A 66,927-nucleotide genomic window follows, 5' to 3' on the forward strand; every position below is an offset into this window, starting at 1 on the left:
ACTGGCTCGCGACCTTCCCCTGGGTTGCGACGCCCGCCGAGCCAGCTGGGAGGTCTACCATCCTCACTTTGTCGCCCGGCAACTCGGCTACCTCCAAGGTTGCCCCGTTCCTCTGCTCGCTTCCCGTTCCCTCTTGAGCCGGGGGCGCCTTTCTGGTTCTTCCGAGAGGGAATGCCGGTCGACGGAGCAAGAATTCCAGGATCGGTGTAAGAAGTTCCGTCTTCGCCCAACCGTTCCGGAATCCTTGGGCACCGATACCTTTGGGGATTGGTGGGATGCGTACATCTGCGACTTCTTCGGCGCCTCAATCGAAGACGTGGTGAGCAAAGTCTTTGGCGACCGGCCGGGACTAGCACCCTCGACCCAACCTAAGGAGTCGGCTCAAGGTATATTACTGAAACTACTTCGCCATTTCAAAACTTGCCCTTGTTTAACAATTACGTTGCTATTTCAGGGGGTCGTGGGTCGAAGAAGGCCGAAGTGGTTGCCGCGGCGGCGAGAGTGAAGAAGGTGGTGCCCAAGAAAACCATCGCCACTGAGCGGACAGCCCCCTCCAAACGCCTCCACCGAGAGGCCGAGCCGGAGGTTGATGTCCTTCGCCCTTCTAAACGCGTCAAAAAATTGGCGAAGAAGGGCGACCGGGAGATCCATGTCGTCCCCAGTGATGCTACTGGGACGCCTGCCTCTGACGGCTCTCCTGTGCCGGCTACCCCGGCATCTCTACTCCCGATCCCTCCAGCCGGCTACCCTGGCGCCACGGCCGATCCAATCGTCGCACCATCTCCAGCTTCGGAGCCGGTCGTGGCGCCTGCAATGGCCAAACCGGCTGCGCCCGTCGATGCACCCTCGACTCCCACGGTCGTTTTGGAGGTAAAACTCTACTTCCACTTGTTTCCTTAGGTTTCGGGTCGTAATGCTAAATGTTCTCTTTTTGTTCAGGATGACGAGAGCGTGAGTAACGAAGTTCCGCTGGAACGCCACCGTCGACCAGTTCACTCTCCTCCCGTCCATCCTCCTCCGGTCGTCGAGGCGACCGCTAGACCACGTCCTTCCGCGGCAGATCGTGGTAAGAGGCCCATGGCCGATCCTGAGGCCACGGCCGAAACGCCGATCCATCCGCAGGACGAAGACCTTCCCATTCCTCCACAGGAAGTCTCTTCGGCCTTTGTAAGTCTCGCTTCTTTTGTATTGATTTTTTCGTGACACATGTTTTATTTGAAAAAGACCATTAAATGTCAGGTGCCCGAACATTCATTTCACCGGCAATTTTATGCGCCGAGGGGTGTTGTCTATATTTCCTGGCCACCGTCGTGGCCATCAAATGTAGATAACCTCCATCGGCCGCGTGAATTGCGTAGCGGTCTAAGGCACTGGGCTCGGCCATTAAGTTCCCTGGGTTCGAGCAATGACCCAGAGGGCATGGCCGAGGTCTCCTCTCGGCAGGTCTAAAACAATCCCCCTTTTCCTTTATGCACTATATGATGACGTTTTACTTTTCTTCACAAAGTTCTCTTACGTGCAGCCGTCGTGGGAAGTGGAGCTCGATGCCCTTCTGCAGAGCACGAATGGTGCGGCCGGTTCTTCTGCTGCTCCGGCCGAATCGGCGGAAGCCACGCCCGCCGAAGTCTTTGTGAAGCTGCACGAAGTCTTGTCTCTGACTGCCTCCCAAGCTCTTCGGTGCAAAGGCCTCGACTCTGTTGGAGAGTGTCTCAACGACCTCGCCAGCGGTGGTCATCTGAGCCCGGAAGGTATCTCTTTCCTTACCGACCTCCTGGAGCGGACTCGGCAACACTTCTATGTCCTCGAGCGAGCCCTTCAAGCCGAGGATGACTTGAAGGCTGCCAAGGTCGCGCAAGAGGCCGGCCGAGCTGAGATGGAGGCAATCAAAGCTAAGAAGGCGACGCTGACTGAGTTTGATCGCCAGATATTTGAACTCCAACGTCAAATCTCTGACCTTCAACGACAGAGGTCAGTTGCCGCTGCCGAGCTCGAGAAGGACTTCGAGGCTAGCAAAGCTCGACTGACGGCCTTCGCTGCCGGTGCACGGCACGTCCAGCAGTTGCAGTGTAACAAGAAAACCAGGCAGGCCGAGATCATTCTGGGCGAAGCGAAGTGGCTGGAGCTAAAAGCTGCCCTTGAGACTTATCTCCCCCCGTCCCCTTAGAAATCTCATTGTATTGTATTTTCTTTTTGTAATGATTCTTTTGATATCAATACAATGGTCGTTTTACTATTAATCCGATGGTCGTCTCGCTACAATGGTCTTATTCTTGCATTTCCCATGTAATTGGATAATACTTCTTTAAAAACTTTCCATTAATCGGCAATTTGTGAACTGAACCCGTCCGATCTTTTAAATGATATGCCCCCTTGCCGAGGACTTTGTGAACGACGAATGGCCCTTCCCAATTCGGCGACCACTTCCCAAATCTTGGATCCTTAATCCCAACAGGCAACACAGTTTGCCAAACCAATTCTCCTTCGCCGAACGTTTTTTGTCTTACCCGCTGGTTATACGCTCGTTCGGCAATTTTCTTTTGTGCTATCAATAAGTTACTCGCGTCGACTCGACTTTCTTCTAAATCTTCTAATTCCTGCCGCATCGCTTGACAATATTCAATACTGAACAAGTCACTCTGCTCGATTACTCGTAACGAACTTATACTTAACTCGACCGGTAACATGGCGTCGTGTCCGTAAGTTAACGCGTAAGGGGTCGTTCCAGTGGCCGAGCGGGGTGAAGTTCGGTATGCCCATAACGCGTCATTTAACTTTAAGTGCCACAACCCAGGTTTTTCTTTTACCATTTTTTCAAGGATGCCGATCAACACTTTATTGCTTGCCTCGGCCTGCCCGTTTGCCTGTGGGTAATACGGCGTAGATTGCTCGAGTCGGATGTTCAACCTTGCTGCGTATTCCTTAAACCTATCGGCCGTGAAGATAGTGCCATTATCAGTTATGATCGTTTCTGGCACGCCGAATCTGGTCACAATATTTTCCTCTACGAAATTGCATACCTCCTTGGCCGTTAATTCGGCGTATGACCTTGCCTCGACCCACTTAGTGAAGTAGTCAGTTGCTACCATAATCCACGCGTGTTTCGCTGCCCCCGATGATGGCGTGATTTTGCCAATCACGTCCATTGCCCAACCTCTGAACGGCCATGGTTTGGTGACCGAATGTAGCAATTCGGCCGGGGCTCTCTGTACGTGTCCATGAATTTGGCATGGTACGCATCTCCGTGCGTATTCGATGCAATCCTTTAATATACTGGGCCAAAAGTAACCGTGTCGTCGGAGCAACCAACGCATCTTTCGTCCAGACTGGTGTGCTCCGCAAATTCCTTCATGTACCTCGGCCATTGCTTGGGCAGCCTCGTCTGGGCCAAGGCACAACAGCAGTAACCCATCCTCGCCCTTGCGATATAATTCATTTTGATACGACACGTAATTCGTGGCGAGGACCTTCGTTCTCCGGTCATGTTTCCCGTTGGGATTATCGAGGTACCGTAACATCGTTTTTCTCCAATCATCTGGTTCTACCTCGACGGCATATATTTCTACGGGGTCTCCCCGTTCTAGTAAGGATGGGAGCGACATTACCCTTGTTCGTATTACGTGTGTGCGCTGGAGGGTTTGCCGATCGATCAAGGCCGGGTACGATTGCAGGCCTGTGGCTGCGATGCGGCCAAGTTTGCCCCCCATGAGTTGTGCTCCAGAGGCGATCTGGGCGAGTTCATCGGCATCGGTGTTGTGGATTCGTGAAATATGTTCAAACGTGATCCGTTCGAAGGACTCGGCCAAGTATGTGGCGACCATGTGATATGGCGCCAAAGTACAACTCATGCAACGAAAAATGCCGTTCAATTGGTTAATCACAAGTTCGGAATCACCGAGGACAAGAACACGGGAGGCCCGTAGATCGTGTAAAACGTGGAGACCGATAATGAGGGCTTCATATTCGGCCTGATTGTTTGTGCAGCTGAAATCCAACTTGAGAGAGAAGTACCATCGGTAGTGGTCGGGCGACTGAATTGCGATGCCGACACCTGCCGAGGTCGAAGTACTGGATCCATCGAAATGCATAGTCCAATGGTTATCGCGTGTGGTGACTAGACCGATGTCGACATCGCCCCCTTCAAAACCATATGGGGAAGGGTGCTGGGCCAAGAAATCGGCGAGAGCCTGCCCCTTGACCGCTTTTTGGGGAACGTACTGCAGGCTAAATTCGGATAAGGCGAGTGTCCATTTCCCGATTCGGCCTTTAACGATAGGCCGAGTGAGCATGTAACGAATTACGTCTGTCTGGGCGATGACCTGCGTAACTGATGGGAGCATGTAATGCCGAAGCTTGGATGTGGCAAAAAACAAAGCTAAGCAAAGTTTTTCGACCGGTGAGTAATTGAGCTCTGGTGCATTCAGATTTCGGCTAAGATAAAAGATAGCTTGCTCACGACCGACGTTGTTGTCTTGCGCAAGGAGACAACCAATGGATTCGGCGGCTGCCGAAATGTATAGTTTGAGGGGTTTGGTGCGACAAGGTGGAACCAGCACGGGTGGGGTCGAAAGGGCCACCTTGATCTGCGTGAATGCACTCTGATGTTCTTCGCGCCAAACAAATTTATCGGTATCCTTAAGTTTGAGGAGAGTAGAGAATGCCTTCATTTTACCGGCCGAATTGGCGATGAAACGGCGGAGGAAGTTGATCTGTCCGAGTAACGACTGCAACTGTTTCTTTGTTGTGGGAGGTGGGGCGCTAATGATGGCGCGGGCTTTATTGGCGTCGACTTCGATGCCGCGATGGTGCACCAAAAACCCTAGGAAATTGCCGGCCGAAACACCGAAAGCACACTTGGCTGGGTTCATCTTGAGACTATTCTTGCGCATGCGAAGGAACGTTTGTCGTAGGTCATCCAGGTGTGTTTGGCGGCGTTTCGACTTTACCACCACATCGTCGATATAAACTTCGACGATGGTCCCAATTAAGTCGTGGAAGATCATATTCATGGCTCGTTGGTATGTGGCGCCGGCATTCTTGAGGCCGAACGGCATGACTACCCATTCGTACGTGCCCAGTGCCCCTGGGCAACGGAAAGCCGTTTTGTGGACGTCGGCTTCGGCGATGAAAATCTGGTTGTATCCCGCATGACCGTCCATAAAAGATAGTAGTTCATGATTAGCTGCGGCATCAATGAGCAAATCTGACATTGGCATTGTATATTCGTCCTTGGGAGTCGCCAGATTCAGGTTACGGAAATCGGTGCAAATGCGGAGGGCACCGTTTTTCTTCAACACTGGGACGATATTGGCCAACCATTCGACGTACCGAGCGGTCCTAATAAATCCGGCCTTGAGAAGCCGAACCAGTTCTTCCTTAATGCCGAGTTGTAACTCGGTCGAGAATCGGCGAGGGGGTTGTCGAAAAGGCTTACAACCGTCTCTGATGCGTAGCTCATGCTCGACCAAGTTTCGATCGAGGCCTGGCATTTCATGGTAACTCCACGCAAAGCAATCTTTAAATTCCTGAAGTAACTTACGGAGTTCGGCCTTCATGGCCGGTGGGAGTAACGCGCTTATAAACAATATGCGAGGATCATCGACCGTGCCTACGTTAACTTCCTCTAATGGGTCCTTGACTTGAGGCCGATGGTCCTCGAGTTCGGCCGGTGCTGCCCGAACCTTCTCGAGAGACAAAACAGGGCCGTCATCTGCTTCGGCCAAAAATTCAATTAAATTAATGCCAGAATGCGGTTGCTTGGTAATGGCGTACCAATGGGCCAGCAGACGTTCCATCGTTGATGAAACCGCGGCCTGACGCTGTTCTTGTTTGGTGTACTCAATCATCGGCATTGGGGACTAAATCTGCCAAGCCAAGGCGCGCCGAATCCTGTTGGACAGTCTCGGCGCCGACCTCAATCACTTTCTGCACTGAAATTCGCGTCGGCCGCCCATCCTCGTTAAGACCTTGGAGGGTGATGTAGCCGACGTGATCATCATAATAGCGAGCCTGAATCATGTTGGTCTCAAATGGTTGATTATCGGCTGGATGGATGGTAACCGATTTGCCATCCCAGAAGATGAGAACTTGGTACAGTGATGAAGGAATGCAACTGGTTTGGTGGATCCAGTCTCGACCAAGTAATGCGTTATAATCGGTCTTGGAATCAATTATGAAGAATGCCGTCATGTGTTGGCGACCGGCAATGCTAACCTCCAATGGTAACACTCCTTTGGTCTGAGACTTGTCACCAATGAAGCTGCTCATAGTGATCCCTGACGGAATGAGTTCATTATCAGAACGGCGCAAGGCCTTCATGACAGATATTGGCATAATGTTGACTGTGGCCCCACAGTCGACAAACACTTTGGAAATAGGGAATCCTTCGATGTGAGCCGTGATGTACAACGGCTTCAGGTGTTGGAGATTAACCGAAGGGGAGCGAGGAAATAGCTCGGCCAATGCCGCCTTAAGGTTGTCCGTGCTTCGGGTTTCTCGGTCGTCATCGTTTGCGATGAAATCGACTTGTGTTGCCTCCTCGGCGACAACATCCCCATCCAAGAAATTTGACTGGGGTGTACTTGGTTGGAATTCGGCTGGTAACACATGGACCATACTAATCTCCATTTGTTCGAGGACCGAAGGACCCATGGGATCGTGGTCGTCGTCTTCTGCCGAACTAGTCACAGTGTCAGCCGGCGGAACATCCTCGATCAAGCTTTCAAGTGCCTCGGTAAGAGCCGGTACCCGAGACGTGGGAACCAAGTCGAATGTGGTGTGGCTATTTTCCTCGACCATGTTGACTGTCGAAGATTTATGTTGGTCCTTTGTTATACGGGCTCGTTCTTCATAGGCAATGCGGGCGTTCCTAGTGTCGAGATATGTATCCAACCTTGCTATTCGTTTTTCTTCGTCGGCCGTGAGGCCGAAGAGTGATACCGCCGAGAAAACTTCGAAGTGATGGCGCAAATGCTGAAGGTCATCGAGCGAGAAAGGTAATTCGGCGGTGTCGATATCTGTATAAGGATCAACATCAAAACCAAGTACCCGAGCTTCCCGTATATGCTGGAACCTTGCCTTTATTGCTGGGTCGGAGGTTTTCTGAATGATTTGCTCGGCATCAGGGCAAGTGAGAGCTAGGTCGAGGGCTTCCTGACACTCCTGGGTAGTCCGTACAAGTCATTGGCGGAGTATTTCTTATGAAACTCTCGCATGTATTCCAAGGATTCACCGAGGAACTGGGGGATGCAAGTTGCGCCGTACTTTGATAAACGGTTCGCGCGGTGGTGATGGGGAAATCTTCCTTTTGGCCTCTTGCGTGAAGTGTTCTAGCCGAGCTCTAGTTTCCCCAGGCCGAAGCAGGATTTTGATACGTTTCTCAGCATCCTCAATGGTGGTTTCAAAACCGGCAGCGGCTACTTGCTTCCCTTCGGCCAATTCGGTCATGATAGTCGGGGTTGGCCGTTCACTGATGCTTTCCGCGGCCTTCTTTGGTTGCCACTGGTTGGCAGTGCTGGCCTGCGCTTCTCGTCGCCGAGCCATGCAATCAATCCGTTGACGGCGACGTTTTTGGGATTTAGACAGTGCTGTATATAAACCAGTCGGGGAGTTGTAACTGTACCAGCGTTGATCCGATGTTCGGGGTGGTTTGAAGGTTTTGCGATCGGCTGACGAGCTGGAACTGTTAGTATTGTGCGAGTAGTAATCCTCATTATAGAAAGGCGCGTCGAAATCAAGACGCCGCCTGACTGAGGCCTGGTCTTTCGGCCGTACTTGTAAGCCGAGTCGATCGAACACTTGACGTCGCGGACCAACTTCCTTTGGTGCTGTGGTAAGGGCCGTGGGTGTTGTTGAAAATGTCTTCTTCCCAGGTTCAATCGGTGTTTTACAATGGTCACATAAAACCTTTGACTCATGAGTTTCGTCGGAACTCGACCCCGTCATAGGCTCATCGGCGAGGGGCCTCGATTGTTCCGTGGGTGGTGCATTCGAAAATATATCAAGCTTTAGCCTTGTTCGACCATTCTGTTTACGGATATGCTGCACCGGAACGTATTCGGCCTTCCCTTTGTTTTTAGGAAGATGAGCATCCACCATACCAATTGTTGTTGAAGGGAAGGGATTGACGTCGACCGCCATCTGCTTTTCCGGAAATTTCAATTTTCCTTTCTCGATCCAACTTTGGATTGTATCCCGGAACACGACACAATTATTTGTTGCATGCTTATTAGAATTATGGTACTTGCAGTATATCTTTCCTTTCAATTCATCGGCCTTAGGGATAATATGTCCCGGCCGAAGCTTGATGATCTTTGCCGCCAATAATTGATCGAAAATTGCATCGGCCTTGGTGATGTCGAAAGTGTATACTTTTGAAGATTTACTTATGTCCTCGGCGGCCGAATGGGCTTTGGTGTCTTTGCCGTGTATTTGAGCCAGAGCCTTGCAGACGTATGGTTTATCTATTACTATCTCGGCCGCATCCACACTGACGTACTGAGGGTCCCCGCTTTCGGCCGATGCATAGCTGACCGTGGGGTTTTTATACAACGTTCCCCGGGATGGTGATTTTGAGACCTTCTCTTCTCGGAGCAGGTAATCATACTGTTCGACATGTTGAGCAAGTTCGTACATATCGCGAATGTTTGCCCCCAGGAACTTCTTTTTGTACTCCACGTCTAATCCGTTGAGAGCAATCCTGACGAATTCCACTTCGGGGAGTGGTACTCGGCACCAATTCCTGGCCGACTTGAACCTTGTTAAGTACTCCATTGGAGATTCGTCGGATGCTTGAGCCATCCTGGCCAAGGATGATACTGACATCTCCATCCCTGGCCGATAGAATTGTTCATGGAATTTTTCGACCAATTCCTCCCAACTCTGCACAGAATTGGGTGGAAGATTAATGTACCAGGCGAAAGCGGAGCCTGTCAATGAAAAATTAAACAGACGTAGTTTGTAGAAGTCGCTATTAACATCTCCACACTGCGCCGTGAACCGAGCCACATGTTCTAATGAAGACAAAGACGATTCCCCAGCGAAGAGGCTGAAATCAGGGATCTTAAATCCCCGTGGGTATTCAAACCTTTCTACGTAAGCCGGGTATGGATGAATGAATTTTGGAAACTTCGGTCCTTTCTTCAAGGCCGAATCAATCATTCTCTGGACTTCGGTCATGTTCACGGAGGCGGCTTCTTCTCCCTGGCTCGGTCCCTCGGATCTGTTTCCTGGTCCCCTTCTTTCTAAGGTAACCGGTTGCGGCCGAGTGGACCCTCTCTCGGCTGGTACGGGAACATTCGTTGAGAGCTGCCGGGGTTGGCCAACCGGGCCATCTTCGAAGGCTTTACTAACCAATAACTCGAGCATTCTGGTCTGCGTATCATTGTTACTTCGTATTGCTTCTAGCAAATCATTCATCCTTTGACCAATCGAGTGTTCGACCTGACGATACTGTTCATCAAGTCGTCTTCGAAGAAACGACCTAGTTGGTGGATCAGAGCCTTCTCCACCATCGTCGTCGCAGTCTTCCACTATCCCCTCCACAAATACGGGCGTCGTTTGATTCGGGATCGCCGCGTTGTGAGGTTGCCCACCGAGACAGATCTCATTCTCTCGGCGGGTCACACTTGTAGCCTCGGGTGGCAAAGCAATGACCGGATTTTTTGCTGGTTGCGAATCCTGCCCGAGGCCTTGCACTGGTAAGTCAGCTGTTGACTTTCCCATGTTCATTTTCTTCTTGGTAGACCGTGTCTCTACGGTCATGAACTCCGAAGGTTTAGCACAATGGTCCCACTGGGCGTGCCAAAATGTTGACTACAAAAATTACAGAACCTACGTGGCGCGCAGGCCGAATAACTAATGAGCTAACTAATGTCCTTCGGTTGAATGCGGGGCGTGCCAACTCGTCGGCCGAGCTCGGCCGAGGAGTAAAATTTGATGCAGTCGCGTTGAGCGCGCTGTTGACTTCTGTATCTTGCGATTGCGACCGAGGAAGGAACGCTCTCGGTCTCTGGATTCTATAGCCTGAAGACAAGGCTACTAATTCTACGGAGTTCACAACTCGTCGAAGCCTGATTCGGCCACTGTGATTATATTCGTAAGAGTATAAGCACGCCGAATTGAGACCAAACTATACGGGCACAGGTACCCGAATGTGATATATGTCTTGATGGTAAACGTAGTTCGGCCGTCGGAATGCCGAACCCTGAAACTTACTTGTGAGTATCCAATCATAAACTCACTCGGCCTCCAATGCGCCGAGCAAGGCAATTCGTAACACCCAACTATGCCGAAGCGGCTTAGTAAGATGACCTCTACCAACAAAGGTTCGAAAACCTTTCTCGGCCGAGACTTAGATAGATAATCGGTCGACCTCGACGCAGTGCTGTTTATCCAAACTGAAGGTGTGTCTTGGTCGGCTGATTCTGCGGCAGCAGTGCTGTTTATCCAAACTGAAGGTGCTCACCGGTTGCTTCCACAGTGCTGTTTATCCAAACTGAAGGTGTGTCGGCGGGAAAAGAAAAGGAAAAATCTCAAGGTGTTTGAGAGAATTTGCGCAGGGCAATTGTATGCTGATTGTGGAGGCCTTTCTATTGCGTAATTTCTTGTATTTATAGCACCTCGTTCCTTGATTCCCATTCTGATTTGGATTGGGAGTCCTTGTCCCATCTCACCTTTAACTCAAACAATCCCAGTCCTATTGGGATTCTGAATTCTCCTACTTTTGAGGTTCTATCCCTTGCCGGTCGAGAATCCTGGTTGCATCAGGATTTCCTCGACCTTTCCTCGTTTATCTGGACTACTTAAGATCGGATCTGGCCGACCCTGCCAGCTGGTCCGAGTCTCATTACTTGGCCCATAGCATGTGTTATTACCCTGGGCCGAGCACGTCTTGCTGCTCGGCCCAATCATAATATTTTGGGCCCAAACAATAACTTGCACTAAAATTTCAAAAGTTTTTTTTGGTTTGAGAGAGCTTTTGACAAAATCTGTTTACCTAATTTCCCATAAACTTTTACCTCACCATCACTTTGCCTCATTAAATTTTTATATTAATTAGTTGATATTTATTGGTTAAAATTATTTGATAACTTAATATGACCATTGTCTGTACTTATTTACAAATTAGTTTTATGATCAAAACCGTTCATTTTAGGTCATTATCATAGATTATTTTCATTGAGAAGGAATATGCACATGCATGTTATTTCTCATAAGAATGAATTAGGAAATATGTTTTCCTCTGCAATCCCAATCAGTTTAGGGTTTAGAAAATAAGTTAGTTTCCCTATTCTAAAACGATAGAGGAATCCTATACTTGTAGGCATGTAACTATCGTTCATGTACTATAAATAGATCGTCGGGAGCTATTTATTAACACAACCAACAAAGAGAATACAAGAGTAGCCAAGAGTAATAGAGAGATCCAGAGTCGGAAGTCTTCGTTTGGTCAGGCAGCTTAAGCTTCAGCCATGAGTAGACTTGTGAGTGACACTCTCCGCGAAGGTATTTCCATCATCAAGAATGCGTCCATGGCAAAGGAACGTAACTCCACCGAGACTATTGAACTTCAGGTTGGGCTGAAAAATTATGATCCTCAAAGAGAAACGCTTCAGTGGTTCTGTTAGGTTGCCGCAGATCCCTCATCCAAAGATGAAGGTCTGCATGCTTGGAGATGCTCAGCATGTCGAGGAGGCTGAAAAAAATGGGTTGGACTATATGGACGTTGAAGGGCTGAAGAAGCTAAACAAGAACAAGAAGTTGGTTAAGAAGTTGGCAAAGAAATACCATGCCTTTTTGGCTTCAGAAGCCGTTATGAAGCAGATTCCCCGTCTTTTGGGTCCCGGTCTCAACAAGGCAGGAAAATTTCCAACCCTTGTTAGTCACTAAGAATCCGTCGAGTCAAAGGTTTCCGAGACAAAAGCAACGATCAAGTTCCAACTGAAGAAGGTTGTTTGCATGGGAGTTTCTGTAGGGAATGTAAGCTTGGAAGAGAAGCAGATATTCCAGAACGTGCAATTGAGCGTTAACTTTCTTGTATCGCTGTTCAAGAAAAATTGGCAAAATGTAAGGTGCTTGAACCTCGGGACTAGTATGGGCAACCCATATCGCATCTATTAACTACAAACTCGTTTGAATGTTCTTTTGAAATGACTGAAAGTGTTTTTGGTGAATTTTTTTTTAGAATCAATCATTAGTGAAGATGCAAGTAAATCATGAAAAAATACTTTTAAGTGCTTTTGAAACTCAAAAATATTTTCTCTAAAAACATTTTTAGTTATTTTAAAAGTATATCCAAACGGACCATACTTTCGCTTATTCTCAGAGTTTTGTAGGGACATGAGAGGTTATTAAAGAAATATACTTAATAGGATGTATGTTATCTGAATGATGTAGTTTTGATATTGGTTCGTTTTTACTTTGTTTAATAGTTATCGTTATGTAACATTTGATTCAATATATAAATTTTTTAAGTAACTTATCTATAATTGTGTTACAAAGTTTTGGTTTTCTCATATGTATCTCTGTACCTTTATACTTATATTTTTGTTGTATATTTAGTGTAGAATATAACTGATAAGCATATCCAAATCTTTTAGACCATCTTTAATGGTTGGGTTAAAAGTCAAATATTTTAGTCTAGAAAATTTAGCTTTTAATCCAAAAACAGTTTTTTTGCTTCAACCATTCTAACCTAAAATTTTAGTCCAGGATTATTAAAAAATGAACTTAGGCTATTTTTTTTGTTAAATTAATTTTTTTTTAAATAAATATGTAAACTATCGTAAATTAATTTTATGAACATTTTAATAAAAAAAAATTTAAATTTCGATAAATATTGGGTGGAGTCCACTCCGATTTCTGAGCTAAATTTTGGGGGAAATTTGGCCTTGGTTTAGCATTTAGCATTTAGCCCAAATTTTTCCCTTGGGTTGGAGTGGGTTTGGGGGAAAATTTGGAGGGTAATTTCACTTTTAGCCCACCATTGGAGTTGCTCTTAGGAATAACATTATGTTTGAGTGAAGAAATTTAAGATTACTAAGAAATTTAAAAATGACGAAAATTGAAATGACAAGATTTTATTTTCTAAAATTTGTAAATTTTCTTGTTTGGTTAACCTAAAAGAATAATGGAATTGAATACGGAATTTGTTATTTTTAAACTCTCAATCATAGAAATTGAGAAATGATACCTATTTACATGGAATTTGAACTTGGGATTTGGAGGTCTCAAATTCCAAGTTTTTTTTTCCACGCTGAAATTCTAAATTTCTATATTTATGAATTTAAACAAGAAAATTGATGCGTGTCAATTTATACATTCTGACTTTTACCAAAATTTCATGTTTATTTTCCTGATAAGTTTTTTGAAAAAACAAAACACGAAAAAGAAGTAAACAGTGGACAACCAAGTTCCAACCATTTACGAATAAAGAAGACGAGTTAGCGAGTTAGGTGGCGTGGCGTGTGAACGAAGAGAGAGATGTTGAAGACTCTGGTGACGCCTTGGCAGGGGCAGACCTTCCTACTCTCCCGCTTTAATGGCCATAATAACCTTCACTCCCCTCTCATCTTACAATTTCGCCCCTCCTCCACCTTCTTCTCCTCCCCAACCACTCTTCCTCGTCGTTTATCAATGGCCGCCGCCGCCGCTGAGTCACCTACTCAGGTACCCTTATGTTTCTCATGATTCCAGCAAAAACAAATGAACCCCAATTTTATAATTTTATTTTCTGATTGGTTTTGTGATTGTTTTTTTTTTTTCATATATATATATGTATATTTGTATCTAATTTTGCAATGAATAAATGATTTAGAAATTAAGTGAGAAAACAATTGATGTAAAGTTGTAAACTTTAAGCCTTAATTTTAATTGTTCTTGTTGAATCAGAGTGTTTCAGCTGGTGATGATGCCAATGTTTTTCAGTTGATTCAATCTCATCAGGTAAAGTTTAATACTTGGTAATATTTGATGTAAAGTTGAACGCTTGTACTGCATCACATGTCCATATTCAAAGGTTCTACATAAATAATGTACTATTGCTATTAGACTATAAGTGTAGGAAATTGAATGTGGGAATGTAGGATTTAGCTCCGTTGAATTTTGGTTGTTACAGGAAAAGGCTGCTCGGCTTCCCCCAGTTGAGGAAATCCGAACTCTACTTGATCGTAGTGTTCGTGGAACACTCTCCACTTTTTCTCAGGTTTCTATATCAGTGTTCTTCGTTCTTTTCCTAAATGAATTTGTGTTTCATTGTTATTTGATTCTAGATTAGTGCATGACCTTCATGCACTGTGTAAGCAGTAGACTGGTCAATTAGTATTCTTGGTCTAGATTGGAGATTATGAGAATGAACTACCAGATAGCAATCCTATTTAGATTAGATGTCTCCCAGTCTATGATTAAGGGTAGGCCTACTAATCATCCATCAGAAAGGCATATTATTTCATGGATTTGGATGCACTATATGTAAATCTCTCTTTCTTTAACCAGTAATTACACGAAAGTAATATTATCTCACATATATGTCAGTTCGTCTCACTAGTGATTAAGCTTTTGGAAGTTTTTGCACGGTGTAGTCTTTGTAGTGGTTCTCATAATAACATAAGGTTTGATTCCCAACAAGTTAATGATGTTGAAGTTCTGTTGAAATTATTTTTATTTTTGAATAAAATTAATTTTAGGACACACTGGTGGTCGGTGATGAAAAGTGTGCAAAAAATATGTAATTGCGCTACAGAATCATGATGCTGGACCAAAGTACATGGTTGGGGAATAGATAGTACTTTTCTTTTAACAGTCATTGAGTGTTATCATTTTATGACCTCGAGTATATTCCTATTAACCACTCTGGTTGATTGATGTTTATGGTATTTATTACTTCAACGTCCCTGTTGTTCTTGTATCATTTTCTTTGGTTTTCTTTAATGTGCAGAAGCATGAGGGTTATCCATCAGGATCAATGGTTGACTTTGCATGTGATGCAGATGGATCTCCAATATTAGCAGTTAGCAGCTTGGCAGTTCATACTAAGGTTTGTTGTATTTAACTTTGAAGTTATTGTTGCACTGGGGTGAATAACAATTATTGTAAACCTCAAAATAACATTTCTCTGATACCACTTGTTGAGTTTTAGAAGTACAAACTCAGTTTCAAAGGAGAAATCACACCACACAGCAATACACAATTGCACTTATAGATAGGCAGTAGAAATTATGATCATGCGTTTTATGTGGTTCAGCAAGTTCTCCCTACAGCGGTACATCCATTAGGGATCTTTCTTCTTCATAAGGAATATAATGAATGCAAGATAGTTTGAGTTAAATCAACACAACCCAAATGCAAAGTTAAACTCTGATACACTCACTATTTCAATGCCCCAGAAAACGCGCTTTCTCCGAAGAGATTTTTGCTCTTACACAATGCTCACTCAAGCTAAAATTGGAACTAAGCTGCAATATGTTATCTAGATGCATAGGCAGCATCCTTTCTTCACTTGAAATGATGCTAACCTTCTTTCATAAGGAAGGAAGACTGCAGAAGTATTATGTGTTAAACTTCCAATCTGTTCCATCTGATTTTCTCTAGAAACATGTACCCCTTCAAAGCATGGAAACCAGCCTAGTAAAATAAGCTGCTACTTTATCACTATATGGATCTCCCTGCATGTTAATCTCACTGATATCAACAATGTCATATCATATCATATCATGCTTCTATTTTTTTGTTGATTCAATAGGACCTTTCCCTTAATCCCAAGTGCTCATTGCTTGTGGCTAGAGACCCTGAAGATAGGACTGATTTGGTGGTCACGCTGCATGGTGATGCTATTCCTGTAAGTAATGGCTGCTTTTCTAATTTTGGATAGTGTTTGAAGTGCTCTCTCTCTCACTCTCTCCCTCTCCCTCTCCCTCTCCCTCTCTGTCTGGTTGCAAACAAGTGAAAATGGTTGTTCTTTTGTGAACAATTATTTAGGTCTCCGAGAAGGATCAAGCAGCCATACGCACTGCATATTTGGCTAAGCATCCCAATGCATTCTGGGTAACATTCTTGTTCCGAAGCATAATTAATGTATATGGATGATATGTTGCACCAAATTTTATAGTCAGTATTAAATAATCACGGACAATCTGAAGGTTGACTTTGGCGACTTCCAATTCATGCGCATTGAACCAAAAGTTGTGCGATACGTGTCAGGGGTTGCAACAGCATTATTAGGATCAGGAGGTACTTTAATTTTTTCTAATGTTTGTAGTTCACTCTTTTTTGGTGTCTTGTCACTCTTGGAAAAGATAATTTCGTACTCTGTAGATGACTTTTGAAACGGATATACCAAGGCTTTGTTCTTTTTCTGTTTTTAGCACCTCTTATTGATATTTTATTTACAAAATATTTGTTACCTTTATTTCATATTTTTCTGTTTTCTTAACATTTGCTACTTTTACTTTCAGAGTTCAGAAGTGAGGAGTATAAAGCTGCAAAAGTTGATCCAATTGCTCAGTTTTCAAAGCCTGTTGCAGTACTAACTCCTTAACTAGTATACATGCTGTATGGTTCATCTTAATATGAATTGTTCGTCTTTTCTAATAGAATCTTAAAACTATTGCATCCCAGTCTCACATGAACAGGGATCATGCTGATGATACAAAAGCCATTGTGCAACATTCAACGTCAATTCCGGTAATTTCAACTGTTATAAACTAATATTATTAGGTGGAAAGGTGTTTCTATTCTTCTTCATCTTTTCCTTCTCAATATAGGGGATGTCAACTTTGCTCACATTAGTTGAAACTAAACCAATGAATATGGTGTCAATAGTGTGCCAATACATGTTGTGTATGCCAGGCTGACACTTCGGAAGGATTTTGCATGAATTGCCCAGATCCATATATGAATTTTGGAATAATACAAGATATGAACATATAGATAGATGGGTGGGGAAAGTTTAGTTTGATGCAAGGTGATTTTGTTTTTCGGCAGGTGGACTCTGCTTACATTTTGGACTTGGATAGCCTGGGTTTCAATGTTAAGGTAACTACCAATCTTTAACGTTTCATTGCTAATAGCCATCCTTTATATTTTTTATAAAGCATTTGTCTCTATGCTGCAAATGAGGTTTTGTGCTAGAAATACTACACATCACCAATACAATTTCTTCCATTTTGACATGATATTTTTCGGACTTTATTATTCTCATTTTAGGCTGGCTATCAGGGCGATAATTTCAAGCTCCGCATACCTTTTCCTAGACGTGCAGAGAATCGAAAGTGAGACCTCTCATTTATATGAATATTCCTCTTTTTGTGGAAGTCAAGATTTATCTTTGATTTATTTGTGCTTCAGCTATTCCAGATTCTACAGGGTTTTTATGTTAATGTAGTACTGCATAGATCATGGTATAATTGTCCGTCACAGTGGTCAGAGGATATGGTTATTCGTTTTTTCTGGTTGAAATGTTCGTACTGCATGCTTTGAGTTGGTTTAAATATTTTCTAAGAATTTGGATTTTATTTCTCTCTTTTTAGGGATGTGAAGACTTTAATAGTGGAGATGCTTCAGGCTGCAAAGCCTTAAGTTAGTTAATCTCGCAGTATATAAGAAGGTGCGTGTATCTAAATTTCGAATGATGCAATTGCCCATAGAGTCGTCTTCTTTTGAGATGTTCCTATCCTGTTTTACTTTGTAGGATGTTTCAGCACCTCGGAACTTCCATCACAGAGAGGGAAAAATTTGAACTTGGAAGAGGTGAACTGAGATATTTGTTGCAGAAGTTTGCTTGTTTCTATGCCCGGAAAGAAAGTCTACATAATAGTAAGAATCATGGTTGCGGCATCCACATAAACTGCTTCCAAACTTGTAATCGTGTAGTGTGAAAAGCGATGTTGCGTAGTGCATACGTAGAATACAGACTGTAAAATCTTCCGCCATGTCCTTGTGTGTTTGACAGATTGTGTATAGAATAAATTATTATCGACCTCAATGAGAATTGAATATACAAGAAGTTCGGGTCTAAGTGCTTTTATGGATAATGTCCAGATGGATCATGCAATATTGCAATTTAAGAATACGCTTGGAACCAGCAACCCCACTGTGTTTTTCGGTTGACGGATGCCTAGCTTCTGCGGGGCACTCTCTTCCGTATTCGAAGTTGCTTTGGGTGTTGGTTGCTCAAGGGTTTTTGCCTTGGGTTCATTAGGTTTTCCGAGTCATTATTTTGATAGATACCAAATCTGCCATTCGAGTAGCATCGCGTTTCAACTTAGAAACCCAGGGCTTTGTCCTGTATCCACCTAGTGTGTCGCATTGCAGGGGTAGTCCCCCCATATTTAGGACTCGAGAAATTCTAGGGTAAGGATTCCGGTGCCACAAATACATTCCGAGGACCCCCTGCATTCAATTCGCGACACAGAAGCCCCTTCCCGAAAAATCTCTCCGTATTTACACAATACATTTGACCATATACTATTTGTGACCATAAAAATAATCCACAGCTGATAGTATAAATCACCATCCAAGAATCTGACCAACGAAAAAAGAATTGATTGATGCATCGCTCACAGTAGTATACAACACATAATTTAGTAATTTACGATAACCCCTTTTACTCTTAACAAAAGCCTAACCACTCCACATACATTTCACATTCATCTTCTAAACAAAACAAAGAAAACAGTCTTCTGCTTCAACAACCCATCACTCCGACTCGGTTTCCAGGCTCCCCATAGCCTTCAATCCTCTTGATCTCTGGATCATTCAAACATCAACCAAATATCAGAATACGAATACGAATACCCCACAAAAATAAAGAAAAATGAGGCAGCAAATTATGAGATAATTCCAGTTCAACTACCTTCTTAGTACTTTTCTTCTCCCTAACTTCATATCTCTCTTGGCACATATCAGTCAGCCATGCACCGGGACTCACCAACTACAAACCAACCAAAATCGGTATCAGAAGCTAAAATTGAACCAGCATAGCCACACAAGGAAAATAAAATCCACTTTCATATCTATGAATTAGCAGAGAAACTGACAAGAGGACTTACAAGTAAGCTTCTTTGGATGAGTTTGGCCCTTTTCTTCGGTCTTTGGGGAAGTTTACAACCCTTCATGGCCAAAAAGTCCTCTTCTTTCTCTTTGCTCGACAAAGTGATGTACAGCTTTGGCCAAACAAGCCCCCGGTCCTCAACATTGTTTCCGTCCATCATAACCTTCCCATTCCCATTCCCATGCCCATTCCCATTCCCATTACAACTCTCATCCACACCCACAGATCCTCTTCTGGTGTAGTACCTTTCCTCCTTCTCCGGTGAAGATGACTTTCGGTTCTCACCTGCGCTACACCGGAGCAGAGCCCCGTCAGAATTCCTGTAGCCAAACCAAACAGACCCACAAACTAAATTTAGTAAATTAGAAATAAAAAATAAAAAATAAAAAAAAATAAAAAAACAGGTTGCCAACTACAAGTTTCATTACAAAACACTTCAAAAGCTCAATTAGAGAACCAAAAAACCCTGAACTGCTCGACAACGGCTCCACTTGTCGTGTTCCGATTGATTCTTAATTGCAAAACTCCTTATATATTAAATCCAATAAAATTGAAACCTTTTAAACTGATCTTTTCTCTCTGTCCAAAAAATATATTTTTTCTGTTAGAGAAATGATTTGCGTGCACCCATTTTCTCCTTCTACACACCAGGTGTACACTCATGTCGCCTGATTCTCATTTCATCTGTTCAATCCAAAGGCAGGGGTGTGCAAGGAGAAAACGGGTGTGCAGAAATCACTTCCCTTCTGTTATCAATTCCGTTTCTCCGGAAAATAACTCACTTCCCTTCGATTCGTCGGAGAAAAGGTTGAGGAATTATATTAATACAGTAATACTTGGGATCCAAATAATACCACAAAAGAAAATCCATGTAAAAACGAGCACATAACAAAAGAAAATGGGCTCATATCTCTGCTTATTTCTTTTCCTTTAGTTTCTCGTAAAACCACACAGGAGGTAGGCGTGAGCCAGAGAAATCATGTGAAATTTTCTGACCTGGTGAGGCGATTGGATTGAAAACCAGAGTTGTCTTTTCCGGAAGTGGAGACCGCAAAGCGATGAATCCGAGACGATGTGATTGTCCTGCACATGCCACCATTGAATTTGAATCTCTCGGCTGAGATTTCCGAGCCCTTGACTCTCACACATCTGAGCCGCTTTCTGTTCCCCCACTGCAGGAAAAACTCTGGTTCTGAAGCTCTCTGATTATTCCTCTCTTCCTCCGTCTCCATACCTGCAAAAATAAATTCAGAAATTAAATATATAAAAATAAAAATAAAAACTTGCATCTTCCCAAATGAAACCCAGAAGTGAAAAATCAAAATTGTAACAGTTGAAGGAAGCTTACGATGAGATGTTTCCATGTAAATTACAGAACTTTGAGGATTTTCCAGCAAATTTCACCAAGACGATGAAAGCCCAGATGGAGATGGAGATGGAGATTCTTCTTCTGTAAATCTCGCTTCTCCGCCTCCTCCGTCTTTGCTGTTGTTCTGGTGTTGCTCTCTGTTTTTCTCCTCTCAAGTTTTTGTGAATTATTTCTTCTTGTTCTTCTTGTTCTTCCTTTCCTGTCTGTTGTTTCTCTGTCCTCCTCTTTCTCTCTCTTGCATTTCTCGTTTTATCCTTTGCCTCGGCCGGACAATCAAAACAACTGAAGATTACTTCAACCGTTAGATTCAACATCAACGGTTCGATGCATAAGGATTTTGGGTCCCTGATTTTGGAGCCCAAAATGAAATTGGATTTGCACATTTGCTTATGGGTTTAGCATGAGAGTCGAGTCGAACCCAACTGAAAATGCACCGATGTCCCCGTCCGCCCTTCAAGGGAGTAGATGGCCACTCTGGTGACAATGAGTGGGCTTTTACTAATTGCTCGACCTTCTCCTAGTCACAATTCATCTTCAAATAATATTTCTGCACTCTTTTTATTTTTCTACACGCTAATGTTTACAACAGGCCATTGATTTTTGTTTGCTTTATTTGACCCTGAAAACTGAAGGTTTTAGGTTCGAAATCCGTTGTTGGTTTGAAAGTCAGATTTGTAGTCAGAAAGAGGTTGAAATACCTCTGTGAGTCTTCCCGACCTTCGAAAATAGTGGATAACCGTAGCTTGTCACCAGATGTCCCTCTTTAAAAATAAAAAAAAATTGTTAGAAACATAAGTATGCATGGAGATAAGAATAGTGTGTCAAAATTATTTTCCTTATCGAACTCTATAAATTCAGTTCGTGACCTAAGAGTTTGTTACTTGAAAAGTAGTATGATGTGAATTAGTTTTTGACCATTTTTTCAACATTAAGAGTAGTTCCAGCGTAGTCCATTGTCCTTAGGGCAATCCACTATACTATCCATCTAGTGAACAGTAACTGACCTTAATAAACAGTAATCGCCTTTTGCATCTCCACCCCTGCACTCAATAGCCCTGGCAATTGGTAATAAAATATTAATATTTTTTTATTTACAAAATAATTTTATTTGTAATTTCGGATAAGATTTTTAATCGTTCTCGTTACGCCACATGTCATTATCCAAAAAGACAATAGCAATAAAATATTAGTATTTTTTTTATTTATAAATTAATTCAAAATAATTTTATTCGTGATTTCGAATTTTTAATCGTTCTTGTTGCGCCACGTGTCATTATCTGAAAAGATAATTATTGGTGATGGATTTCCGATAAGATTTTTAATCGTTCGTTGCGCCACGTGTCATTATCCGAAAAGACAATTATTGGTGATGGATTTCCGATAAGATTTTGAACCAATCACGTCGCGCCATATGTCACAATCTGTTTACAATCTTTGAGGATAGATTTCCACTAGATTTTTAACGAATGACAGCATGCCACGTGGCATTATCTACAACCTAATCCTTTCTGAATCCTCCATATAATCCACCATCCATCCTCATAAATCTCATACCAATTTTCTCAAGATCTCTATCATTATTCATAGTTTCTACTTCCTTATTCACCTAAATCTCAATCATTATTCATAGTTTTTGCTTCCTTCATTACAATGTATTTTTCTTCCTCAAGGATGATGTGGAAAATCGATCAGCAAGAGGAAGAATTGTTTAACCAATCAGAAGGAATGTTCAAATGCCAGGCGACCCAAAATGAGAGGGAAGAGGATGAGGAGCGTAGACGGATAGACAACGAATCAAGAATGGCAAGAGCTTCACATTCCCGTCGAGTCATCCAAGCTGTGGCTCAGATCTGCAGGCCTAGCCGTGCTGTAAACATTGATAGAAGCAGGCAACGACGAGGTCAGGATTTCTTGGATGATTATTTTGTCTGTAACAGTGCATTCCTTGATATGTACTTTAGACGTCGTTTTAGAATGGAACGTCATTTGTTCAACAAAATCATGGGCGCTGTTTGCAACCATGATTCTTACTTTGTGCAAAAGCCGGAGGCTTTTGGTGCTATGAGTCTACTGTCTGAGCAAAAAATTACTGCTGCATTGCGTATGCTTGCATATAGGTTCGTGAATGGATAATCATCACCTAACCAATTTATGGTGATAGGATGATATTCTCTTGTCGTGCTAGGACCATCTCATCTTGCTCTCGCTCCTCTTGATCTCGCTTCTCTTGCACGCCTCCTTTGCACCACGTCCGCTTTCTCCGACTTCCAAAAATATTTAGAGTTGGGAAACTTCCCTTCTAAAGGCTCATTCGTAATGTCACAATCTCGTTGAGCCATTCTTTCTTCTCTAACATGTTCCCTTTCTTGCCAAAGTAGTTCTCTTTCTCTCTCATTAGCTTGAAATTCTTTCTCAATAGCTGCAGCTTTTGCATCCTCTCTTGCCATCAGCCTCAAATTTACCTTGGCGGGCAAGTTCTTCCATACACTTTGCATAATCATTCTTGGAAGCATTACCTTTTCTCTTTGAAGCCTTCTTACCTTGTTAAGGTCTAATTGGAAAACGGGTCGACCCCGACGCTTGTTCAACGGGGGCGGGGGGGGCCCCGTTTCGGGCACTTCTTCTGCATCATCTTCATCATCATCATACGAGGCATGATCGGGCATAGAGTGTAAAGGGGTGCTGTTAAAGGCCACTTCTAGACCGATAGGCACAACTTTGAATTTAGGACAATCTTTGACAATATTCCAACACTCCCACCGGTTGAATGATTTGTTTTTGTTTGTGGTGTTGACATTATACCAAGCTTGTGCTTGAAGCTCCTACACAATGCGGGAGAAGAAATAATTATAATCAAAGTAGGTAATGTAAATTTGGGTATGGTACAAACAAATAAAAATTATATCGTTACCTGATCCACTAAACTTTCCCCACTTCGAAGATTAGCACTAGCTTGTGCCAGTGCGTCTCTCTACGTACTAAACGATTTGCTCAATAGTCTCCAACGACTGGACAAAGATTCTTTGGTTCTTTTCCTAGCAATTTTCTCAACATAATTGGTATGAATAAGACCCCACATTTCTCTCAACTGCATCTCATTACCCGAAATCGGATCATGAGTAACTTCAACCCAACTAGTACACAATGTAACATCTTCAATAGGCGTCCAATTCGTACCTACATCATTAGCCATTTTCTTGGAAAAAAATTGGATTGAAACTTTGAGAGAAAGATAGGTATTTAAGAAAGTATGAAATTGGATTGAAACTTGACAATATATGAAATTAGATTTATAGAAAAGTAAATATATAAAAGTATGAAATTGAATTCAAACTTGACAATATATGTTGAATTCATAGAAAAGTAAATATATAAAACTATGAAATTGGATTGAAACTAGACAATATATGAAATTGGATTGAAACTTTGAGAAGATATGAAATTGTGGTGTAAGGTAGAAGATAATGAGAAGGTATTTATATAAAAGTAAAATCAAATTTTTTTTCAATTTTTCAATTTTTTTTTTTGGATTTTTAATAATTTTTTACATTTTTTTTTATTCACCTAATTAATCTATACCGTTGGATTTAAACCAATTTGAATTCTAACACTCTAGATTGTGCCACGTGGCACAACGGTAACATTTCTGAATTTTTTAACTGTTTTTTCTTCTTCTTTTTTAATTTTTAAAGTCTAAAGGCGTGGACAGTTGATCTCAGATCTAACGGCTGGTATTAAATGAAGTTTTTTTATTTTTTTTACCGTTGGAAATCCAACGGTCCAAAATATATATTCGTTGTAATCTAATGGCCGTGGGGAAGCCACGTGGCTCCCCAACGGTAAGATTTTTGAGTGCGCCGTGGGCCCCAATGTCTGATTTTATGTCGGATTACGCACACCCACGCTCGCTTGAAGTCCACGCGCCTGATAGAAAAAATAAAAAAAACGCAGCTGACGTCTCCCTGACGTCAGCCCACATCAGATGGCCATCGGGCGCTCGGCCCATCACGAATCCACGGCCCGCTTGCTCGGGCAATAGCCCATTGTTCCTCAGCCCGTCCCTCCAGCAACTCCTCCTGCTAGAGCTGCTCTAATGTTTACAACAGGCCATTGATTTTTGTTTGCTTTATTCGACCTTGAAAACTGAAGGTCTTAGGTTCAAAACCCGTTGTTGGTGTGAAAGTCAGATTTGTAGTCAGAGGGAGGCTGAAATGCCTCTGTGAGTTTTCCCGACCTCTGGAAGGGGTGGATAATCGTGGCTTGCCACCAGTTGTCTCCCTTTCTAAAAAAAAAAAAAGTTAGAAACATAAGTATGCATAGAGATAAGAATAGTGTGTGAAAATTATTTTCCTTATCGAACTCTATAAATTCAATTCATGACCTAAGAGTTTGTTGCTTGAAAAGTAGTATGATGTGAATTAGTTTTTGACCATTTTTTCAACATTAACTTATGTTATATCTAATGATGAGAGTGATGATGATCACCGTCATATACGGTATGTCTATGTTTATTGAAAGAAAGAATCCATCAATAATGTTTGAGGAAGTGAACAAATTTAGGTATTTTACTTCCATGTTATGTAATATTAAATATAACGAGTATTGGATAATCTGAATTCACAGAATCACAATAAAAATATTAATTCAAACTAATTTAGATCTCTCATGCTCATAGCACTTCCGGAAGAATTTTCCCAAGTTTTGTGTGGTGATTTAAGTTTTGTCGATGAACCACGCATTTGAAGATGCAAGTTGTTTCATATGACTATGTCTTTACCTAAATTTCAAGATGCGTTCTCTCTCCATCTCTCTCTATCTCTCTCTCTGATTTTTGTTACTCTCTAGAAGATGATTTTGGTGCCTCCAAGTGGCAGCCTGTCGTGCCTTGACGACCTTTTTTTGGTCTAGTGCTTGACTTGGTGCCCTACAGGATCTTAAATGGTAAAACTCTCTTCTTATGTGTTATGTCCTCGAAGTCCTCATTTTATTTTCTTTAGTTTCTAGTTTGTTTGTAAATAGGTAACATTTTTTTAGGAGGTAAATAGGCGACATTTGGTGAAGAAGAAATGAGCAACATTGTAAAGTATTTAAGAAAAAATGATCAACAAATATTGACATATTAGCGAGAGTTTATAGTTAAAATAGTTAAGAATATTTATTCTTGTACATAAAAGTTTGCTCAGCTTAGTATTGTGTGTAAGAGTTTTTTTTGTTTTTTTTTTTGGGTACAATTAGAGATAATGTAGGAGGGATGATTTGAATATAAAAACTCAAGTATCATGATTAACACTCTAAAACACTTAAACTACATACCCAATTTATTAACGTGCATAAGATGAAGAATCATAATCTTTTAGTTGTGAAATTCAGAAAAGGGTATAAATGGAAAAGTAAATAAGTCTCTTGTGACACATATTTTCCCTACATTAAACTTAAAATATGTGTCTCATAGGATAACAAACAGAAAAGGACGTAGAGAAGCTCCTAAACAACCAATTTGTTCATAGAAAACTCAGAAACCCCTAAAATATATAAGTCCCGCTCCCACAACCAAACAAGGAGATGCAGACGAGCTCCCCGCAACCATTCAGAGCTAGCTAATACAAGAGTGCCTCCCCTTCTTCCATTTCCTTAAATCAAACCCTAGCTTAAATCCAACACTAGCTTTCTCTCTCCTTAATTAATTTGCATGCAAAGTAATTTCAATGGAGTTTCAGTTCCAACAGCCGAAGCAAGTTTCTTTTGCAGCTGCATGCATTCCAAAAAGCAGCAGCAAAGTAGGGAAGTGGAAGGGAAGAAATAATAATCGTAGAAGCAACAACAAAGCAAGCAAGTTTGTTGGCGTGAGACAGAGGCCTTCGGGAAGATGGGTTGCCGAGATCAAAGACACTACTCAAAAAATAAGGATGTGGCTCGGAACCTTTGAGACCGCGGAGGAGGCTGCCCGTTCTTATGATGAAGCTGCCTGCCTTCTTCGCGGTTCAAACGCTCGAACCAACTTCATCACCCACGTATCTTTGGACTCCCCTCTCGCTTCTCGCATTCGGAATTTACTCAACACGAAAAAAGGAGGAGGAGGAGCCACTAAACAACTAGCACTACTACATCACCAAAGCAGTAGTACTAGCACTACTACTAGTGCTAGTTCTGATCATGATCATCTGCCGCCTCCGTCTAAACAACTAGTACGGAAAAGTAGTACTTGTACTTCAACTAGCAGCGGCAGCGACACAACTTCCCTTTCGAGCGAGGTGTTTCAAGATAATTCTCTACTGTTTGACAATGTCTACAAACCGGATTTGAGAAACTGCAATGAGGACTTTGAGTTGAGTTCTTCCTCCAATACTTCTCAATCCGACCTTCCTTCATGGGTGTCATATCAAACGGGGGTTGACTGCTTCTCGTTTGCTCAACAAGCGTTTGAGTTTCCGAAACATCAGGCGGCTGCTGCTTTGTCCTCTGCGGAGAGTAATACGACTACTACTAGTACTATTAGTACGGCAGGTGAGGCTGATTCGGGGCTGACGGATTTCGAAAGGTTGAAAGTGGAGAGACAGATATCGGCTTCGCTTTATGCAATGAATGGGATGCAAGAGTATATGGAAACAGTTCATGATCCTAACGAGGCGCTCTGGGATCTTCCGCCGTTGTGTTCTTTGTTCTGCTAATTAATTAGGATCAGTTGAAGTGAAGGTTTTGTTGTTGGTGGCCATGCACGGAAGTTGGATCTCCCTCTCTTCAATTATTCTTGCAATTGTCAACTGAGAAACTGTTAGAGATTAAGATGATCAGAAATTTATTTGTATTTCCTAGCTCCCTCAACAAATGTAATTGATATCTTGTTTGTTATAAAGTAAGCATCCCTAATTTCTCTACAGCTCAAAACAAGAAACTCCGAGGAGATGTACGTTACGACGAAATTGTGGGCAATTTCACCTTCATCCATGCGGAGTAATTGTGGTAGAATTAAAGGTTACCGAAATTGTGGTCCAAACCAGTTCAGCAAAGCGAACCTCAAAATGAACAGTTTAAATCATGACATCATATTATGGAGACAACCTACACAGAGTTGTCGAATTAACTTACTAACCGATTAACACTTACAACCATTCGTTAACATGAGGTCTAAGATACAGGTCTCGAGTTTTGGGCAGATCTCAATTGTTTCAAAGACAACATTATTTCATTCCAAGTAATGAAAAGTAGATTACTTATACACGACAAACGTACTTCCAAAACCATCACAAGGGCAGAACCAAAACACAACGTGCATGTCTTTCGAAAGAAAAATGCAAAGCTAGATAAGAAACAAAATAATGGAGAGGTCTAGCAGGATAGACAGATAGCTACTGAAGGGAATCCCAACGTATTATGGTTTAGTAATCTTCCCCTTCCTCTTCATCATCAGCGCCTTCCGCCCCAACTTCCTCATAGTCTTTTTCAAGAGCAGCAAGATCCTCACGGGCTTCTGAGAATTCACCTTCCTCCATCCCTTCACCTACATACCAATGCACAAATGCCCGCTTGGAATACATAAGGTCAAATTTATGGTCAATTCGGGAGAAGACCTCAGCTACTGCAGTGTTGTTGCTTATCATACAAACTGCTCGTTGCACCTTGGCAAGATCACCACCTGGTACAACTGTCGGGGGCTGGTAGTTAATACCGCATTTGAAACCAGTTGGGCACCTGAAAGTATCCATATAGAGCAACCATTCAGATAAACACAAGGGACAACAAAAAAATAGTTTATGAAGTCAAATAATCTGCAACGAACACCCCAGCATCCTTCCTTTTAAGCCGGCTATTTTGAATCCAGTTTGTCTACAAACAAGGGTTTCCTACCATTAATATCACTACCAGTGCATACGAAATTAATGTATACACAATCACAATGAGAGTATGATATCAAAAACATGTTTTAACCCACAAACGTGTTAGAGATATACTAAGAAGATGTCAGCATTAATACAGCCTAAGCTTAACATGTATGACCATAAATAAACGTCATTGCCATTGCTTGAACTACAAGGACTGAAATACTGAAATCAATAATAAAGTAACGTCCATCTCATCAATTTCTGTGCGAATACTATTTAGGCTTATATTTTAACGAAATTAGATGCATGGAATGTCTACTCACCAGTCCACAAACTGAACTGTCCGCTTTGTCTTAATGGTAGCTACAGCAGCATTTACATCCTTCGGTACAACGTCACCACGGTACATCAAGCAGCATGCCATGTACTTCCCATGCCTTGGATCACACTTGGCCATCATACTTGAGGGCTCAAATACAGAACTTGTGATCTCAGGAACTGACAGTTGCTCATGGTAGGCCTTTGCAGCAGAGATTACAGGGGCATAAGATGAAAGCATAAAGTGGATACGAGGATATGGAACCAGATTAGTTTGAAACTCCGTAATGTCCACATTAATGGCACCGTCAAACCTCAATGAAGTTGTCAAAGAAGATATTGTTTGGGATATTAAACGATTCAAGTTGGTGTAGGTTGGCCTTTCAATGTCTAAAGATCTCCTACAGATATCATAAATGGCTTCATTGTCCAGAAGCACAGCCACGTCTGTATGTTCAAGGAGAGAATGTGTGGAGAGCACGCTATTATAAGGTTCTACCACAGCAGTGGAGACCTGCACATTTTAAGATTAGTTTCTGTAGACAGTCGCACATGAATGGTTCAAGAAAATTAAGAGAGCTATTATGTGGAAGCAGATGAAAAGGAGAACCTTCAAAAGATTTTATTCTCAAACAGCAATATTTCCTAAGTTTCCGCACACCACTATTGTTGTCTCTCCAGATGTAATATCTAGTTTCGGACTTGGCGTGCATATTTTTACATTAAGAACTGAAAAACCATTAAGTAGAATCAGATGGAAAAAAATATTAAAAAATGTGAACATTAACCGAATGCAAGCCACTAAAAATTTTGTATTCTCAAAGAAGTCATCTTGTCTAGGTTCTGAGAATCTTTCTGACCATCATTTCTGATGCCCTTCTGGTAAGAATAAACATGTCTCTTATAATTTTAGACTAGCTTTTTTATCAGATTTACTCCTGTGCTTCTTATATTAGTTTTGCTTGTTGAGGTAGCAGAACTAATTTGTTGCAGTAAACCATTGAAACAGGTACAGCATACAAAATTTAGAGAAGAAAGACGAGTTAGACAAGTGTTCACAAATACTAGTTTTAGCAGTTAAGATCTATCCAATTACCATATCCTGAACTTTTCTAAGTAATGTACCTGAGGAGAAGGATAAATCGTGAAACCGAGCTTTGACTTCTTTCCATAATCAAGAGACAATCGTTCGAGAAGTAAGGAACCCAAACCAGAACCAGTGCCACCACCAACAGCGTTAAATACCAAAAACCCTTGCAGGCCTGTGCAATTATCAGCTAATTTTCTTACCCTGTCAAGGCATAGGTCCACAATGTCCTTCCCCACTGTAGCATTCAGAAAACCAGTTATAACTAAAGTAATAGATGGAAATGCCAGTTGGACAGTGCAATATACATAATTATACCTGTGTAGTGTCCTCGGGCAAAATTGTTCGCAGCATCTTCTTTGCCAGAAATAAGTTGCTCGGGATGAAAAAGTTGTCTGTAAGTCCCAGTCCTGACTTCATCAATAACCGTCGGTTCAAGATCAACAAATATGGCTCTGGGCACATGATTTCCAGAACCAGTTTCGCTGAAGAAGGTGTTAAAAGAATCGGTTGCAGCGCCGACAGAGGTGTCACTGCATTCACACAAATACAATTAAAAGTTAATAATCCATCCTTATACACAGGTACAAGGGATTATAAGAACTTTGCGGTAACTAAGTAACTACCCAATGAACTAGTCCACATATCAAAGAAGAAATACAACAAAACAAAATGAAAAGGAGTTGTTCTAAACATCAAAACTATATTCCTATTCACAACCCCGCCAAATACCAGTTATGGATATACGTGGCACAGGAACCCACAAAAGGGAGATGTGAACGCACAGACAAGTTCATACAAGTGCATTGGAAAGAATGAAAAATAACTTGCATAACCAAGCTATGAGGAGGTAAAATGTGTTACATACCTACTACCTTGGATTTTTTTGGGTACATAAATTCTAGAAATTTTTGCCAATTCAAATATTCTGATTCCCCAGTAGGGAATTGCATAGGAAAGGTATCAATAAAATCAGATAGTTCTACATTAGCGACAGACGAGGGCGTCTGAGTTTCAATTAAGAAAGGAAAAGAGTAAATATGAAATCAGCACATTGCATATGTTCATATAACAGATTGAATGACAAGACAGTTTGCATCAAGCCACCGCGATTGCTAGTTTGATCTCACCAGAGAAGAGGCAAAAATATTAGCACAAAGAGGCAAAACATGACTGAAATTCCAAGAAAGACAAAATCCAACATTCCAAATCTAGACAGGAAGCTAAATTACAAGGCGAATTTTTTTTTCCTCATCGATTAACACCAGAATACAATCAAGGTTCCTCTAAATTGAAAACGCAACGATAATACGGATCAAAGGAGGTAAAAAGAATTGATCTCAATCACAAATTATGGTGAATTACGAAACTCTCCGCATTTTAGTTTTCATGAATGAAGTAGCAAGAAACCATGTTGCATTTAAGTTAATCCAATTCTGATCTGCTAGATTTGTTGAACATAAACATGACCCAATTCCCAATTTCATCAACAATATCCCAAACCCAATTTCCATATTGAATTGAATATCAAAACCCAAAAACTAATACTTCAATAAAAAAGAGTGGTTTTTCACAGGAATGGATTCAAATTAAAAAAAAAAAAAATCATAGAAACGCAGGGGGTGTGTGTTTGTGAGAGAGAGAGAGAGAGAGAGAGATGTACATACCTGGGCATCATACCATCAGGCTGAATGCCATGTTCAAGGCAGTAGAGCTCCCAGCACGCATTCCCAACTTGGATCCCTGCCTGTCCGATGTGTAAGCTTATTATCTCCCTCATCTTTCTCTCTCACTCTCCAATTACAAGCACAGAGAAACAACACAGGAAAGAAATACGGGAAGAAGAAGAAACAATACAGAGGAACCACTGAAATGATTATTTATTTTTAGTTGTTGAATAAATTATTGGTTGTTTGGTTGTTTTTTGGTAAAAAGTTATAATCAATTATTAGCTATTTTTGGTAAAGTAAATAATTAGTGGTTCTAGATCTGCACCCACCCCTTCACTTATATGTAACAAATCAAAATTCAAAAACTATTTTCTAATTTAAACTTTGTATTATTTCTATGATTTTTGTTTGATACGATCTATTTAGCATTTACAGTAAAAATTTTGAAGAATAAATTAATATTAAGTTCATCACTCATAAGATTGGAATATTCTACATTATATATTATAAAATAATAAAATTGAACTTAGAGATTCTCACTTAATCGGCTAAGCCCAGTCTTGTGCTAGATGGATACCATAGATGTGACTCATGACCGCATCATGTGCTATGAAAAGGTGTAGGGAAAAGAAGGTTCATGCACCAACAAATTATTAGTGTAATAGTACTTGAAAAGGATCTAGCGAGGACTTTTCTTAAGAATCCTAGAAATTGAGTAATTGTGTTTATTTATCGTATATCGTGCAATCAGTTTTTAATAAGTATTATTTATATTTAAAATTTAAATTAGAAAAACTAATGAAAAAGTTCAAAAAAAACTTTAGTTTTAATGAAAAATTACAAATAAAAATGTAGTGAATAATAGCAGAGAAAGGTAAAAATATGGTTTTTCGTTAAAAGTGAACAGTACCAGAAGTGCTTCGTTAAAACTCCATTTAAAATTTTAAATTTTAAATAATTTCTGACCACACGATATACAACGAACAGATACGATTATAAGATCATTAGGATTCCTAGGAAAATGATTCGACGAGGATCCTTTTCCACTAATTTTTGGGATGATCCACCTTCTTATTATCCAGGAAATAATAAAAATTTGAATGGTTAAAATTGCATATAATGTGGAAGGGTAATGTTAGAGAGGTTAGAATTTTAAATTAAATTTACAAATTAAATGATATATTATCAATCAAATATAAACATGTTAATTAATGTTTAACTAATAATTCAATTGCAAGTGACATTTTACCACAGTGATAGAAATATGTTGAGCTATTACATGATGAAGTGTGTTTAAATTCCGTATGTGACTAATCTAGCAAAATATATCATTTGCAAAAAAAACTAATAATTCAATCATTTAGTTTTATCACATAGATAGCAGCATGGGAGCTGAAAAGCCTGAAAAAAAATAAAATAAAATAAAAAAGATATGAGAGATTGAAAAATTGAATAGCGGCATAAGGGGCAGCGGAAGCAGGGGAGGAAATCAAATGGCTAGTGTGAAAGCAGTGGCTCTTGTCACCGGAGATTCCAACGTCCGAGGCTCCCTTCATTTCCTTCAGGCATCCAACGGTCTCTCTCTTATCTCTCTCTTTCTCTTTTTTCCTACTGTCTCACCGGAAATCAACTGAATGATGAACAGGAGGGCCTACACACATACAGGGGAGGATTAGTGGCCTCTCTCCTGGCCTTCATGGTTTCCATATCCATGCTCTTGGTGATACCTCCAATGGTTGCAATTCCACTGGTATCTCTATCTCCCTCTGTTAATTTCAGCTTAAATTCTTCTATTAATGTAATTTTTCATTGCATCTAGGACTTGGTTCTTGCTTCTTTAATGGGTTTTACTTGATTCCTACTCTTTGTTTTCGTTGGTGGGTGGTTTCTGGTTTGGACTTTTCAAATTTTTAATCTTTGATGTTTAAGGACCTCATTTTAATCCACTGAAGAAGGAGCATGGAGCTCCTTCAGATAAGGAGCGTCACGCCGGCGATTTGGGTAACATTGTTGCCGGCCCAGATGGTATGAACAACTACGAAAAAGTATTGCTTTTCTTTTCTGTGTGTAATAAATTCAGCGTTCTACTAAAGTTGCGCTCGCACTCACTCTGCAGGAGTTGCTGAGGTTTCTCTCCAGGACTGGCAGGTAACAATTCTTTCCCTTTTATAAAAGTCGAAATGTGAATATGAAGAACTATGTAGGCCTAGATACTCTTTAACTTTATTCTATGGATAAAGGATTGAATTGGTAGAAGAAGCGCATGTATGTGCATGTCATAGGCTTATCGGCAGCTAAAGATTATTCATAATTCACATGTCCTTGGATTGCTGTTCATATTCTAATTTATAATATCTTGATATCAATCTTAGATTCCACTAAGCGGACCTAATTCGATTCTTGGGCGAGCAGTTGTAGTGCACGCTGATCCTGATGATCTTGGTAAAGGTGAGTGTGTCAAATCTGGTTGGCAAATTGTTTGTTTATCACGTTTAGGCTACTACAACCTCTTTGTGAAGTTTGGTATCTTCTTTGATGATTCGTCACAAAAGCATTAAGTTTACCTATTCCATGATTATTTCGCTCAAAAGGGATTGGACATGGTACACAATATGATTTTGAGGCATCTAGCCCTTGATTATAAATTTCTTGTCACTTCTTGCTTCTAATGGACGATCACTTTGTTTTTTGTTTTTAAGGGAAGAGGTGAAGTTTTAATTCATCAGAGAAACTGTGCATATTACTTGATCACTCAAGTTTTTGAATCTGAATTATCAGTATCAATTGGCACTTGACCAGCCACTGATTTTACTACACTTTCTAAGTGCAAAACTGCAATGAATTTCTTTTCATGGAATTAAAATCTTATGAGACTTTATAAGGTTTTTCAAAATTATTAATTTTGAAGTCGTTAACCCTATAAGGCTATTGGAGATACTGTAATAAACATGAATGTGCTTTATGATTTTGCAAAGCATCTTCTTGAGCTTATATCATGGAGACGACAATCTCACGATAATTAAGACTCAATTATGGTTATTCTTTTGCTGTGAAATTTTTCTTTCACTTTTGTAAGGTTTGTGCCAATCACTGAACACTCCAAGAAGATCTCTTCCACCTTTTGTTATTCAAATTAGAAATTGTTGTCTCAGTAGCCCTTCATACTTGAGAAATAATTTTTCTTGCATACCTTTTGGGACTTAATTGTGACCTTAAGTTTTAACAGAAAAACTGGCGACTTTACCTTTTGGCATCTTCCGTTATTTCATAATTCCGTTTTTAGTGCAAATGACAGTGCTGTGGGTTGATCTCTGATTCATCTCCGCACAAGAGTGATATCATCGATGTTTTAACCCAATGTCTATATATCCCTGATTGAACAGGTGGACATGAACTTAGCAAGACTACTGGGAACGCAGGAGCAAGAGTTGGATGTGGTATGTATTCACTTCTTTAGCCATTTGCTGTTGCTCACAAATTGTTTATATCAAATTCAGCAGTAGGGTCCGGCAAACTGTTTTTCGTCATTCCTCTATTTTCGCTCTTTTTTCTCCCCTTCCCCCTTTTCGTCTGCAACACCACTTCCTAATATTGGTAATATTGATTTTCGACAGGTATCATTGGCCTTAAGTCATCTGTTTGAAAAGAAGAATTGCTTACAGAACAGAAAGCAAACAACCTAATAAATGTGGTTTAGTCCTTTCTTTTTCCTCCTTTGTGTTCAGCGTTCCTTGTGCATGTTATGATAATATTCTAGGGGTATATGAGATGAAACTTTGGGGACAAGAAGTATAATTTAGGGGTCTTTGGTAACCATTTCGTTCTTAGTTTTTAGTTCCAATCATCCTCCGATAAAGTACTAGATGCCTAGTTAATTTGGTTTTTGAATATTACAAACAAGCATCTGGATGAACAATGCCAGAAGTGTTTACATTTACATTGATACAATGTGATTGAACCATTTTGTTCCGGTAAGTCAAAGTCACTTTCAAGTCTTAACCCACTGCATGGATTTGATGGGCTACAGTCAAATTTTATTGCAACTGCTGTTGCTGATGTTCCGGTACAATACGTCGCTTACTCTCACACCTGATCCCTGTAATACATTGCATCAGGATAAAAAGTGATGTTTTTATGCCAGCGATATTCTAATTAATCTAACCTTAAAACCGTTGAAGAGATTCAAGGGAATCAAACTTTGATGCACAAAACCTATTTGGCTACACTCATGATGTGCGATGGACGTTTATTACCTGAACAGGGCAGTCGATGTTGCCTTGCCTGGGCAGTAATTTTGGTCAATTAGAATGGGGTTTTTGACATTAAGCATTACAGCATCAAGGAACTGGATCCTTTGAATATGCTAGGTCTAGCCCAAGACTTAATCCTCAAGCCATTTGTGGTACCCTTCAAAACTGCTTTCTTAATCGACACGTTTTGAACTCCTTCCTCTTCAAAGTCTTTGGCCGAACTCCCTATACAGCAAAGGATCACCACATGCATGCATGCATAAGTCAACACCAATTTATTAACTACGTACTAAGGGGTTTAATTATCGCATATTGCAATACAATAATGATGGATCTGGTATCGACACATTTGGAATTATCAATACATTTGGTTATCAACGCATAATCTTATTGGCACCATATCAACAATTAAATCGTTTAAAGAAAAACGGATATATATAACCTTATGCCATGGCCAGGTCCACATGATATTTGCTCGATCCACAAGTCCTTGGTGCCAGGGCCAATGGAGACACAATCATCCCCAGTTTTGATGGAGGTGTTGAAGATTGCCACACTTCTTGATAATTGGACGTGGATGCCATCAGTGTTGGGGCTATTTCCGGCGGCATTCACCGTGATGCCTTCAATCTCAACATCTTGGCACCCGTTTATCACAATGTGGAATATCTGGCTGTTCAATGACGTCAATCCCTTGATGCTTATGTTTTTCGAGTTAGTAAATCACAGACTCTGCGATCCAACCGCAAACAATAGAGAATTATAAGTTGGACCAGCATTAGTCCGATTGATTCTTAATAAAAGGAATGAACAAGACAAAAGAGTCTCTGGAAATCTGAAAGTAAAATTACTAACCGTGGCTCCGTTGGGACAGTCGGTGCTTCCTCCAGCTAACTTGCAAGCCCACAAAGAGGTACCTTTGGCATCAAGTGTGCCTCCCACGATGGAGATGCCTGTCACTCGAACAAAACTGAGCCAGTTGCTATCTCGGCCTAGGACTGGGTAATCAGAGGAAGCCATCAATGTTCCATCGACCCGGAAAGTAATGCGAGTGTTTTTGCATTTGTCACCTTTAAACACCATAGCAGAGGGAAGCAAGTACCTGCTTTAGGTACACTTATCGTAGTGGGAATCGTTGGAGGCACATGCTGCACCCCATGCATTGAGAAACGCTTGTGTGGAATCCGTTACACCATTAGGTTTAGCTCCAAAACCTCGAACGTCGTAAACCAATGAACTCTCAGCAACTGAGGACTGGTGTAAAATGTATAGAATCGTGAATACTACAACTAATCTGCAAAAGCAACAACTTGTAACCTCCACCATTTTTGCAAGTGATGAAAGTCGAATAAATGAGAATGGAGAAAAGTTGGAAGAGTGAAGGGGTAGTTATACTCTATACGGTACATGCATGCATATTTGTGGTACGTAATAAAATAAAGAGGTTGACATATTCAGATGATGTGGTGCGGATTTTAAGAAATTAATATTGTATGGTATAATAGTACAATACACATACATATATAGAAATTGTATTAAGAAAATTGCGCCGGAAATAAGCCGACTAATTGCTTCAAATGGATGTGCGCGTGTTTGCTTATGAGCTAATTACTCTGTTGTATAGTCAAGTAGTCTTATAAGAAATAGTGTGTAAATATTAATAAAAGTGAGGGAAAATGAAGGGTAGCGTCAGAGGTTAAGTCGTCATTGAATTGTTAATGAATCAATTTGCCTCTCAATCGGGATATTCCAACTTGTGATCTCTTTTGAAAGTTTATAATAGAAACATCATTAGACTTATAGCTAGTTGGTCCACATATACTGCCTCGAAAAAACTCAAAACTCTCAAATATTAAAGCATCCGTCTATATTAGAAATTCTTCCCGCATATTTTTCTTCATGAGTTCACGGTTATGTTAGTTGACAGATGTCAAGCTGGGGTTTTTAATACATTGGATGAGAAGCATTTTAATTTTTTATTATTTTAAATAAATATTTAACCTTAGTTATGCTAGTGTACAGAAGTCAAGCTTTGAAGGTGATGGTAAACATACACCATAGTTTATTATGACGAGCAAAAATGCTCCCATAAATCCGACGTAGACAGATTAAAGGAAGCATGAACAACAATAACAAATTGGAAAGATCTGTTTGATAAAGCCAGTAATTTGTTTGATAATCCATCAGTAAATTTAGTACAGATATACTCAGGTACAGATTGCCACCCATTATAAAGTCTCCAGACTTTGCACATCTCCTTTTCGTCATGCAAGAATTTTACCGATTCTGGTCGTGGCTTGTGCATCAGTCGCCTTCCAGAAAGCTTTTCTGAAACTAGTGCTCTTATCTGGTGGCATCAATCTAGCCCCTCAACCATGTGTTTCTGTAAGATGAATTGTCGCGCAGCGAAGCATCATGTGGCTTGTATTCCATGAGATAGCTGTGTGGAAGCTTCAAGTTCCGCTTGATCGCATCTCTTAAAGCCATTACAGCCTGGTCAACAAAGGCAAGGTCAACAGATTACACTACACACACACACACACACACAGAGAAAGATTAGTCACACAAGCAGCAAATTGCAATAAATTACCAACCTGATGATCAGAAGCATTCCGGTTCCAGACACTCAATATATCCTCGTTGAATCTGATGCTTAGTACCGCACCGCATATGTTCTCTCCATAATCAAGCTGGTCACCCACCAAGGCAAGAACCTGTGCATAACATGTAAGTAGGCGCAGAAATAAGTTCTAGTATACACATCTCTCCTCTAATGAGGATATACCACGTTCAAATACCCCCAAATATCTCAATTTACAAAACATAAGAGAAAGCCACATTAAATTAGCAGTAAAACACTATAATAGAAACACTCTCATATAAACACATGTATATGCATTAATATGTCAAGCACGTCCAGGCATTTGTATATACTTCTATAGGCTCCATTCAGACAGCATCCAGAGATTAGGAAGTGTACTTCAGAAAAGATGCCAACATGTGTGATTCAGGGTTTAGGCTTTAATGCTAAGGTTCTGGGTAACAAACGACCCCCAAGAGTTGAAACCTAAACCTAAAAGCATCAACCCATTGCCATAAAAGTGTAAAGTGCTGTTCTTACGATCTGGGATCCTGCCAAACAGGACCCCGCACCTGAAGCTGCCAGAATATTGCCTTCTTAGATCAGTAAAAAACAACTGGAAGCATCACTTGAATTGCAGAAAGATTTTCATTACTCAACAAAATCAATGAGACAAGGTACCAATGAATAGAGAACGCAGCGTAGTATTTTAAGCTACGTAATCCAGAAAGTAACTTATTAGCCAAATTAAAAATAAACCCCTACTTCATTATGAGCACATCAGTGCAAATACTTTGAAACCTGACAGAAAATACAAAAACAGCTTCCAAATTACTACATGGCTAACATCTATTCTAAACAGGGTCTCAACAAGGACAAAAAAATGCATTGCTTGTAAGAGTTGGACTAATAAGTGAACTCCACTGTGGTAATTCGTAATTAAATTCCCATTTAATATTCCACAACCAAGAACTGTAAATTTAACGCCTTAATAGGTCCGAAACAAGATAAGCAACTCTAAGAAAAACATATGGTTTCTTTTTGGCGAACCAGGTAATAAAACCTGTATGGATTCGAAGTTAGTTGTGTATATCCAAGTGAAGCCAATCTTTCAAATTTCAGACTTTTTAGGGTGCTACCAACTATATGGGGTGGATGATATATTCTTCGAAGGTATCACTGACATTTAGGCCATAAGACACCGAGATAAAGAGAAGTATCAGTATATGTCAACGCTGAGGCAAAAAAACTTCCCAGCATAGCAGTGAAAGAGGACCACAAATTTGATGAATATTCACCAAAATCTCAGTCCTCCTATGTGATGTGCAAAACAAGAGCTTCTTGGTCTTGACCCAAGTGGGCTTCTTGATCCTGTTGAGCTCAACATATATGGATATACAAAGCCTACAAGTTTAATCAGTGCATTAATTAGCATCTCTTAAAGCTTCATTCAAAATTTATGTATTTTTACAAAAGCTTCATTTTTGTAACTTTTACTATATGTTTTCACCAATACTTTGATAAATCTGGACTACCGATGTATTCCCTTAGTACCTATTTTTCATCCCTACAGTTGGTAAGAAAAGAACTATAGTAAAACAGATGCAATGCAGAATAGTAAGTTATACTGACACCCTTAACCTTGATAAATTAGAGTTTTTCACAATTTTTACAGAACTTTCACTTCATGTCAAATGTATATGCAACAAGGTATCAATTCAAACAAATTCTGCAGCACACAAGACAAAAGATGGAATACTATAATTTGCCAATAATCATGATTACTGTGTATTGCAGGCATAAATCTTCAGAAAGGCAACATGTATAGGAAAATTAGACGACTCTTCCAAAAGTTTAGAAAATGTGAGAATTTCCTACTAGAAGCCACTTAAGCTTCCAGTAGGATAATTTTTTCAGAATTTTAAAAATGAAACAACACCATCAACTGATAGTATGGCCTGGAAATTGCACAAGACCAAAACAAAGAGAGAAATTCCAGTTTTTATCCTTACCAGGTCCTCCCAAAAACGTCCCGACACAGCCTTTTTGAATCGTATTATCCATTTGCCACCGTTGCAATTAGCAGAGTCCTGAAAAACAAAAAAGTACACACTAATTCTGTCATTTAAAAAGTTTAACATCTCTGAACACTTGCATTCTGTAAGAAGGAATAAGAAGCAAAACTAGCCAGTGATTAGAAAGAGGAAAATGAAAGTCAGGTTTCAGATATTTACCTCCCAGAGAGGGCGAATTCCATCCTTGAAAAGATGCAAGTCTGTTGGACTAGGCAAAGAAGAAGGTCGGGCTAGGTGGCAATAACTGACCCAAAAACCTTCAACCTTATGTTATCCAAGCAACAAGAAGTCAACAAAAAGAAACGATTAGACTCAATCACATTTCCTCCGGCAGAAATTAAGGTAGATGTTATACCGTACTGAAGTCGACAATTTTCTTTATATTGTCTTCATATGATGTCTGGCTCCGGATTCCTGGAGTTCGGCGAGTGTACCAATATACGAACTTGTGCTAATGATAAAAACATAACAAAAGTAAGTGCTACAAGGACACAAAGATTACCAATTGGAACCTGCATTTCAAACAGAAAAATGGAGGAACACAACTTGGGCATGTGAAAGACCCACAGTAGACAAAGTGAATCAACGAAACCCGGTATCGTTTTACAAAATTGACAAGAACAAAAGACGGAGATCAAATTAAACTGACTCAAAGATAGATAATCTGCAGCAAGCCAAATCATTCAGCTCAACTTAGAGGATTAACAGTTTAATCATAATAAAGTCAGCTCACTGAGAAGCAATTCACTAATGAAAGACCACAAATTTATATAGATGAGCGAATCTCTCTAGGTCAATCAATCTAAACCCTATACATACACACATATATATACAGAGAGAAAGGGGGAGAGTAGAGAGGGAGAGAGGGAGAGAGAGAGAGAGGGGACCTTGAGAGGATGGAGGCCAGCTTTGAGGTCGCGAGCATGGCATTCACGAACTTCATCGGATTCGTTGGGATGATTATCGTGAGAGTCTAAGAGTGCTTGCGCGTAACTGGTGACGTTGTTGTTGTTGTTGATCTCATTGTTATTGTGGTTCGACTCCTTTTCTGCTATCAACTCCATCCTCCCCAAAAGCCCTAATTCCGTCTTTCTCTTCTCTCTCTCTCTCTCTCTCTCTCTCTTCTCTCTCTGCAACGCACAGCAACAGCATCAACGGAAGAACACCGTATGAAGTGAAGGAAGAAGAAAAGAAACGCGGCTGCCGCGTCTTGTTTCGGGCTTTTTATGACATGGTATTGGGCTCAATTTCAATTACCCGCAATTGGATTTTGGGTTGGACTTAGTTACTTTATTAAGGGTATCTCTTGGCAACCAAAAAATGCATGAAAATACAATTATACTCTCCACACATAACTTTTTTGTTTTTTTTAACAAACCACACATAACTAATTTATGTTAATTAATAAAACACTCATTATCAACCAAAATCTTATGAAATTATCAATTTAACCATCTAATTAAAACATAGCATGAATAAAAAATATGAGGTAGAAATGTGGTTTTTCATTAAAATAAATAGTAGCAGGAGCTTTTCATTAAAGTTCTCATAAAAATATGGTATGAATAACATTACTCTTAACTTATTATGAGACTTATTATTATACTCTCTCGCTCTCGTAATGTATATAATATCATTTTAGTATACTCTCTCACTCTCGTAACGTACATAATATTATTTGTTTAGGAAAAAAATAAAATAAAACTCATGGACTTTCCATATTCAAGACTTACATTGAAAAGATAGAGAAAAAAATTCAAGATATTAATAATTTAATTGGCTCTATTTAATTATTAAAAATGTAATTGACTCTAATGTTTTTTTTTTTTATTTTAAATATATCATCTCATTAGTCTGGTTTTAATTTTGAGCACCATTTTTATTCACACACGAGGCCGCCGCCGCGTGGAGGAAGGAGGATACAGAGAATTTTCAATTTTGAGAGCTACTTTTCCTCTCTCTGTTTTTTTTTTCCAAGATATTTTTGTTAGAAGGAATGCGGGTAAAATTCTAACACCAGTCACCACCACCACCAACTCCAACCCCAAAATTTCTCACCCTTTTCTTTTCCTGCATTTCTTCGAATCCCAGATTTTGTTTCTCGTAAAAACTCATACCCTTTTCTTGGTTTTCATTTTTTCCAATTTTGCCCTTCTCTCACCTGTGTATTCTCTTCTCTTAGCCTTCTTTTCCCCTTCTTCTTCTTCTCGTGTTCGCCGATTGGACTGGTTATTGTTGTTCATCGTCTATGGATAAATCTGTAATCTTTTTGTGTATCGCTGCCTTGGCAACTTCGCTACGATTAGTTTCTTCGTCTTCTGTTTTATGCCCTCACGACTCCGATTTCTTCCGGTACAGCCTTCAATCTCAATGCCCCATCTGGATCTCCCCCCATCCACCCCTCAAGGTACGTTTTACCCTTCCAATTTCTTACATAACTCGTTAATTATCCATTTATTTGTTAATTTACTGTATCTTTTGTTGTTGACTTTGTTGATTATTGGAAATCTCTTTTTTATTTTTTTTATTTTTATTTTTCCTATGGGTTGGTGATGGCTGAATATAATTTTTTTTTCTTAGATTTTTAATCAGAAATGGTGATTCTCGATGCTGGGTACTTCAGTTTTCGAGGTTTTAATTGCAAGATGATAGTTGTTATGCCATGCATTGTTTCTTTGTTAGAATGATGAAATACGATTTCAGATAAACTTCGTATGCCATGTATTTTGTCTTTGTTAGGATGATGAAGTTCGTTAAGTTTCTGAATTTGTGATCAACGAGCTAAAGAAGGAAATTTAAGATAGAAATTTGAGATAGCTTTGTTACTGAAATGTACAAATATGTATTGGCTTCAAGGGAATATAAGTTATATAACTCCGTCAAAGTGCTAGGTCGCCTATTAGATAGCGTTTCTGTCTAGTCACTCCATGGAGTGCGGTGTTAGTATTGCGTTATCCAGTGAAGAGGCTTTGGTATGAAGTAAATCTTTGTATGAGTAAGCTATTAGTTTTTGTGCTTACATATATGTTTTGCTGCCTTGAAGAATCTGCTGAGATAGTTTTTGGTAAATGGTGGGTTTTGGTGGAAAACGTGCTATGCTGCATGATGGAGCTAGAACACAAATGATATGCGTCTGCATGGCAAATGATTATAAGTTACAACAAGTAGGGTGTGTCGTCGTGTGTGGCTATGGTTCAAGTTGGTGCATTATCTGATTAATCCTACGACAAATGATGTGAATATCTTGTATGTATAGAATCATTTGGGGGTTGCACTAAAACAAGACTATTGCCTTGCACTGAAACTCTCTCTAATTTGGCATTAAATGCAGCAGTTGTTTCATTCCCCCTTTTACCTCCCAATCCTCAGCCACACTATATGTTAAACTAGAACTAGTTTAATATAAGGGACTCGTGTTTTCAGATTATATATTCATTAAAAAAAATAATTTATTGTTCACCCAAAATAAAAGGCGAAGAAGAAAGTTGGTTACTTTAGTTAGATGTAATGTTTGGACCATCTTTATCAAACTTAATGTGCTGAACTTTGTGATCATGTATGCTTCTACATTTGGTGAGAATGTTAGCATTACAACATTAAATTAATCTTAAAGTCATGTAGTGATCTCTCTCGGTAACTTATGATTTTGCGGCACATAAGGAACTTGAGTAGTGCATTCTCTTACAGTGGTTTTAGTACATTTGGAATGCCTTTGTTGTGCTTTTATCGGAGCATCTTATTTTTTAGAGGTTGTAAAGTAGTAGGTTGTGAAACACTGGCTATTAATTGTTTATATTATTGCTGAAAAGTTTATGTAATGAAAGAGATTATGATATATAAATATAATATGTAAAGTAGATTAGAGGTTGATAGTCTTAGTGAAAACTGCTGTACAATAGTCTTGAAACTAGGTGTTAGGGATAGGGATATGGATTGCTGGTTCCGCTAAAGTAAAGTGTTTAGGGGGATCCAAAAAGAGCATTGTGGTGGTGATATGAAGAAATAGGGGCTGGTTATGTACACATGGTCATAGCAGTGCCTGAATATCTATGGAAGAGACTAAATTCTAGGCTCCAAAGCAACTCCATATTTATTAGAAATATGGTCAGAAATTTTATTGTTGTCTAAGGATGCATCTCAGCAAGTGCCATTAATCTTTACAGTGTTTTCTGTATTAGAATGAAAACCGCATACCTTAAGAATTTGGAGTGCATATTCATTGATAGATGTTTTACTTTTCGTTTCCAGGGGATGTAAACGAGGTTTGCTGCTTTTGTAAGTTGAATTTAGAGTTTGGATACGGTTTAGACTCTAGGGTTTAGGCCTTGGGGAAAAACAACAGCGATCTGTTTGAACAGTAAATGATCCATCTTTTAAATGCAATGGGGATCCGTTTATTGAGTCATAATAATCAGCTGATGGTAGTATGACATTGTTTTGAAAGAATACACCACTAGCATGACATTCTTGTTCTCTTTAAAAAATGGAGACTTCTGAATGTTGTTGCTTATTATTTTTATTTTTGCAGGTGGATGGAAACTTCCTAGACAGAGCTTTGGCATCGCAACAGAGGACTGATTATACAGCAGTGCTCTTTTATGCTTCCTGGTGCCCATTTTCACGCACAATGTATCCTACATTTGAAAAGCTCAGCTTCATGTTCCCTCAAGTAGAACATTTGGCCATTGAGCAATCTTCAGCCCTGCCGAGGTAAGCTTAACTTGGTGTACTTTTGTCCTCTATCTAATTTTTGCGTAAGATTCCTTCTTTTGCATTTGTATCTGTGGTAAGCTAAATTATTGATGTTGTAGGCCAAACATTCATTTCAGGAAAAAGAAAATATAAGTGTAACTGTGTAAATTTACTGAGTAATTTGTTTGTTTCTTAAAAAACATCTGTGCATTCATAATGTTTTGTGATCTAATTGTCAAAGAAGATTCTACAGATTTATTCTAGTTAAAACTGCATAATATCCATGGCCTTGGAAGGCAATTTGTTCATTTTCTTATAGTTATTACCATACCGCTTCCAGCAATGGGGGAGATATTTACTGTAAGATATTTATGGGGGAGATTATTATCTGTTCTTTGAAAACATTAGCTACATCGTCATGCTGCCTTACCTGCCTTTGATGTGTTGTATTGCAGTGTGTTCTCAAGATATGGAATACATAGTTTCCCTTCGATTTTAATAGTCAATCAGACATCAAGGGTGCGTTATCATGGTCCAAAAAGTCTCTCCTCGCTTGCACAGTTTTACCAGAAAACCACAGGTAAAATTTTCTTAAATTGAAGAATATTCATGCATGTGGAGCAGGAAGCTTACCTATTGTATTCTTTTCCTTCTCATCCATTTTTTGCACTATTTCTTACCGCATATGTTCTTGATGCCTTGTGTCTTTCAGGACTTAAACCAGTTCAATATTTTGATGACGATCAAATAGTCAGCTTAAATATTCGTGAAAAATCTTTAATCCAGTCAGTGAGTAACATGTCACTCAGGGAGATATCAAGGAGGGAACCCTATTTAGCTTTTGCCATATTGTTTCTCTGTTTGAGGGTGCTTCTGTATATATTCCCAAAGGTATTGACTCGCCTCCATGCTTTCTGGGTCCTATACGTTCCCCATTTTAACTTGGGAGTATTTGGGGAGACAAGTCAAAGTATGGGGCGTATCCTCCCCATGGTTGACGTTAGGAGGATTTGGACCAAGCTGAGATTATGCAAGATGAGGAACTTCCACGAGGGAGCAAAGAATGCCAGGGTTTGGGCTTCTTCCCTAACTTCTGTCTCCTTGGGCAAATCTTCATCTGCTCGATCGTCGTCATTGTCATCTTAAATGCAGTACTTAAAATCTTGTACAAGACAAACTTGCGTATAAATCTCCAACTAACGTGTATCATCGATCATAAGCTGCTGTGATGCTCTCGGGGCAGGTAGTCCTCTCTCTCTTTGTTTCCCTCTTATTTTTACTGGTGGTGATGATAGCTGAATTGAGTTGAGTGTTTTTAGTGAAAACAAACCAGCATTGAAAATTTGAGAATAGCTTTCTTTTTGTAAATTACTCGTCATCTGACGGAACCTGTATGGAGTTATACCAGTGGAACGTGAGTATATTATCTTTGTCTCGATTCATTGTTCATGACCATAATCTTGCTTTCACTAATCATCTAAATCTTACAGTTACGTATGAAATATCATGTTCCAGATAATAGTTGGGCATATTGAGGGCTTGTTGAGTAAGGAGCTCTGCATTTTTTGGGCATTCGTAAACTTAATTTGCCTAATGGAATCCACGACTTGTTGCTTAAACATCACACTCCATATTGAACGACTTGCCCGCACGAAGAACTCTGCTTCATCATCTACCGTCTCCGCCACGACATTACGTTTGCAGCTGTTAACAGCTTGAAAACCAAGCTCCGTCGAGTAACTATGAGCTAATGTCTTTTTGGTGAATGCGGGCGTGCCAACTCGCAATCGAGCTCGGTTGGGCGAGTAGAATAGCGTGGTAGTGGTGTCGAATTTTCTGTTGACTTCTGCGCTTGAGCGACTACGGTTGAGGAATGAACACTTCTTAGCCTAGTTCTAGAACCTGAAGGCTAGGTTGTCTAGTTCACTATGAAGGTCAAGATCGTCTGCACTGAGTTCAGCGTGCGCTAAACTGGTATCAAATTGTAACGGCAAAGGTACTCAAAGGAGATGAGCATTTTAATGGTGATCGTGGTTAAGTCGTGTGAATGTCAAACTGCAAATGCACATGAGATTAACCAGTCATAAGACTTGGAAGATAATCAACCAATCCAGAAGAAGATTATGAACATGGTAAAACTCGATCGTTCTTCATTGATCTAGGATTTTTTTTATTAAAAAAAAAAGAAGATAGTAAGGGAAAGAAAGAAGAAATGTTGATGAGACTCTCTCAAAGTGAGACTGTTTATGAACTTTTTGCTATCTTATCTTTTTGATAAAATACTTTATAATATTAGTATGAAAATTGTCCATGAAAAATTTTACTTTCAAGAGAATCTCCTTAATATTTCTTAAGAAAAAAAAAAGAAAGAAAGAAACCAATAATAGAGATTCCATCCCATGGACAGTTGGACGGGCCTCCCTTTGTTTGGTGTATTTTTTTTAAAATTTTTGCTTTTGCATCATTGTCATCCAAAGCGAACTCGAACAAGCAACCGACAGTCGCTCTCTAATTTCCTTTCTCTTGAGCAGAAAGTGTGCAACTTTCACATGGAGGGAGGGAGGGAGATCAAAAGAAATATCCTTTGGTCCTTGAACATTAATTAACCTCTAACCCAAGTTACACAATAGTAATCAAACTTTAAATTTAAAATAAAGCCATTAACAATTGAAAAGAAATATAAACCGAACCCATCTGGTGAGGCAAACCTTGCTTTCTCTCTTTGGTGGGTCCCCTTTTGGACCACCATGCATCCTTCTCTTTGTCACTATTAGAAAGGATAAGCACTCCCCTCATTCAAACCGTGTCAAATATCTTGCTTGCTGAATGGTGTGGATCAATCTTTCACTCCAAGAGCAACAAGACACACTCCATCCCCATGTCCAGTGAGAATCTCCCCACAAAACTCCATGAAAGCCACCTTCTTTGATTCAATTATTATTCAACATTACCAGTACCCAACTTTGAAAAATATTTCCCGATTTTATTATATATAGATGAAATACCCTTCTCCTTTTTGGATCATCTAAATTCATTGATCCCAAAATATTTCTTTTTTTGTTGTTGTTTGGAAACGAGATGGATCTTGATGAGTGGGAGTACCTCCCTGACGATGCGTTTCTTGATTTCCATGAAGAGAGTGCAGACAAGAGGATTTTCTCAAGCAAGCGATACTCCTCTTCTGATAATTCAAAAAGTGTTTTCAACATGAACTACTTCATAATCCCATCACCCAGTTCTAGGTCAAAAGTCATTCACGAGACACCACCACCACAACCGCCAACACCACCGCCATCGGCGTCGCCAGCTGGGATTGATTCAAGGCTTGTTCCTGTTCCAATTCAACTGGAACTACCTCCAAGCTTTGGCAAGGCCTCATCACTCCCACAAGAAGAACAAGAAGAAGAAAAACAAGTCATCAAAGTCTCCCAAGTGGATCAAGACACACAACTGTCCCAAGTTTACTTCAAGAAAACTTGGGAAAATGAATTTGCCGACATGAAAATATTGGACTCCCCAAAGTCTCCCACCTGCAGATCACCCAAGTTTATGCATCAACAAACTGATAAGCTTCAGTTTGATGAAAATTTAGGTCAAGAAATCACCTCTCCAAGGACGAAAGTTGTTGACCAAAACAGCTTGTTGGAGTCATCAGAAGATACCAAAGAGATCAACAACAGCAACAACAACAACAACAACAACAACATCTGGAAGCTGAGTTTTACAGGAATCGGAGCGATTTGCTCTTTTGGTTTTGCTGCTGCTACCATTTGTATTATCTTTTTCGGTGCCCATCAGAGGAACAAACAGTATCAGCACAACCAGAATCGCTTCCAGATCTATACTGATGACAACAAGGTTAGCAAATTTAATTTTTCTTCTAGCTCTTAGCTACATAATTAGTCCAATTAATTACATAAGTGCTATTTTAATTTCTTAATTTGTTTTCTTTTTCCCTTTCTTTTTAGTTAATTAAAAATTGGCACTCGTCCAAAACATTGACTTATTACAATTTGTTTGATTAATTTTCTTTATCAAATCTGATTAGTTTTCTAATATGCGTTAACATGTCCAGTTAGTCATTAAACACTAAACTCGACATGAGTTATATAATATAAACAAGACGGTGATTGGTTATAAATTACTGAACCCGACATGCTGTTTCAATCATGCACAATAATATCTTCCGTGTGGCGTCAAAATGCATTGTTATAGGTTTATTTGCCCCATTTTAGGATTGTCAATTGTACTAGAGTTGAACCAATAATAATTTAATCCCAGTTTTGTTAATTTTTGGATGGATGCAGAGGATTAAGCAGGCTGTTGAACGTGCAACCAAATTGAATGAAGCATTTTCAGCAGCTAGAGGAGTACCCCTCCCTAGAGCTCATGTCACATATGGTGGTTACTATAATGGTTTATGAACAGCCGGCGCCCACTCGATGAAATGGAAGTTCGTTTTTAGTACAGTACAGTACTGCATGAGTTCGCTTTTCAATGTACTTGTACAAGATATATATATAATCTTTCTTCTAAGTGTATAAGGTCAATAATTGCGCGTTGCATGCACGGGATCGATGCTTGTATATATAGATTCTGAATCTTTTATTTGAATAGGAGATTCCCAACTTTGTATTAGTTTGGCTACATATTTATTATTTGTATTTGTAGAAGATATACAAAAGTTCTCATTTCTCACTTCTCTTCCGCCACCTTGAACCTCTTTGCACAACAGGAAAAGTGAAGAATAACAAAGATGAGTAGTTATTTGGTTGTTGCTGCTTGAGTGCTTGGTAACAATGTTGTTATCAACGGAAAAAAATAAAGTAAAATTATAATGTACTAGTCACATTGTGGTGTGACTACTTTTTGTCAACTTTTTTCATTCGCAACCTCATTATTGCACTAGCAATAACAATAAAGTAACTATTCATTTTGATAACTGTTGTTAACTTTTTTTGTATTATCGTGGTTAAAAGGACAATTATATTAATAAGAAACACACTCAATTTCCTTTTCGTTATCTTCATGTAAAGGCCAATGGTGGATCCCATGTACATGGATGCTTAATGAACTGTTTTTAGTCTCGACTGATCGACATCTTCTTATTATTATCTAAGCAGTTTAGTTTTCAAACATGATTACGTAATAAACAATATCCTTTTCTCTTGGGTAAAGTCTAAAGCCAGAAATAGTTTATTCATCCGCTACCTAACTTTAATTTATATATATATGCAATTGTTAACCATTGCCATTATTTTTCATGTTTTATACTAAATTATTCAAAATTACGAGAAGAAGAATTCTAAGTGTAAAAAAATGAATACACAGTTCTAATAAATTAGCTTATCACTCACATATTCGGGATGGTTTTGTTCAGCTAATGCTTAATTTTTGACAAACTAATCTTTCTTTCTCTATGCTCTTACTCTACCTGGAAATACTTGATCCAAATAATTGATTAGAAGCAGCTAATTAATTGGTTGCCGAATCCGATTACTCATACGCAAGAACTTAATTTGGTAGATATTTTGACAGGCCATGAGGAGGACTGATGGTGCACCATACATATTCAAACAAATGATATTACTGAGTCATGACCCACTTCGATCAGAATTTGGTTGATTAATTTGTCAAATATGTGATGACCTGTGCTTCATTACAAAATTTACGACGTGATGTTCATAGGCTACATTCAATATATGATTGAGAAATAATTCACAAACGCGAATTGGTTCTGCTTGGAGTGACCCTTAAGGCCTCTCCACCAGAATGGACTTTTATAACTATGTTAAATAATTTGGTCACTTGGAATTTTGGTCAATTTTATTGAGTACGACCTTCATCAAAGACTCTTCTTCAATACTTTAGACACCCTGGCGGCTGGTGCTCGGAGTTCAACCACGTACGTCAAAACAAAAGAAAAAAATATGATTTGGAAACATTTGAAAGAAATAAAAGTCACTATATACGTTGCCCAATTAGTGAGATTCATAAATATACTCAAGAAGGCAATTAATTAGAAAACCTGATTTTAAACAAGTAGTTACTATATCATTATTATTTGAAATTAATTTTCATTTTTAGGTGAGTTTTTGCTCACCTCTTAATTATGGTGTAGCGTTTCTTTTCTTTATGTTTTTCTTATAACAAAAATGGACTCCTTTTTGCCCTCCAATTTAATTGTTATTTGCTATAAAAGTAGTTTGCATTCCAAGTTAATGTGGCATATGTTTCTCTCTCACTTTCTTTTTTTTTTTTTTCTCAAGACAAACAAGATACTAATGATGAGCATATATCGCCCTAATTACCTCCTCCTATTCCTCACCGCCTTATTGTATCTTTTCGTTGTTGTCACCGCGTATGGAGTGGGAGGAGGAGAAGGGCACCTTTACCCTCCCAAGTACCCTCCTCTAAGGGGTGGGTATTTCCCCTATGACAACTTGAACGACCCACGTTTGAGGGAGATCGCAGAGTTCGCCATTTCCAAGTACAACAAGATTCATGACCAAAAACTATTGTTGCAAAAGTTGGTTCATGGACAGTTCCAAATAGCGGAGGGAACCAATTACAAGCTTGTCATTACAGTTCTCAATTCTTCTAAGGTCTTTAGCGGCCCAATCAACTATGAGATTATTGTGTTCGAAAATTTTTGGAGGACTATTAAGGAACTAAAGTCCTTTGTTCGAGTCCAAATTAATAAAAATTAAATCCAGTCCACCTTATTTATAAGGTTTTTGGAGTCCTTTCTTACTTCTTTCTTATATGTTTTAGAACATAATCAACTAATAATATTCAAGTTACTTTCACATGATACATTTTGAGTTTGATTTCTAGCGCTGGCTAATCACACGATGGTGGTCAGGAGAGATTGAAATGCTTATGTGAGTCTTTCCAATTTCTGAAAGGAAGGATTGTTGTGGGGAAGCCACCAACTAGTCATCTTTTTCAAATAAGAAAAAACAACTCAATTTCATTACTCTTCTCAGATTCTCCTTTACTCACTCTTGTTTGTTCAATAGCAAACAATATTCTCTTTTGTGAAGTAACCAACAAAACGATATAAGAACAGGAAGAAATTAAACTAATTAACAACCTCGAATGTAAAAAGTAAATGTGTTTCTTTTGGTAAAGGCCGTGAAGTGCCCTTATACCTGAAAAGTGGGACTAATCTCCACTTGAGGTTCGGCTTGATTCTTGCAATAGAGTGCTCACGTAAAAATTCCGGCAAATATAAAAAAAAAACATGTAGCTTTCTTTTTGTTTAGTGGTGTTTTTGACAATATAATTTGGTGAAGCTTGTGACAGCAAAAAGAGGAGAGACTAGATTTTAGTACATGATGCAAAGAAGGGTAGTGACATTGATCCACAAGAACCTTAACAAACTCTTGAAACAGTGGAAGCTAATTTGAGGAAAGTTGAAGGCATGAGACAAACAATTGAAGTAATTTGTTAAACCCTGTGCCTTTCCTTTTTAGTCATTAAAAACCTCAAAACAAAAGAAACAATATTATTTTTAAATATTGCCTGTAAGGCCACCAACTGGTCCTTTTTTTCTAATAAGAAAAAACAACTCAATTTCATTACTTTTCCTCAAATTCTCCTTTACTCACTCTTTTTCGATCGATAGCAAACAATTTTCTCTTTTGTAAAATAACCAACAAAACGATATAAGAACATGAAGAAATTAAACTAATGAACAACCTTGAATATAAAATCTAAATGTCTTTTTTTGGGTTAAATACTGCGAAGTGTCCCCATACCCACAAAGTGGGACTAATCTCCACTCGAGGTTTAGCCTGCCTCTGGCCACAAAGTGCTCTCGTAAAAATTTCAGCAAATATAAAAAACGACATGTAGCTTTCTTTTTGTTCAGGTTTGTTTTGTCTATATAATTTGGTGAAGCCTATGACGGCAAAAAGAGGAGGGGCTGAATTTTTGTAAATGATGCATAGAAGGGTAGTGGCACTGATCCACAATAAGCTCAACAAACTTTTGAAACAACAAAAGCTAATTTGAGGAAACCTGATGTCACATCTCGGACCGGCTCCGCTGTGGCACGATATTGTCTGCTTTTGGCCCCGGCCACGCCCTCACGGTTTTGTTTCTGGAACTCAGATGAGAACTTTCTAGTGGGTTACCCATCATAGGATTGCTCTCGCCCAAACTCGCTTAACTTCAGAGTTTCAATGGAATCCAAAGTCAATGAGTTCCCAAAAGACCTCGTGTTATAGGAGGTAAGCATGTACATATAGGTATCGTTTGGTATGTAGACGGAACGGGACAGGATGGAACGGAACGGAGCTGGAACAAAATGCCCTCGGATGGAAACAAGGAGGAAGAAGAAGGAGACGGAGAGGTTATAATTTTGTGTTCCATGGATGTGGAATGAGTAGTTTCAGGGGGGTGAGGTAGAACGAAAATTCACCCAAAACTCGTTCGGTGGAACAGCTCGTTCCACCCATTTTAGGCGCACCAAACGTAGGACGAAACGCTTTGTCCCACTCTATTCCGTCCTGTCCCACGTACCAAACGGTACCATAAGGCACATCACCCCCTCTCCATTGGTTAATATAGGATGTTACACCTAAAGGCAAGAGACAAACAATTGAAGCTATTTGTTAAATCCGATGCCTTTCCTTTTTAGTCATTAAAAACCTCAAAACAAAAGAAGCAATATCATTTTTTTAATTCGAAAGAAATAAAAGTCACTATATATGTTGCCCAATTGATCCGTATCGAATATACTCAACAATGCAAATAAAAAAAGAACATGATTTTAAGCAAGTAATTACTATATCATTATTATTTGAAATTGATTTTCATTTTAAGGTCAATTTTGCTCATCCTCTTTGTTATGGTGTAGCGTTTGTTTTATTTTATTTTTTTATGTTTTTCTTATAACAAAAATGGACTCCTATTTGCCTTCCAATTTATTGGTATTCACTATAAAAGTGGTTTGCATTCCAAGTTAATGTGGCATTTGCTTCTCTCTCACTATTCTATTTTTTCTCGAGACAAACACAAAACTAACGATGAGCATGTATCACCCTAATTGCCTCATCCTAGTCCTCACTGCTTTATTGTATATTTTCGTTGCTGCCATCGCGTATGGAGTAGGAGGTGGAGAAGAGCATCATTACCATCCCAAGAACCTTCCTCTAAGACCATCTCCAATGATTAGGCTAAAAGCCAAATATTTTAGCCCGAAAAATTTAGCTTTTAACTCAGAAACAATTTTTCTGCTCCAACTGTTCTAACCTAAAATTTTAACCCATGATTATTAAAGAATGAACTTAAGCTATTTTTTTTTGTTAAATTAAATTCTTTTTTTAAATAAATATGTAGACTATCGTAAATTAATTTTATGAACATTTTAATCTAAAAAAATTTAAATTCTGATAAATATTGGGTGAAGTCCACTCCGATTTCTGGGCTAAATTTTGGGGGGAATTTGGCCTTGGTTTAGCATTTAGCATTTAGCCCAAATTTTCCCCTTGGGTTGGAGTGGGTTTGGGGGGAAATTTTGGAGGGTAATTTGGCTTTTAGCCCACTATTGGAGTTGGTCTAAGAAGTGGGTATTTCTCCTTTAACAACTTGTCTGACCCACGTTTGAGGGATATCGCGGAGTTCGCCATCTCCAAGTACAACAAGATTCATGACCAAAAACTGGTGTTGCAGAAGTTGGTTCAGGGACAGTATCAAATAGCTGGGGGATCCATTTACAAGTTTATCATTACGGTTCTCAATTCTTCTAAGGTCTTTAGCGGCCCAATCAACTATGAGATCATTGTGTTCGAAAATCTTTGGAGGACTATTAAGGAACTGAAGTCCTTTGTTTGAGTCCAAATTAATAAAACTTAAATCCAGTCCACCTTATTTATAAGGTTTCTGGAGACCTTTTTCTCATTTCTTTCTTATATGTTTTAGAGCATTATCAACTAATAATATATAAGTTACTTTCACATGATGCATTATGTGTGACATCTCATATCGCTCAGGGGAGTGATTCTTAAATGTATATTCTCATTCCTACCTAGCACGAGGCCTTTTAGGAGGTCACTGGCTTTGGGTTCCGTAGGAACTCCGAAGTTAAGCGAGAAGGAGGCTAGAGCAATTCCATGATGGATAACCCACTAGGAAGTTGCTCGTGAGTTCCCAAAAACAAAATCGTGAGGGAATGGTAAGCCCAAAGAGGACAATATCATGCTACGGTGGTGGAGCGGGCCCGGGAAGTGATCCGCTCCGGGCCAAGATGTGACAAATTGGTATTAGAGCCTAACCCTGGCCGTGGTGTGCCGACGAGGACGTCGAGCCCTTAAGTGGGGTGGATTGTGACATCCCACATCGCCCAGGGGAGTGATCCTTAAATGTATATTCTCATCCCTACCTAGCACGAGGCCTTTTGGGAGTTCACTGGCTTCGGGTTCTGTAGGAACTCCGAAGTTAAGCGAGAAGGAGGCTAGAGCAATCCCATGATGGGTAACCCACTGGGAAGTTGCTCGTGAGTTCCCAAAAACAAAATCGTGAAGGAATGGTAAGCCTAAAGCAGGACAATATCGTGCTACGGTGGTGGAGCAGGGCGGGGAAGTGATCCGCCACCGGCGGGGATGTGACATTATGAGTTCGATTTTTTGTGCTGGTTAATCACACGATGGTGACTAAAGAGAAGTTGAAATACCTCTGTAAGTCTTCCCGACTTCTGAAATGAAGGATTGCCGTGGCGAAGCCACCAACTAGTCCTCTTTTTTCTAATAAGAAAAAACAACATAATACAAACACAGTTTGAAAACAATTGAATTTCATTACTTTTCTCAGATTCTCCTTTACTCACTCTTTTTCGTTTGATAGCAAATAATTTTCTCGTTTGTGAAATAACCAATAAAACGATATAAGAACTAAAGGCAAGAGACAAACAATTGAAGTTTATTTGTTAAACCCTCCATGTCTTTCCTTTTTAGTCATTAAAACCCACAAAACAAAAGAAATAATATCTTTTTTAAATATGTGAAAGAAATAAAAGTCACTAAATACGTTGCCCAATTGATCCGTATCGAATGTACTCAACAATGCAATTAATCAAAGAACATGATTTTAAGCAACTAATTACTATATCATTATTATTTGAAATTGATTTTTGTTATTGGCTTAATTTACTAAATCTTTATAAAGGATGGAGAGAAGGGGTGCGGTAGCAATAGAGCGAGAAGAGAGTGATGTGTAATTGTGAGATGTGTGTTATGCTACCTATTGTGCCTTTATTTATAGTAGTAGGGAAGGTAAATTCCTTACCCTAATAGGATTACAACACTAATATAATAATATCAAGTCTAAGAGATATCCCATATATGATAGGATTTACATAATCACATTCCTAATCTAATAGGATTGCAACAATTTTCATTTTTTTGGTCATTTTTTTTGTCATTCTCTTAATTATGGTGTAGTGTTTCTTTTCTTTATATTTTTCATATAACAAAATAGGGACTCCTTTTTGCCCTCCAATTGAATTGTTATTCATTATAAACGTAGTTTACATTCCAAGTTAATGTGACATTTGTTTCTCTCTCACTTTTCTATTTTTTCTCGAGACAAACACGAAACTAACGATGAGCATGTATCACCTTAATTGCCTCCTCCTAGTCCTCACCGTCTTGTTGTATCTTTCCGTTGCTGCCACCGCGTATGGAGTAGGAGGAGGAGAAGAGCACAATTACCCTCCCTAGTAGCGTTCACAAAGGGGTGGGTACTTCTCCATTGACAACTTGGGCGACCCACATTTGAGGAAGATCGTGGAGTTTGCTATCTCCAAGTACAACAAGATTTATAACAAAAAACTGGTGTTGCAAAAGTTAGTTCGGGGACAGTTCTAAATAGTGGAGGGAACCAATTTAAAGCTTGCCATTGCGGTTGTCAATTCTTCTTCGATCTATAGTGGCCCCATCAACTATGAGATCATTGTGTTCGAGAATCTTTGGAAGACTATTAAGGAACTGGAGTCCTTTGTTCGAGTCCAAACTAATAAAAATTAAATCCCGTCCATCTTATTTATAGTCTATGGGGTCGTTTCTCACTTCTTATATATTTTAGAGCATAAGAAATTAATCGTCTACTAATAATATACAAGTTATTTTTATTTTACATGACATGTCATGAGTTCGATTTTTAGTGCTAATGAATCACAAGATGGTGGCCAGAGAAAGCCTGAAATGCCTACGTGACTCTTTCCAGCTCCAAAAAAAGTGGATTGCCGTCAAAGCCACAAACTGGTCCTTTTTTTTTTTTTTCTAATAATAAAAATAAAAAACAACTCAATTCATCACTTTTCTCATTTTCACCCTGAACCACTCTTTTTTTATCCATAGCAAACAATATTCCCCTTTTGTGAAATAACCAACAAATGATATATAAGAGGGAGAAATTAAACTAATCAACAAACTCGAATGTAAAAAGTAATTTTTTTCTTTTTGGTAAAGGCCGCGAAGTGTCACCACATCCTGCAAAGTGGGATTAATCACCACTCGAGAGTCGAGACGAGTGGATCGGCTTGCCACTGCCACATGGTGCCCTCGAAAAATTTCCGTCAAAAATAAAAAACGACATGTAGCTCTTTTTGTTCACCCATATAATTTGGCGAAGCCCGTGACGGCAAAAAGAGGAGGGACTGGATTTTACAGTAGTAGACAACATCAACTTCTTCTTCTTCCCCGGGTCGCCGCCGTACGTAAAGCACGACTCTCTCCTCATAACTCGCCCCGCCGCCGTGACCTCTGCCGGGTAAGAGGTTTAGTGCCTCTTCTACTTTTAATTCCGCTTCGTTCTCTAATTTAGGAATTTGCGTATTGAGGATTTAGGGATGTTGCCATTACAAACAGATGAATTCGAAATTTTCAACTGTAATCAATTTGTAATAGCTTCTGAAAAGTGAAAACAAAGTGAGATTAGTACTCGCTGAAGATTCAAATGGACAACGAAACGATGGAGTTCTGTTTTTGAATAACTTCTTTCTCAGTGTAAAGTCTGTTGATTCGTTGATCTATAAAATTGGGGAAATCTCATATTAACAAAGGGCACTGTATAATTTTTAACCGAGGAAAATTGGCTTGGAATTTCATCCCTCCACATTTTCCATTCCTGGGTCTCTGCCTGTTCTACATTCTGCCATGCAGTTCCAAATGTCACTGCCGGTTTAATTTCTTTAGACGATACTTTTCATTTTTGCTGCTGCAGAATATTTTTGAAATCATTTTAATTGAGCTTTTGGGAAGGCTTTGTTTGACAGAGCGGAAAGCGGACTGTTTGTCATTGGCTTCAGTGTCAGCACTCTGGTTGAAGTCTTTAACATGGTTAGTCTTATTTTCATTACAGTTATAATTTTGATTGTTATTTGTCTTCTCTGTCAAGTATGGTTAAATTTTCTTTCTGTTTTTATTCTCAGGAAGTGTTCAGGACGGCCATATTGCAGCCCGGTCCACCTGAAAGGTTTGCCCTTCAGACAGTTCAACAAGTTATACAACCTCAGGTAACAACTATAGATCCTTCATGTTCAGGGTTCTTCTTATTTATATTTTTTGCTTCCCAAAGATTAAGTCTTGTGTAAATGCATGCTTAGCTATTTATGGCTTTGCTTCTCAAGGCTGAAATACGGTTGGGATTTCATTCTCTTTCTGTTTGCTACATTTGGATACACTTTTTTTTGCTACTTTTGTCTGATAAAGACTTCAATTTCTAATTTTCCAATGAGTCCTTTACTTGATTCTAGGCTTTATCCTTGGTGTTCAGGGGAGCATTGCTTTCTTCACATATATCCTGATTGTACATTAATCACATATTTAAATCTTTATTTTTTCTGGATTTTGTTGTTTGGTCAATAAAAATTGGGCCAATTGATTTCATCATGACAGAAACAAACAAAGTTAGTCCAAGATGAGAATCAATTGCTAGAAAATATCCTTCGGACATTGCTTCAGGAACTGGTGGTATGTATCTCTTTCTTGTACTTGTGAACAGAATATTTTGATTATTTGATTATACTTCTGAAGTATACTGCATTTCTAGTTTTTTCTGCATATGTTAGCATGGTGGTCATCCACAGGAAATTAATGTTTGTAGCACGCTAAAAAAAGACCTTATGCTTATTTGACGTCACAGCAATGTATTAAAAGTGTGAGGCGTGGGCGAGGCGTCCAAGGGATAGCCCAGCCTAGGCGTGACCTAAATTTTTTAATATATACATTGAGCGTACACATATATTATATTAAAAAAAGAAGAAGATTATTAATCAATAATCACCCTGAGCACTCACATATATTATAAATACATATACACATATATATACATATATTATAGTATATATATAAAATAGAGGATGAAAAGCACAATGAGCACACATATAACAATGCATGCAAACAACACACACATCCATTATATAAAAAAATAAAAATCAGAAAAAAAGGCAGAGAGATGATAGTGCAAGGAAGAGGTATGAGGCAGTTAAATTTCTACCCAAAATTTGGGTTTGGAAGTAAAAAAAAAAAAAAAAAAAAAAAAAAAAAAAAAAATTCCCCTGATGAGCGCCTAGGTGGCTCCCACAACGCCTTCCGCCCACTCCCTCAAAACAAATACAGCAACCCTCAAGCCCAGCCTCACAGGGCGCCTAGGCACGCCCTGAGGCGAGCCTTTTAAAACATTGCGTCACAGTCATGTATTCTATCTAAATCTGAAGTAAAGTAGACCCTGTTATATACCTGATTCCCCATCAACCTGAACCCTCTTTACATATTTGACATCAATACAGAATTTTCTCTCTCTTATGCATTTGGTTTTATTTGTAATTTTATGTCGCGTAACTTGAGATTCTCACAGTCTTCTGCAGTACAGTCTGGTGAGCAGATAATGCAGTATGGTCAATCAATTGATGCTGGAGAAACTGCCCAAGGACATATTCCACGTCTTCTTGGTCTGTACATGTTTCTGTTAAACTATTGCAAGCACTTAGTTGTACGTATCTAATGTTCTTGACTTGCTTTTTAGAAGAAGCTTATACACTTTCTAATATAAAAATTCCTACATGTTGTGTTGGTATTTCGATATGTTTCTTGTAGTGCACTCAGCATAAATCTTTAAACTCTGAGAATAATTTATACATTGATGTTTTTCTGATAAGAATTCGTATTGCTATTAATTTTTGTGGTTTATCTTTTGACATTTAAATCGCACCTAACTACTTTTTGACAAAATTCAGAATTGACTTTTGATTCTCAATTGTAGACCTGTATATCCTCTAATGTAAACAATAAGCTTTTTTAGGTCAGTTCTTTGCCTTACAAGGGCTACTCTATGGAAAATGGCTTGTAATATTGGTTTTTGTGAAGAAGAAAATTGACGAGTCTTATAGAATGCGTCTCTCTCTTGCTCTATCTCCACGTATATACTACTCTCTCCCTCTGCCTTATACAGCTCCTTTTATCTTCTGATGCACCAGACGTTGTGTTGTATCTTTGTGAGAAAGAGCACGTCGAAGGCGGCATGATCTTTCAGCTGTTGGAAGACTTAACAGAAATGTCAACTATGAGAAATTGCAAAGACGTTTTCGGTTATATTGAGAGTAAACAAGATATATTAGGAAAGGTTTGTGCTTTTTATATGTCAATGGATTATTTTTCCGTGTTTTGTTTTTTTATTCTAAGTTTCCCATTTTCCTTCTCTTTTACATCCTGCTATACTTTACATGGTTCTCCTCATGCAGCCTGAGCTTTTTGCTCGAGGAAAACTTGTGATGTTGAGAACATGCAATCAACTTCTTCGTCGTCTGTCAAAGGTGGTGTTACTAATCATAGTAGTCATCTTTGCTTTTACAGCCAACTTTCATTTTTGAAACTTTCCCCTATATTGTGATATTTGTTTGTTTTTCAAAAACCAAAAATTGGTATGCTATTCAGAAGTCACATTTAAAGCTGGTTTTATAATGTTTATAGAAAATAACAGGTGCTCAGGTTAATATGTGTTGTACTCCTAATTATGTAATGGTGGTTACATATTTGACATTATAGACTTGAGGATGGGGCATTGCATATTTGTGCTAGGGAGGTTCTTATGTGTTTCTCACATTGCTCCATTGTGTTCCTCACATTGCTTCACTGTGATAAACAAAATTTAAAATGTGGTAAACAATCATTTTGATATTGTTTTTCTCTCTTTTGATTTATGAACTAATTTTTTGTTTTTTGAAATTAAGTGTTTTAGCTATTGTTGTACCACTTCAAGAAGTCCTTATTTGATGAAACTATATCCACTTCGATGATTAAATTTTACTTGAAAAACTTATTGTTATAGTCATGTTGCGTACTAATTTCTTTGAACCTGACTCATAGGCAAATGACGTGGTATTTTGTGGACGAATTCTAATGTTTTTGGCACACTTTTTCCCATTATCTGAGCGTTCAGGTACCTGTTTGTCCTCAATCCTTGTCTTCACTTGTAATTTAATTGCTCTCGACCCTGGTGTTCAGTTGGACTATATATTCATGTTGCTCTTATGGTTACTGTGTGCAGCTGTTAATATAAAAGGAGTTTTTAACACATCAAACGAGACAAAATATGAGAAAGACCCCCCTGATGGTACATCCTTGCTAATGACAGTTGCTTGGTTTCTCAATGTTGATGTCAACATATTATTACACATATATCTGTATAATATATCTAATGTGTATAACTTTTTGGTGAGTATAGGTCTCTTAAGCATATATGTTATCTGTTTTATAATTTTCAGGAATTTCCATCGATTTCAACTTTTACAAAACCTTTTGGAGTTTACAGGTAAACTATGCAACTTGGAAGCAATACGGAGCTAAGCTTTTTAGTTATGGTTTCCTCTTCTCCATTTTGATTTGAGTTTTGAGCTTAGGGAGTGTCTATATATAATGCTAAAAGGTTATATAGTTTGAAATGTTGTTAAATATTCATACTTTGTTTCTGTAATTCTTCTTGTAAACTGATATCAGTGATATCATTCATTATGCTAAAAACTTGTCTGGATGGATTTTCAGGAAAGCTTCTGTAACCCTCCTTCCTTAACTCTTGGTCCTACCAAGTGGAAGAAATTTACGTCTGGTTTAATGGTAATAACAGTCTTCTGACATCTTCGTTTTATTTATCTTTATGGTATGCCAGTTTCTCTTTATGTTATTATTCACTCAAATATTCTTTTCTTGAATGTCTTGTTAGGTTGTTTTGAATACCTTTGAAGCTCAACCATTAAGTGATGAAGAGGGAGATGCCAATAACTTGGAGGAGGAAGCAACAAATTTTAGCATAAAATATCTTACAAGCAGTAAACTGATGGGTTTGGAGGTTAGTAATGCTGGAGTGTTGACTTAGAGTTTAATTGTAGCAGACCATTATTTTGATTAGGAATCAAATCCTTGAATTTTGATGTTTTCTGGTGAGCACAGTTGAAGGATCCCAGTTTCCGACGTCACATTCTTGTGCAGTGCCTCATATTGTTCGATTATCTGAAGGTAGAGTTAAACAGGTCTTAATATTGATTTTGGGGAAATATCATTACACCTTCCTAATCTTTGGGCTTGTAATAATGGCCCTTTTCAACTTTCTAATTGATCTATTTTTCCCTATAGTACTCTAATATGGTAAAACTAACTCTTATTTTCTTGTAGGCCCCGGGAAAAAGTGAAAAAGATTTACCTTCTGAAAGCATGGTCAGTGTTGTAGTTATATCTTGTTGACTTTTGTAACTTTCTTCCTTCTTCTTTTGCTTTCATTAGAAAAGAAAACAACTTTCCTCAGGTGGTGCTATCTTTAGAAAGAGAATTTACCTCGGCGGTGTTGGTTATAACAAAAGATGTTGACAAAAAATGGAATAAATTGAGATGCCTTAGATATGTTATGATTTTGTTATTGTTTATCTCCAAAGTTAGGAATTTGGAACAAGGGTGGATTAGAGTACTACATTCAGATCTCACCTGTAACTTTATATCAATGTTCTGTGCTTGTGTTCGCTTATGAGTGCAGCATTATCCCAGTCATTTGCATCAGTTTTGTTATCGTTTCTTCTCACAAAAAAAAAAAAAAAAAAAAAAAAAAATATCGCTAATTTACTCTTAAGTTTATTGTATTAAAAAGCAACTGATGGTCCCTGGGTAATTGAGTTGTACTTGGGACTATATCTTATCTTTATTAAGATGCGAATGGACACTGCTTACATTTTCTTTAAGCTTGAAAAATTAATGAATTTGTGTAGTATACCTTTCATTGTGAACTGGTAAAGAGGATTTACTTTCATTTGGACATGGTTATGGCAAAAGGTTTTGTATGATACTATAAAGTCAGCTTTAGAATATCTGTGCAATTTATGATGTCTGCTAAAGATTTCCTTGTTGATTTCAGAAAGAGGAAATAAAATCTTGTGAGGAGCGTGTCAAAAAGCTGCTTGAGATGACTCCGCCCAAAGGGAAGGAATTTCTTAATAAAATTGAGCATATATTGGAACGTGAAAGGAATTGGGTGAGTGTGTTATCTGGCCTCAGCCATGCTATTCTCAGAAAATGTTATTGTTGTTCTTGAGCATAATATGCATTTAATCTATTCTTAGGTATGGTGGAAATGTGACGGTTGTCCCCCATTTGAGAAGCAGCCAATGGAGAAAAAGGTGATCCAAGAAGGAGCCAAAAAGCGGTATGCAATTCAGTGGCCTGCTTGTCTGGGTCCTGCTATTCCTTTTAATGTGTTTTTTAATAAGAAAAAATTGAACAATTTTATTTTTTCCTTATGTATAAGGTCTTAATAAGAATAACTGAAGCAGATAGAAGTAAATTCATCCTTTGTTTGCTAGCCCTGCTGGGCAATTCTACTTTAGTTATTCATGGCCTTGGGAATAGGTTTATCTTTTATGTATGTTTTAGATCTCTTTATTCTAAACAGTGATGCATATTTTGACTCGTCGTTTTGATGTTTCGATTTTTTTTGTTTCTGAAGTTTTGGGTTACTGGTATAGACACGGGTGTATATTGTTTCAACTTTTGATGTGTAGTATTAAAGACATTTCCATCAGATCTCAACTTTATCTCTGGAAATACTAAAGACATTGCTGTAGAAAACTTCCATGGGAATATTAACAACTTCAGAGATTCCAGTGATACTACCATTTTACATAACAGAGCAAGAACTTGGAAATTGGTCAAAATTGCGGTGACATCTCTGGAAATATTAAAGACATTCCACTGGTCCTCAATGATATTGTACGAAGTAATAAGATTTACACATTTTTTTGGCAGAACCCTGCTACCCAAATGCTGCCCTGATACCAGCTGATACTTCTGTACTCACTTTCACCAAGAAAAAAGGAAACAAAACTAGACTGTTTTTGAGATGAGGTCTTCTGACCAAGTGCTGATGTTTTGCCTTGTGGTGGAGATTGTTTCCTCTTACTTGAATATACAAAATGATTTGGATTGAGAGAAAGACAACCCTACCTTCATAATGGTATTTAGGATATTTTAAAATAAGCTACGATCTACGCAGAAAAATAAACAAATTCACATGCTAGATGAACTCATGGATTTTTGCTGGCATATATACCCATGCCTACGAATTAAAATTTTTGAATTGTTCACCAACTTTTATCAGCCTTCTGTTTGTTGCGACCTGTGAAGATATTTAATAAGTTTGCAGTGCTCATTATATTAACTTTTGGTTTTTTCTTTTGTCCTAAATTCAACAGTAGGCCGAGATGGAGAATGGGAAATAAAGAACTATCTCAGTTGTGGAAGTGGGCAGATCAGAATCCGGTATGCTAGATTGCTATTTATGACAAGATTGTTGAAATAAATCTGGCTTCAAACATGACAAACATTCACAAGGTTTTGAATATACGCAATTATTTTTTGCAACCTCCAATGTTTCACAAGCTTCGCCGATTCTGTATTTAAATATTGAGACAAAGTTTGATTTATTTTCAAGAGTGGCGGTGATCATCACGAGGAAATGTACACCCCCACACTCACACAGTATATATAAATAATTATATTATCAGCTGTTAACAAAAAAAGTTAATAGCATCTTGCTGATTCTTCATGGTTCATACCTACTGTCCTTTCTGAATTAGTACTTTTATACTCATAGAATATCAGTTCAGTTCTTACTATAAAGAAGACAAAGATTACATATCAAGTTGTTGAGGAAGAAACATGTAAATATGTAGCAATATGTTCCTTTCAGTATTGTTGACCACAAAATTAATTTGAAAATTATGGTGTTATATTGTTTGATAGTTCTTTTTTACTTGTCCAGAATGCTTTAACTGATCCTCAACGTGTTCGAACACCTTCCATCACTGAGTACTGGAAGCCCTTGGTTGAAGATGTAAGTACTATTTACTTCTCAATGCCCAAACTAGCATGTTGTGTGTGTGTACTTGCGCTCACTCTTGTCCCTTCTCATGCTATGGATTTTTTATTTTCTCATTAACTGTTTAGTAAGATGAATTTCTTTGAGTTACAGATGGATCCAGCAGCTGGAATAGAACCTGAGTATCACCACAAAAATAGCCGAGTGAGTTTTCTTCCAGAATTTTGGGTCAATATCAGAAGACAATCATATAGATAAAAGCTGGGTTGCATTTTGACTAGGGTTCATTGGTAATATAGAGTGCTATTTTATTTAATAGCTGTTCAACTGTTTCACAATGTGATTCAATGTGCATTACCTCTTGCTGTTGAATATTAGAATTGTTGAAACTCAAACTAGTGTTCCCCTTAAAATTTGATTTCGTTTTATCCAATAGTAAAATTTCAACATGCAGGTTTATTGCTGGAAAGGTCTTCGATTTTCAGCTAGACAAGACTTGGAAGGATTTTCTCGAGTATGAATATAACTATGTTTGCATAGTTAATGTATTATTTCATTTTTCACTGAGCTTTACACTACTTGTGTGGATGTCATTGCAGTTTACTGAACATGGTATTGAAGGAGTTGTACCGCTGGAGCTTTTGACTCCTGAGGAGCGGTCTAAATACCAAGCTAAACCAAATGACAGGTCTAAACGTGCTAAAAAGGAAGAATCAAAAGGTGCTGCACATCGATTAGAAGAAAATCAGGTATATAATTGGCAGTGTGTTGAATTTGTAGCGTTTTATTGTTGACATCTTTGATTCCTGTAGAAAGTTGAATATGCAAATGAGGAAATAATATGAATAATGTGTATGTGTTTGTGTGTGCGTGTATATTGCCGATGAGATTTAGAAAGAAACATCTTTCTTATTGAGACATAACATTACATGGCTGCATAACACCTGATCTGTGCTATGCATCTTCAGCCTAAATATTGAAAAAATGAGATGAAAAATGTTATAAACTTTGTTGTATATTTCGTGTTCTTTTTTGTCTTGGTGTAGGTTGTTTTCAAAATTGAGATCAAGTAAATGCATGTGTACGTATATGGAAGTATCAGCATTAATTGTACCCCAAGAATTTTGACAATATTTTTTTCCCTGAAGAATGCTACACCTGCAAGTGAATTAGATGGTGAAGCCTCAGGGACGCCAATGGACGCTGATACCATTGCTGCAGCCGGCAACATGTCCCAAGGTGGAAGTCCAATCCCCGATGAACATCAGAAGCAAAGCTCCGATGCGGATGTGGGTCAAGAGGGAGGTCAGTTGGAAGCAGATGCTGAGGTCGAGGTTGGGGCAGGGATGCTTGATGGTGAGGATGCGGAGGCTGATTTGGATCCAGTTGGTTAGCCCGTTCAAAGTTGGGAGTTTGCATATGTAAGAATGAATATTTGATTGAAAGTAGATGATGTGTTTGGAAATCCTAGATTGGCAACAAAAATTCCGACTAATTTTTGTTATGAGATTGTATGATCGCCGGCGAATGAACCACTCGAGGTTCCGTTTCTTCCGCTAAAAAGGGATTCATGAAAAAAATGGAATATAAAGACGTGTTCCAAGAACAAAAAAGACGCGGCGGAGGACATCATTGATACGTTGCTTGCGAGTCCTT

The 66,927-nt window shown here is 39.0% G+C and overlaps 11 protein-coding genes and 2 pseudogenes across 14 annotated transcripts; 9 read left to right on the plus strand and 4 right to left on the minus strand.

The window, feature by feature from the left end:
- The first annotated feature begins 748 nt into the window (after positions 1–748).
- On the plus strand, positions 749–1,271 carry LOC125475079. The gene is made up of 2 exons (XM_048579400.1): positions 749–870; positions 940–1,271. The coding sequence occupies exons 1-2, from the start codon at positions 814–816 to the stop codon at positions 1,201–1,203; spliced, it is 321 nt and encodes a 106-aa protein (XP_048435357.1). The 5' UTR covers positions 749–813; the 3' UTR covers positions 1,204–1,271.
- Positions 1,272–11,468: 10,197 nt separating this feature from the next.
- Positions 11,469–12,117, plus strand: LOC103944406 (annotated as a pseudogene).
- Positions 12,118–13,459: 1,342 nt separating this feature from the next.
- On the plus strand, positions 13,460–18,010 carry LOC103944405. The gene is made up of 13 exons (XM_009354857.3): positions 13,460–13,665; positions 13,888–13,941; positions 14,114–14,200; positions 14,933–15,031; positions 15,737–15,832; positions 15,973–16,038; positions 16,134–16,224; positions 16,449–16,516; positions 16,612–16,677; positions 16,978–17,028; positions 17,200–17,264; positions 17,523–17,599; positions 17,684–18,010. The coding sequence occupies exons 1-12, from the start codon at positions 13,480–13,482 to the stop codon at positions 17,569–17,571; spliced, it is 978 nt and encodes a 325-aa protein (XP_009353132.2). The 5' UTR covers positions 13,460–13,479; the 3' UTR covers positions 17,572–17,599; positions 17,684–18,010.
- A 507-nt stretch (positions 18,011–18,517) lies between these two features.
- LOC103944404 lies at positions 18,518–20,651 on the minus strand. Its single transcript, XM_009354856.3, has 5 exons — positions 20,394–20,651; positions 20,042–20,279; positions 19,044–19,365; positions 18,848–18,925; positions 18,518–18,741 (listed from the first exon to the last, which is right to left on the minus strand). Exons 1-5 carry the CDS (start codon positions 20,407–20,409, stop codon positions 18,691–18,693), a joined length of 705 nt encoding a protein of 234 aa, XP_009353131.1. The 5' UTR covers positions 20,410–20,651; the 3' UTR covers positions 18,518–18,690.
- Positions 20,652–25,178: 4,527 nt separating this feature from the next.
- LOC103944455 (ethylene-responsive transcription factor ERN1-like) lies at positions 25,179–27,425 on the plus strand. Its single transcript, XM_009354918.2, has one exon. It carries the CDS (start codon positions 26,120–26,122, stop codon positions 27,080–27,082), a length of 963 nt encoding a protein of 320 aa, XP_009353193.1. The 5' UTR covers positions 25,179–26,119; the 3' UTR covers positions 27,083–27,425.
- Positions 27,426–27,575: 150 nt separating this feature from the next.
- LOC103944403 (tubulin alpha-5 chain) lies at positions 27,576–31,636 on the minus strand. The gene is made up of 5 exons (XM_009354854.3): positions 31,307–31,636; positions 29,958–30,172; positions 29,678–29,877; positions 28,558–29,066; positions 27,576–28,103 (listed from the first exon to the last, which is right to left on the minus strand). Exons 1-5 carry the CDS (start codon positions 31,417–31,419, stop codon positions 27,791–27,793), a joined length of 1,350 nt encoding a protein of 449 aa, XP_009353129.1. The 5' UTR covers positions 31,420–31,636; the 3' UTR covers positions 27,576–27,790.
- Positions 31,637–32,712: 1,076 nt separating this feature from the next.
- LOC103944401 (superoxide dismutase [Cu-Zn] 2) lies at positions 32,713–35,284 on the plus strand. Its single transcript, XM_009354853.3, has 7 exons — positions 32,713–32,884; positions 32,955–33,059; positions 33,239–33,334; positions 33,426–33,457; positions 33,682–33,757; positions 34,693–34,746; positions 34,924–35,284. Exons 1-7 carry the CDS (start codon positions 32,803–32,805, stop codon positions 34,950–34,952), a joined length of 474 nt encoding a protein of 157 aa, XP_009353128.1. The 5' UTR covers positions 32,713–32,802; the 3' UTR covers positions 34,953–35,284.
- Positions 35,193–36,885, minus strand: LOC103944453 (annotated as a pseudogene).
- Positions 36,886–37,694: 809 nt separating this feature from the next.
- On the minus strand, positions 37,695–41,409 carry LOC103944398 (eukaryotic translation initiation factor NCBP). Its single transcript, XM_009354850.3, has 6 exons — positions 41,103–41,409; positions 40,571–40,666; positions 40,375–40,479; positions 40,153–40,230; positions 38,154–38,273; positions 37,695–38,052 (listed from the first exon to the last, which is right to left on the minus strand). The coding sequence occupies exons 1-6, from the start codon at positions 41,277–41,279 to the stop codon at positions 37,921–37,923; spliced, it is 708 nt and encodes a 235-aa protein (XP_009353125.1). The 5' UTR covers positions 41,280–41,409; the 3' UTR covers positions 37,695–37,920.
- Positions 41,410–42,266: 857 nt separating this feature from the next.
- LOC103944399 (5'-adenylylsulfate reductase-like 5) lies at positions 42,267–46,345 on the plus strand. The gene is made up of 4 exons (XM_048579401.1): positions 42,267–42,622; positions 44,744–44,925; positions 45,363–45,487; positions 45,620–46,345. The coding sequence occupies exons 1-4, from the start codon at positions 42,464–42,466 to the stop codon at positions 46,051–46,053; spliced, it is 900 nt and encodes a 299-aa protein (XP_048435358.1). The 5' UTR covers positions 42,267–42,463; the 3' UTR covers positions 46,054–46,345.
- A 1,357-nt stretch (positions 46,346–47,702) lies between these two features.
- Positions 47,703–49,605, plus strand: LOC103944400 (probable serine/threonine-protein kinase samkC). Its single transcript, XM_009354852.3, has 2 exons — positions 47,703–48,765; positions 49,215–49,605. Exons 1-2 carry the CDS (start codon positions 47,986–47,988, stop codon positions 49,329–49,331), a joined length of 897 nt encoding a protein of 298 aa, XP_009353127.1. The 5' UTR covers positions 47,703–47,985; the 3' UTR covers positions 49,332–49,605.
- Positions 49,606–51,191: 1,586 nt separating this feature from the next.
- On the plus strand, positions 51,192–52,248 carry LOC125475082 (cysteine proteinase inhibitor 1-like). The gene is made up of 2 exons (XM_048579415.1): positions 51,192–51,512; positions 52,216–52,248. The coding sequence occupies exons 1-2, from the start codon at positions 51,192–51,194 to the stop codon at positions 52,246–52,248; spliced, it is 354 nt and encodes a 117-aa protein (XP_048435372.1).
- Positions 52,249–57,383: 5,135 nt separating this feature from the next.
- LOC103944397 (THO complex subunit 1) lies at positions 57,384–66,799 on the plus strand. 4 transcript variants are annotated; one of them, XM_009354848.3, is made up of 22 exons: positions 57,384–57,684; positions 58,176–58,253; positions 58,346–58,429; positions 58,812–58,886; positions 59,773–59,866; positions 60,392–60,537; positions 60,656–60,727; positions 61,281–61,353; positions 61,462–61,527; positions 61,679–61,725; positions 61,956–62,027; positions 62,134–62,259; positions 62,361–62,426; positions 62,583–62,624; positions 63,313–63,429; positions 63,518–63,600; positions 64,646–64,712; positions 65,215–65,286; positions 65,425–65,475; positions 65,726–65,785; positions 65,871–66,020; positions 66,420–66,799. In XM_009354848.3, the coding sequence occupies exons 2-22, from the start codon at positions 58,251–58,253 to the stop codon at positions 66,663–66,665; spliced, it is 1,812 nt and encodes a 603-aa protein (XP_009353123.1). In that variant the 5' UTR covers positions 57,384–57,684; positions 58,176–58,250; the 3' UTR covers positions 66,666–66,799. The 4 variants fall into 4 exon arrangements, with proteins under 4 accessions (XP_009353123.1, XP_009353122.1, XP_009353124.1 ...); XM_009354847.3 differs by having other exon boundaries at positions 57,488–57,684; positions 58,138–58,253; XM_009354849.3 differs by having other exon boundaries at positions 57,488–57,684; positions 58,190–58,253.
- Positions 66,800–66,927: the final 128 nt, after the last annotated feature.

This window comes from the organism of the source record quoted next, unplaced genomic scaffold (assembly GCF_019419815.1).
Source record: "Pyrus x bretschneideri cultivar Hongxiangsu unplaced genomic scaffold, Pyrus_bretschneideri_v1 Contig131, whole genome shotgun sequence".
Taxonomy (NCBI): domain Eukaryota; kingdom Viridiplantae; phylum Streptophyta; class Magnoliopsida; order Rosales; family Rosaceae; genus Pyrus; species Pyrus x bretschneideri.

What these genes read in the sequence shown, in the direction of transcription:
- LOC125475079 (XM_048579400.1), top strand. Translation starts at nt 814, where the DNA reads ATGGCCAAACCGGCTGCGCCCGTCGATGCACCCTCGACTCCCACGGTC. An exon ending in CTCCCACGGTCGTTTTGGAG is followed by an intron (nt 871 to 939) that starts GTAAAACTCTAC and finishes CTTTTTGTTCAG; the next exon opens with GATGACGAGAGCGTGAGTAA.
- LOC103944405 (XM_009354857.3), top strand. Translation starts at nt 13,480, where the DNA reads ATGTTGAAGACTCTGGTGACGCCTTGGCAGGGGCAGACCTTCCTACTC. An exon ending in TGCATGGTGATGCTATTCCT is followed by an intron (nt 15,833 to 15,972) that starts GTAAGTAATGGC and finishes ACAATTATTTAG; the next exon opens with GTCTCCGAGAAGGATCAAGC. An exon ending in AGCATTATTAGGATCAGGAG is followed by an intron (nt 16,225 to 16,448) that starts GTACTTTAATTT and finishes TTTTACTTTCAG; the next exon opens with AGTTCAGAAGTGAGGAGTAT.
- LOC103944404 (XM_009354856.3), bottom strand. An exon ending in CAATCCAATCGCCTCACCAG is followed by an intron (nt 19,366 to 20,041) that starts GTCAGAAAATTT and finishes GTTTGGCTACAG; the next exon opens with GAATTCTGACGGGGCTCTGC. An exon ending in AGAAGAAAAGTACTAAGAAG is followed by an intron (nt 18,742 to 18,847) that starts GTAGTTGAACTG and finishes TGAATGATCCAG; the next exon opens with AGATCAAGAGGATTGAAGGC.
- LOC103944455 (XM_009354918.2), top strand. Translation starts at nt 26,120, where the DNA reads ATGGAGTTTCAGTTCCAACAGCCGAAGCAAGTTTCTTTTGCAGCTGCA.
- LOC103944403 (XM_009354854.3), bottom strand. Translation starts at nt 31,419, where the DNA reads ATGAGGGAGATAATAAGCTTACACATCGGACAGGCAGGGATCCAAGTT. An exon ending in CGATTTATCCTTCTCCTCAG is followed by an intron (nt 29,067 to 29,677) that starts GTACATTACTTA and finishes TAAAATGTGCAG; the next exon opens with GTCTCCACTGCTGTGGTAGA. An exon ending in ACAGTTCAGTTTGTGGACTG is followed by an intron (nt 28,104 to 28,557) that starts GTGAGTAGACAT and finishes GGATACTTTCAG; the next exon opens with GTGCCCAACTGGTTTCAAAT.
- LOC103944401 (XM_009354853.3), top strand. Translation starts at nt 32,803, where the DNA reads ATGGCTAGTGTGAAAGCAGTGGCTCTTGTCACCGGAGATTCCAACGTC. An exon ending in CATTGTTGCCGGCCCAGATG is followed by an intron (nt 33,335 to 33,425) that starts GTATGAACAACT and finishes CTCACTCTGCAG; the next exon opens with GAGTTGCTGAGGTTTCTCTC. An exon ending in AGGAGCAAGAGTTGGATGTG is followed by an intron (nt 34,747 to 34,923) that starts GTATGTATTCAC and finishes GATTTTCGACAG; the next exon opens with GTATCATTGGCCTTAAGTCA.
- LOC103944398 (XM_009354850.3), bottom strand. Translation starts at nt 41,279, where the DNA reads ATGGAGTTGATAGCAGAAAAGGAGTCGAACCACAATAACAATGAGATC. An exon ending in CTGGCCTCCATCCTCTCAAG is followed by an intron (nt 40,667 to 41,102) that starts GTCCCCTCTCTC and finishes TTTTATCATTAG; the next exon opens with CACAAGTTCGTATATTGGTA. An exon ending in AAATTGTCGACTTCAGTACG is followed by an intron (nt 40,480 to 40,570) that starts GTATAACATCTA and finishes GGATAACATAAG; the next exon opens with GTTGAAGGTTTTTGGGTCAG.
- LOC103944399 (XM_048579401.1), top strand. Translation starts at nt 42,464, where the DNA reads ATGGATAAATCTGTAATCTTTTTGTGTATCGCTGCCTTGGCAACTTCG. An exon ending in CCCCCCATCCACCCCTCAAG is followed by an intron (nt 42,623 to 44,743) that starts GTACGTTTTACC and finishes TTATTTTTGCAG; the next exon opens with GTGGATGGAAACTTCCTAGA. An exon ending in CAATCTTCAGCCCTGCCGAG is followed by an intron (nt 44,926 to 45,362) that starts GTAAGCTTAACT and finishes GTTGTATTGCAG; the next exon opens with TGTGTTCTCAAGATATGGAA.
- LOC103944400 (XM_009354852.3), top strand. Translation starts at nt 47,986, where the DNA reads ATGGATCTTGATGAGTGGGAGTACCTCCCTGACGATGCGTTTCTTGAT. An exon ending in TCTATACTGATGACAACAAG is followed by an intron (nt 48,766 to 49,214) that starts GTTAGCAAATTT and finishes GGATGGATGCAG; the next exon opens with AGGATTAAGCAGGCTGTTGA.
- LOC125475082 (XM_048579415.1), top strand. Translation starts at nt 51,192, where the DNA reads ATGATGAGCATATATCGCCCTAATTACCTCCTCCTATTCCTCACCGCC. An exon ending in CAGTTCTCAATTCTTCTAAG is followed by an intron (nt 51,513 to 52,215) that starts GTCTTTAGCGGC and finishes AGCTTGTGACAG; the next exon opens with CAAAAAGAGGAGAGACTAGA.
- LOC103944397 (XM_009354848.3), top strand. An exon ending in CAAGAAGGAGCCAAAAAGCG is followed by an intron (nt 63,601 to 64,645) that starts GTATGCAATTCA and finishes TAAATTCAACAG; the next exon opens with TAGGCCGAGATGGAGAATGG. An exon ending in ATCACCACAAAAATAGCCGA is followed by an intron (nt 65,476 to 65,725) that starts GTGAGTTTTCTT and finishes TTCAACATGCAG; the next exon opens with GTTTATTGCTGGAAAGGTCT.